General features: G+C 36.7%; 1 protein-coding gene across 1 annotated transcript; it reads left to right on the forward strand.

The window, feature by feature from the left end:
* The first annotated feature begins 32,158 nt into the window (after window positions 1–32,158).
* Window positions 32,159–37,520, forward strand: LOC124172688 (A disintegrin and metalloproteinase with thrombospondin motifs 20-like). Its single transcript, XM_046552147.1, has 2 exons — window positions 32,159–33,170; window positions 36,951–37,520. Exons 1-2 carry the CDS (start codon window positions 33,006–33,008, stop codon window positions 37,191–37,193), a joined length of 408 nt encoding a protein of 135 aa, XP_046408103.1. The 5' UTR covers window positions 32,159–33,005; the 3' UTR covers window positions 37,194–37,520.
* Window positions 37,521–72,089: the final 34,569 nt, after the last annotated feature.

The raw sequence follows: 72,089 nt of genomic DNA on the forward strand, positions 1-72,089 counted from the left end.
AAATTGAAAGAAAGAGATAGAAACATAAATGCAAGACGATGACACACTGTGGCGTGGAGATGGAATGAAGGCCGAAAACACATGGAAAAAAGTTCACCTGAACCGGGAATCGAACCACGGACCTTCTGCTTTCGGACCTATTTCTATTATGTGTTATTATGATTGTATATTCGCCTGTGGCGACCTGTGTGAATGTGAATTTGAAATGTATATGACCTATATGGTTCGTTTCCTCTTCTTGGGATCAGCGTTCCCCGAAACGCATGTTCTATATCCATCCTGCTGTGTGTGTGATTGTGACCATCTTTAATTCCATTTCTTCTTCTGTCCGCGTTGAATTCTTCGTTTTTGGCGGGACCTACGCCCAGAGCCATCTCTTGGCCAAATGAAAGGGCTAGACCTCGGGGGATTTGGTGTATAAACCCCCGCCGAAAACACTGGAGATTAGATTAGCCTGGATAGCTCGGTGGTCTGAGCATCTGCCCGGAAAGCAGAAGGTCCGTGGTTCGATTCCCGGTTCAGGTGAACTTTTTTCCATGTGTTTTCGGCCTTCATTCCATCTCCACGCCACAGTGTGTCATCGTCTTGCATTTATGTTTCTATCTCTTTCTTTCAATTTCTATTATGTGTTATTATGATTGTATATTCGCCTGTGGCGACCTGTGTGAATGTGAATTTGAAATGTATATGACCTATATGGTTCGTTTCCTCTTCTTGGGATCAGCGTTCCCCGAAACGCATGTTCTATATCCATCCTGCTGTGTGTGTGATTGTGACCATCTTTAATTCCATTTCTTCTTCTGTCCGCGTTGAATTCTTCGTTCGTGGCGGGACCTACGCCCAGAGCCATCTCTTGGCCAAATGAAAGGGCTAGACCTCGGGGGATTTGGTGTATAAACCCCCGCCGAAAACACTGGAGATTAGATTAGCCTGGATAGCTCGGTGGTCTGAGCATCTGCCCGGAAAGCAGAAGGTCCGTGGTTCGATTCCCGGTTCAGGTGAACTTTTTTCCATGTGTTTTCGGCCTTCATTCCATCTCCACGCCACAGTGTGTCATCGTCTTGCATTTATGTTTCTATCTCTTTCTTTCAATTTCTATTATGTGTTATTATGATTGTATATATATATATATATATATATATATATATATATATATATATATATATAAATAGTTTAAGTTAATGTCAATACACACAGAGACACAAAAAAGAAACACTCACATTGAATAAATAAACTTGTGAAGCTATCGAAGCACTTCCGGCTTCTTCGTCAGCTGAAGAATGAATGGTGAGGAAAGGAGAGGGTTGGAAAAGGGAAAAGAGGGGAAGGGGAGAGGTGTATGGGGACGGGGAGTTAGGAATAGGGGTTAGGATGCAACGTTGAGACCCGGGAAGCTATTGGCTTGAAAGTGCCAAATGCACGCCAATTCGAGGGTGTGGAGGTTGAGGGCGGAGTCGGTGGGAGGGAGGGAGGCAATAATGGATACTTTGTAGCATTGATTAAAAATGGAATCATGTGAAAGACAATGTGTGGGAACTGGTAGAGAGGAGTGGGGGGAAGATGGACAACAGGAGGCGCGATGATTGTTAATTCTGAGATTGAGAGGGGTAGTGCATAGGCCTATATAAAAAGCGGGGCAGAAGTTGCATTGAAGGAGGTATAATTCCTTCCTTATATAATAGTTATGCCTTCCTCATCAAGCCATCCATTCACCTCGAACGCATTCGGACCAGTCTTGCTTCCGAGAATGGGCCACCGACTTAACGCATCTGAGTACCATCTATTGACATCTATGGCGCTATCTATGTCGAAACGAGCGCGGCCAAATTTAGCTCGGTTTTTTAAGTTATTTCTTTGTATTTTTTAACGATAAACGGAGAAACATTAGGTATTTTTGCGATCTAATATATCCGTTTTACCTGTCCAAAATAGTTTTTATTGCAATTGAAGACCCATGCAAGTTCGTCATTAGTGATCACTCTGACTATGAAATTCTATCATCTGACCTAAATAACATTCATTTGTGGAACCAAGAGTGTGGACACGAACTTAATCTGAAAAAATGCATGGCGGTACATTTCTTGCGGAATTCGTCCAACTCGAACCATGTTTATGCAGTGGTATTAACATAAAGGCAACAGATGAAGTGAAGTACCTGGGAGTTACGTTTACGTATCTCGAACCTCACGTGGGGAACACACGTAAAGAATATTTGCGGCATAGCCCTGAAGAAATTAGGATTCGTCAAGCGTATTGTGGAAGATTTTCGGATGAGAAAGTAAAAGAAAGTTGCTATTTTGCTCTCGTCCGACCGCACCTTGAATATGCAGCGACCGTATGGAATACGGTGCAGATAGACTTAATCCGCGAACTGAATAAAATACAAAGGAAGGCTGCGCGGTTCGTCAAAAACTGCTAAGGGCGTACAGGCAGAGTCACCCAGATGTTAAGCGAATTATGTTGGGAGCCATTGAAGACTCGGAGGCTGCGCGCTAGGCTTAGATTGCTTGAACAATTGAGAATGGATATCTTTAAGAGCGTCACAGAGAACATAATATTCGAGCCACACTATATTTCCAGGTCGGATAGAAGCGATAAATTAAGAGAGATGTTTTGCCGAACGGATAGATATGGGAATTCGTTTCTCCCCCGAACCATAAAGGACTTTAATAAACGCTAGTACCAACCTAGTTAGAGTTCATTTTTTCTACTTCGTTACTTCATTTTTTTCTAGCTGCAAACAGCTGGTGTACTAACACCCCATGCCACACGCCTTTTAGGCGGCTTGTGGGGTAATATGTAGATATAGATGCTTTTATGTTACCCTAGCGACATTTGATTTCTCCGCACTCTGCGGTAAAAAAGAAAACTCTTAAAATCTACAGACTCATTTGCTGTATATGTTATCGCGACCAACGACATTTGTATGGCATCTAACTATCCGAATTTGTAAAATAGTGCATTTGCATGGCAATTTTTATTTGCTTCCTAAATACTTACGTAGTGTGTGAGTTCCTGTTTTAACACTGCAACGTTTGGCGTACTTTTAAAAAAAGCTGGTTGTCATTCAAGTGTTTTGTTTTCCTTGCCGTTTATAATATGAATCGCGTTTTAGTCAGCAGTTATGAAAATGGGGTATGGCCGTTATTCAATGTTTTATTATATTTATAAGACTGGCTCGTTGCCCACTGCTTCTATTTTGATTCAGTTTACATCTTATCGAGAGCATCTTCGAATTATGGGATGAAGTGCAATTGTTGATTTGCCCTGTATCTCTTTTGGAATTTCGGATGAAAATGGTGGCTCACTTCAAAGCAAAATTATTTCACACTGTCTGTCTGTTGAGTGAGTAAGGTTCCCCTTTTTAGTGCTAGGCTATCCCATTATAATTATCAAATCTAACCTGCAGTTGTTGATTTGTATTGAGCATTTTTCGAGCTATCCCGGCATATCTCCTCTCCCAAATTGGAATACTAATGTCATATTAACGCGTCCAATGCTGGTAACTTGAATTCAAGGCTACATTGGAGATAATTTTTGGCCAACCTTCCTCCTTAGTAATCGCTGCAACACCTGCGAATTTTTACAACTTGAATTCAACCAAAAATAACTATGGAAGCAGGTCAAAATTTCCTTTACATTTGGAGTCCTTTTAACCCATATGTGGTACAACAGATGGTTCTCTGCCTTAATTGTCTCATTATGTCTTCAGCAGGATGAGTGGAAAGTTTTAATTTCCGTATGAAATTTTTTTACAGATATCACTACTGTTTTATTCTGCAAACTTTTTCTGATCTTGCTTATTTAGTGCTTGGATTATTAAAAACATTTTGCCTCGTCCAGTTAATTACTTTTATAATTGTTTTTGGCATTGAGTGAGTCAAAAAATAGAATACGTCTCATTATTTCATTTTTAAATGCCATAATCTTACTACCTACACCAAGAGTTTTAAAAACTATTTTCTCTGATATGATTTTTAACTTTTTCAGTATTCATTCCGTCCAATCTTCCAAATTATCCGCTGTATCTTATGTAGGAATTATCAATAGAAATTAATCAATCGTGTAAGTAGTGAGGAAGTGCTTAGAAGAGTGGGAGGAGAGGAGCGTGTTATCTCAAGCAGAAGAATTTACTTGCCCACATCATGAGACATGATGGCCTGATGAAAACAATCGCAGATGGACAGGTGGAAGGGAAGAAGGGTGAGGGACGGCCCGGAATGAGTTACTTAGGACAGGTTGTAGAAGACAAAATGTAGAAGGGAAGAAATACTTCGATATAATAAGGCTAGAGAATAGCAGAGAAGAATGGAGAACTCCGTCAAACCAATCATGAGTCACGCGATCATTTTCTTTCGTTGCGAAAAGTGATCACTAAAGCGATGGCTTTTCGCGACGGGAATTGAAATGATCGCTCTAGTGATCATTTTTCTGAATCACAAGGTCCCTCCCGCCGTCGCCTTTCGCATCATTTCCAATATCACAGCTCGTTGTCATAGGACCCGAATACTAGGACGAAAATATATGGCGTGCTTGTTTATCTATGTCGTTCCCACGATTGTCAAACGTTGCGCTGCAATCGCTACATACGGAGCGATTGCAGCGTTCTGATTGGCTGATATGAGGTTTTAGTGACGGTTTCAGTGACGGAACCAGCGACCAGACAAGTGGTAAAAAGGGAATTGGAATCCTTATCATTAGAGTGGCCGCGAAAAACAATTGCCGGTGAAGATCAATTGAGATTGAACACTCTAATGATCGCGATAGTGAACATTCGGGAATGACGGATAAAATTATCGTGTGATTTAGGCTTTCTCATTGTTGACCAATGGTGATGATGACTTTATGTAGAAAATAATATCGCCAGAACCAGTCACAGTTACCTTTTCGCGTACGGAGACCACCGAAATCAAATCGGGTTTAATGTGAGGTACTTGCCGTAATGCGCTCCTTGCGGGTGTCAATATGTTCTCATCTCGTTTCCTCTTTCAACTGTTCTCTCCTTTCACGAGCGTGCGGACCGAATCCGGCGTAACCAATCGTAACGCTAACCAGTCTCTTTCACACCGCTGCCTTTGGTGAGGCCGACGCGGTCTGCCCCGGAGGTGGCCAACCCTGTATGTTGTAAGCCCTATCTCGCGTTTAAGAAATTCGGGTGTGATAAATAGCCTCACAGCTGTCCCTCACGCCCCTCATTATGACAAATGAACTACTACCGCTCCCAAATTCCCCGTGACCACATGGGAAGGGAGGCCCCCCGCGGCTAAGTTATCTTATTCCGAAAGTACTAGATATGTTTTGTGAATCTTTTATAAATCGAAATTTATGTTATTTTTGGCATTGTTTTACGCCGGATAGCGCACGCCGCACCCACCTTCTCCAGCACATTCCTCGGAACGGTTTGCCGTTCCTCGTAGCTAAGGACATAAAGTTCTAGGTGTCGGCTTCGGCGGCCGTTGGGTAAGGGTAGCAACCGCAACGTCCGTCGTCGCCAGCGAACTCCTCGTAACGGCTTCGCCGTTCTTAGAAGGTCCGCTCCCAAATTCCCCGTGACCAGATGGGAAGGGAGGCCCCCCGCGGCTAAGTTATCTTATTCCGAACTGTAATACATAATTTCATGTAAGTGCAAACTTCATAAGAAAGCGGTCGTAAGATCAGCGTCAATTTTTAACTTAGAATCTCCTGGTTTGGCTTCGCTGTCTTAGTTTGTGGTTGTCCGAAGAATTTCTATTCGAAAATTCTGACCCGAAAGTGATAGGGGCCGGCTTTGCCGACCAGGGGGGAGAGAAGCGGACCCTTGGCTGCTCCACCCCCGGCATCGTCGGCAAAGTCTTCAACACGTCATCGCCCATCTTCCTACCTCTGTCCTCAAAGTCCTCCGGGGCAATAGGGCTCAAACCCCTAGAAGCCGTTTTGCGACCAGCTTGGTCGGCCGCCTCCCTGGACCGCTTCGCCGTTCCCTACAGCGGACGGTCGGAGGGAAGAGTCACTAACCGCGGCTACGCCGATCCTCGATTCAGGGATAGCATCGCCGCCCAGGGGCAAGGGAGTCCCCCGAAGCTGCGCTACTCAGACCTCTGGACTTCTTCGCCATTCCTCGTAGGGGGCACCACGCCGCCCGGAGATAAAGGAGTTTTATCGCGGCTGCCACGCTCATTCCTCGGGACGGTTTCGCAGTTCCTCGTTGAGAGGTGGTTTTGTCGCCCAGGGGCTGAGTGCGCCCCCCCGGGGTTCCCTGCTTAGTCCTCGTAACTGTGTCGCCGTTATTCGTTAAGGAGCGGTTCCGCCGCCCAGGGGAGGTAGAAGCCCCCAGCGGCTGCGCCGCTTATTCTTAGGGACGGCTTCGCAGTTTCTAGTAAAGGGCGGCCCGCCCGAGGGTTACTGACGCCCCCCGCACCTAGGCCAGTTAGTCCTCGATACGGCCGTCGCCGTCTAATCTTGTGGGTGTTTATAGAATTTTTATACGAGTAATCTGACCGCAAAGTGCTAGTACAGAGGGGAGGGAAGCGGACCCTTGAATGCGTCACGAACGCCATTGCCGGTTTACTCCTCGTAACAGCTTTGCTGTTCCTCGAACATCTGTCCACTAAGTCCTCGGGCGCTATAGGGCTCGAACCCACTTCGCGGCCAGCTTGGTCGGCCACCTCCCCGAACCGTTTCGCCGTTCCCTGCCACGGTCGGTCGGAGGGGAGAGTCGCTACCCGCGATGGCGCCGCGGCTTCCCTGCAGATGCCTGCAGACGTATTTGTTTTTGTATATTAAAATTAGTGGAAATGGTTACATTAAGTTAGGACACATATCATTTGAAAGAAAACAAATTGCACTTTCTTATTCCTGCAGTTTCATTTCGTTTTATTTCTGATTTACACTAAATTTAGAAATTATTATTATTATTATTGTAGTATTCTCCCGATTAAGGTAGGTTTCCATGGAGTACGCAAGAAGTGATCTGGGAGCCTCCCTTTCCTTCCAGCACTGCCTTCTTTAACTCACAATAAGGCCTACTCTCTTTCAATCTATCTAAAAATCCTATTCTTCTCCTTCCCCTCCCTCGTTTCCCTAACATTCTACCCTCTAGCACCATTTTCAACATCCCCTCACCACTAAGCACTAACTCCATCCATAACTTCTGTCTCCTCCGTATCTCATCTAAAAGCTGCCTCTCCTCGCCAACCATATCCAGCACTTCGTCGTTCCTTTTCCTCTCCGTCCATTTCACCCTCTCCATTCTTCTCCATACCCACATCTCGAATGCCTCCAATCTTCTCTCGTCTTCTTTCCTCAGTGTCCACATTTCCGCACCGTAGAGAGCTACACTCCAGATCAAACTCTTCACTAACCTTTTCTTTAAACTCTTACATAACGATCCTCTTAGAAGCTCCTTCCTGTTCATGAACGCCTCCTTCGCTAATGCAATTCTCTTCCTGATGTCCTTACTACTGTATCCATTTTCCTCTAACGTACTGCCTAAATAGTTGAATTGCTCAACCTGCTCAAGTTTTTCACCACCCATCTTTATCTTAAGTCTCAAATTCCTCTCTCGTGATGCTTTACAAAACCGCATTACCTTAGTTTTCTTGTGATTAATCCTCATCCCATATTCCTCGCAACGCTCGTATAACGCATCCACTAGAGCCTGAAGCCCCCTAGCTGACTGGCTAATCAGCGCCTGATCATCCGCGAATCTCACTGATTTGAACATCATTCCTCCCACTTTTATTCCAGCTTCTAACTCATCCCATGCTTCCCTTACCATCTCTTCAGCGTACACGTTAAAGAGCAGCGGCGATAGAGGACAGCCTTGCCTCACACCTCGGCCAATGCTTGCCCACCCGGATTCTCCGTCCGCTACCCTCACATGCGCAGTCTGGGCCATATACAGATTACGAATCAGTCGTCTATCCCTCCAATCTACACCTATTCTCTTCAGAATATCCATTAACTTTACCCAGTTCACTCTATCAAACGCTTTTTCAAAATCCACGAAACACGCATATACGTCCTGGTCGTATTCTAGGTTCCTCTCCACTAGGGACCTCAATATTGCTATTGCATCACGAGTTGACTTCCCCTTTCTGAAACCAAATTGATCTTCGCCCAAATACTCGTTTGCCCTCGCCTCCATTCGTCTGTTCAATATCCTCAGCACCACTTTCGCCACATGCGATATTAAGCTGATAGTCCTATAATCTCCGCATTCCACAGATTTCTTCTTTTTCGGAAGCGGAATTAAAACCGTCTTCACGAAATCTTCCGGCCAGCATCCCTCCTCATAGATCCTGCGCACTAGTTCGAAAAACCTATTCTTACCTTCCTTCCCTAGATTCTTCAGAAGCTCACACGGGATATTGTCCACGCCTACTGCTTTCCTAGCCTTCATATCACGAAGTGCTCTCTCTATTTCCGAATCTAATATCCCCGGCCCAAGATTATCCTCCTCCACTGCACTTTCCTCCTCTAGAGTCAATCTCTCTGGTCTGTTCATTCCGTCATACAGGTCCTCCACGTATTCCTTCCATCTACTCTGTACCTCTTCTCGCTCGGTTAGCATCCTCCCATCTTTAGCCTTAATTTTAGACATGGCTTGTCCTCTTTTGCCGCCCGATAGCGACTTAACTTTGGCGTACAACGCGCCTATTTCTCCATCCTTCTGGAACTTTTCCATTTCCTCACACTGTCTTTTCCACCATGCCTCCCTTGCCCTCTTAGTTTCACGTCGTAATCGATTATTCAGTTCCCTATACATTCTTTTTCCCTGTTCCGTGTCCACGTTCTTCCCCTTCCTCCTCTCCTCCATTTCCCTTATGATGTTCTCCGTTACCCACGGCTTCCTTATCCTTCTACTGTCAACGTAACCAATTGACTTCTCCGCCGCTTTGACTATTCCCGTTTTAATATTATCCCATCTTTCCTCAACAGTCTTAGTACTTTCAGTCTCCCGTGTACTAATGTCCACTAGTTCCTGATATTCTCTCCTCATACTCCCCTTCAGGGCTTCTACGTTCCATTTCTTCGCCTTCCTAACTTTCATAAGTCTTTTGAATCTTACATTGCATTTCATGAGCACTAGATTGTGGTCCGAATCCGCATCCGCTGCGGGGAAGCTGCGCGAGTTTTTCACACTATTCCTAAACCTCTGTCTTACCATAATGTAGTCTATTTGATATCTCCCCACATCCCCTGGACTTTTCCACGTGTACCTTTGCCCTTTGTGATGATTGAACCACGTGTTAGTGATGAATAATTTGTTTCTCCTACAAAATTCTGCTGCTTTCTCTCCCCTGTCGTTTCGTATTCCTAGACCAAAATCTCCTATTTCGTGCCCATCCCTCCCTTCCCCCACTGAGGCATTCCAGTCCCCCATCACTACCAGATTTTTCTTACCCGGTGTGTCTCTAATTATTTCCTCGAGCTGTTCATACACCTCATCTACTTCTTCTTCCCTATGATTGCTAGTGGGCATGTAAACTTGGACCACCACCAGGTTGGTGGGCCGCGCCTCAATTTCTACCACCAGAATCCTATCGCTTACCTGGTCTATACCTACCTCACGCTTACCCATCTTCCCGTTTAATACTAAAGCTACCCCTCGCTGGCTCTCTTCCCCTCCACTATATATAACCCTATACCCATCACTCCAATAGTCTCCGCCATCCCTCCACCTCACCTCGCATAATCCTAAGATATCTATCCTCCCTTGATCCATTTCCCTTTTGATATTTTCTAACTTTCCCGCCCTCATCATAGTCCTCACATTCCACGTCCCCACATTTATAGCCGACTTCTTCTTCTCCATCTTCTCGGTCTTCTTTTGTTCCTTCTCCATTGCTGCTGCAGCTGATGATGATGATGATAAGTCTCTGCAAGGATTTCGCATGTTGGTGACCCCGAGGACCTTGCCGACCTCGCTGCCGTGCCCGACACCCGCCCTTTGTGGACGGGTCCCGGGCGATGAGATTCCGAGGCTCATATGGTTGTACTCCATGTGTTCAGGGAAGAGATAGTTGGTAGGGTTTCCCACTTCCATTCCAACAGTGTTTTTTACGTGACACCATCACGTGGACTACCTTTCGTCTGGCTCCTACCCTTCGACCTATCTGTCATGTGTGGCCCTACCGGGAATAATTTAGAATTAATCCCGCCAGTGCAGCTCTAGGGGTCATAGGAACGCGCAAGCCTTTCCACCGCGACAAGGTTGTAGCCCAAGGGAAAGGAAATTTAGAAATAAACATCCAAAAAAGGTTCAAGTGTAGCGTGTTTCGCTTACTGTCCCCTTGACGACCGTCAATATTGTTTCTGACGTTTGAAATATCTTTCCATCACACTAAGTTATAAATGCCATTTTCCAAGGAGATGTATTACTACCACAAATCCCTATTATTCCGACTGATGTGCCAATTGAATACATACGGGTTCAATTTCTAATTAGATTGGCAATTGCAATGACAATGAATAAGACCAAAGTATGTCTGTTTGTGGCTTAGATATTAGAAAACTTTGTTTTTTACACTGACACAATTTTACGTGGCATGTTTTATCGCGTGCGTGTACCATCCAGTTTATTTGTGTTTGCAAGAGATTGAAATTAATGTAAATATCGTACATTTCATTGCACCAATAGACAAAAATTTCGGGCAGGTACGGTTTATAGGGTAGGAGAAAATGACACCTACTGATATAACTTCATATCGATACACCTTGATAAAAGGATTTAGTTCAGCAAAATACTTAATATGTATGAATACTACCTTGCCTTCTATCATACACATGCCACAGTGATTTGGGAGTCCTTTTTGACTCCAAGCTTACCTTCACCCCTCACCTTAAGCACATATCTACCAAAGCGATGGCTCTAGTTGGACTTTTGTACAGATTTACAAAAATACGGAGTCCTTTTGCTCTGAAATCTGTCTTTTCCGGATGTGTTCTTCCACTTATTGATTATTGTTCGCCCATATGGTCTTCAGCCTGTCCCTTAAATGTCAAAATTCTTAATAGACCTGTTAATTTCTTCGTAAATAACGTGAAAAACCGTAACCCTTCCCTCCGTAATCTCACTGCTGATGATCTCCTCTCTCAACTTGACATAGTGCCCTTAGGGCGAAGACGTACTCTTAGCGACCTCAGGTTTTTCCACCGAATCATGAATGGCCACTTCAGGTCTAACGACATTCTTTCAATGTTCTCCCTCCGTGTCCCTTCCCGTAAAACACGGAACTCATCCCTTTTCCATCTACCTCTCCACCGTTTATCAGTGACCCAGAGATCCCTTACCTACCGGCTACCTCTTACCTACAATTTCATCAAAGCTCCTTCTGTTGACATAACATCATTAATTTCATCATTTACGACTGCCATCAGGAAACTTCTTCTTTAAATCCCTCTTTCTTTGTCCACCCTTCCCAAATAGCATATGAGCGGATGAGGCGTTCATAGAAGTGAAGTATTATGTATATCCGAGTGTATTTAATCAGGTTTTATTTTTTTGTCGTTGTTTCTTGTTCCACTTTATTATTTATCCATTTGTTTAAAAATACAATGTAAAAGGTCTCATGTATTGTTTTTGGGTTTATTGCAAATAAATAAATAAATACCGTGAAAAGCCTAATCGCAGCAACTACAGTGACAGGTCTGCAAAAGCGATATATAAGATGCTCAATTTTTTCGATCAAAACTTCAACTGTAACTACAACATTAGTTTTCTTTACCTTTTATCTTATTTTGCACCTTATTTTTATCTACCAATTAGAGTGTAAGTCCCTAACGAAAATAAATAAAATAGATATAAGGGAGAAATACTTGCAGTGCAGATAATAAACCTCTTATTAATCTTTGTATTTTATGTTGTTCATGTTTTTTTCTTTCATAGCACTGATGATGATTTAAAATAATTCGGAACGTTGGCTATAACTTGGTGACATAAATAGGCAGTTATTCTGGTCGGAACGACAATAGAGTGCACATTACATTTAAATCAGTGTGTTATTTAACTACTTTATTTGAATTGAGATAATAAACCTCCCCTCGAAGAGTAATATCGTTGCTTCTAAGTCACTTTCACTTCAACTCCATGGTAAAGATCGAACGCTTGCCTGAGCGTGGAGGTAGCGTCAACGGAGATCTCCACACATTTCGTGTGGTTTCATTGACAATCGGTTCACTCTCCGAGATTCCTGCACCCCAAACACGCTTCCCTAACTGCTACGCGTGAGTGCATGGAGGGTACCTTTCAGTACCGCTAACGTTTTCCAGATTGCTAGTTTTGCATTGTTGCTATGAAGTAATATATATAAACAGCTATTCGGGACGGAACAACAATAGAGTGCACATTGCATTGAATTCAGTGTGTTATTCAACTCTTGTATTTTAATTGAGTGATTAAAACTCCTATAAGAACCATGAAGTATATGTTAGGAGAATGTATTAAAAAACAGTACTTAGTTTCATTCACAGGGGCGGATGCAGGATTTCTTTCTGGGGGGAGGGACAAGCAAGGTCGTATCCAAGATTTTGTTCCGGGGGTCCTGAGGATACCTCGTAAAACAAAACGAATGCAACGATATTCGGACCGTATAAAAAATCTTGCATATTTTTTAAGAGTCTGGGGGGGGACGTGCCCCTATGGCCCCTAGATCCACCTATGTGCATTCATATCTTTCCTTGTACAGTATAGCTTTCGGTCTTGTCTTTCCTTTGCCGAGATTCGCCATATTCATTAACCGCATAATTGTTGGTACTCCTTGGCAGTGGTATAATACACAAAATCTGCGTACATTAGTAAGGAAACTGAAGAGGACAGGGTTATTTCCCTCTCAGTAGGTGTCTTTGGGGAGGAAGACGCAAAAAAGTTGAAGGTGTACCCCAGGAAAGAAAGGAAAGAGGGTTGATTCATGTTACATTGACCTTCCTCACAGTTGCCAAAGGTATTTATCCGTGAAATTAACCTCAACTTCAACACGTGATAATGTATTTACTTAGGTCTCAATATTGGCTATCATATTCAACTGTCAATGGAATGCTTATTATAAAAATTAATAAGAAGCCGAATGGAACAGCGAAGTCGGCTAAGGGTTGGAGGTAAGGAATTTATATTATTCCGACAGATGTGTCAATTGAATACTATCGGGTTGAGTTTTCAATTACATTGGCATTCGCAATGACAATAAATGAGACCAAAGTATCTCTGTTCGTGGCTTAGATATAGGAAAACCATGTTTTTTTTTACAACGAAACAATATTACGTGACATCTTTTATCGCGTGGATAAACCATCCAGTTTGTTTGTGTTGGCTGAAGATGGACTTATTGTAAATACCGTGCACTTCATCGCACTAAAAGACAAACATTTCGGGCAGGTATGGTTAATGTGGTAGGAGAAAATGACACCTATCGATATAATTTCATATCGACATATCTTGATAAGGGGATGTTGTTCTGCAAAATATTTTATATGTATGAATACTAATTTACCTTTTAGCATACCGTTAAAAGTCTTATCCCAGCAACTATTGTAAAAGTTATGCAAAAGGGATCTCTAACGTACACATTTTTATCGATCATAACTTCAACTATAACAACCGAATTAGTTTATTGCAACTTTTAGCTTGTTTGTACATTTCTTTATCTACTGGTAAGAGTTTAAGTCCCTTATCTAATTAAATAAAAAAAGATATAAGGGAAAAATCGAATTCCAACATTTTCGATTTGATTTTTCTTGTTAGAAAATGGGTCAAGGGGGATGTTCATCATTGCTTAATGTGACCTATATGGTAAGTATCATGTCCTAAAGCGATTTTGATATATCCCCATTTACTTTACATTGAAAGCGTATTTCGGCATAAAGTTAAAACTATGCTATGGAAACCAAAAGATAACAGAAATCTTATATCACCAATCACGTACTATCCTAAAAATTTCGGTCAGGTACGATCAATAACAAAGGAGAAAATTAGACCTATCGATATTATTTCATTTCGATATATCTTCATTAGGAATCATTACTCATCAAAATAATTTACATGTGCGTATAGTACGTTGCTGTCTAAGCAAATATTAAAAAATTATATCCCCGTAACTATGTAAATAAGCCTGAAAAAGACATGTATCGAATGCACACTTGGATCGATAATAACTTCGCCTCTAATTATTCGATCCGCTTGATTTTACTTTTGCCTGATTAAACACGTTAGCAGTAGTAAACTTTTTGAATTGCGTATTCATAACTAGAATAACAAAAAAGTTATTAGCGAATAAAGCGTATCCAAGGAGATTGGTATCGATATAACTCTGACATGAATCGATACAGTGGAATGGTTATCATTGCAAAAGTTGTCCTTTTTGATATTAGTATTACCTTGAAAATTTCATTCATATAACTTCAACGGTTGTCAAGTTATTCAAGATCGTGAGCTTCACAAAATAATGGCGACAATAATTTTTCATGTGCAGGATATTTTTCGGAATTTTATTATTCATTAACCAAGAGGGTTACGGGGAACGTAGCCGTAAACGTTGCGAAAAAACGGGTGCGAAGCACCTTCAACGGTTTTTCTCGAAAATTCCGAATTTTCATATGGCATATGTCTCATGTCCGAAATCCGAGTTTGAAAATTCGTCATCTCAACAATGCAAAATCTAAAATCGTTTATTCCTCGGAATTCTTTCACTTTATGAATATTCCAAATAACCAAAAAATCAAGCAAAAAATCTTGTATTTTACGTTTCAAGGAATTTGTCCTACAATTATTGCAAGTTGGTCAAAAAAATTCCAAAGATAGGCCAGCAAGAAAAGCATAGGGAATTTTCAAAAAAATCATAAAAAGTACTACTTATCAATATATCGCAATGACAATCAACTCAAAAAATTGACAAAAAAATCTAGTATTCGTCACAGGAATCTCATCTTCCTAAATTATTAACAAATTCGCTATAATTGGAAAAAGGTTTTAGTCCCATAAGGCTCCCATGTTAATTCAAGTCGATATATCTCGAAAACTAATCAATTTTTTTGAGTTTTCGGAATTTTTCTCCCAATCAATATTTTTTTTCCGCCTGTGCAACAAATTTCAGCTCTCCAGCTTTTCTGAAAGTGGTCGGGAATTAGTATACATGAGGGGTGCCCAGGGTGATTCGGGGGTTTTAATGTGTTACTCGCTTTGCTCGCTGGGGGGCTCTGAAGGCCCCCCGAAAAAGACCGGCGGCCTGTTATGCTCACTGTGGGGGGTCTTACACTTTTTGTTTGCTACTTGTTACTTAAGGATCGTTTACTTTTGAGCAGGCTAGCTTAGGTATAAGCAATATTTCCACTTTCACGTAAAACGAGCGCATGGTACGTAGGCTACAATATGAATGTAAATATTTATAAAGAGAAACTTTTTCTGAGGGGCTTAAAAAGTAAAATAAATTTCTTCGAGTATCTCTAACTTATTCAATTCAAATACAAAAAACGTTGAGACCACGTTCCACTGTAACACCCAATGCATACGTAATATCATAACATAACGACTTTACGAATTACAATTAAAAACACGTTTATTAATTATTTTCCACAAAACTCAACCAAATTCTTGATATACGAATAAGATGTAACAGCTGTTCCCCTTCGTAAGCGAATTACGTTGGGACTGAATATCAATATCTAGAAACAAATGTACCTTAGCATGAATTGGGGCTAGTATAACGAATTTTATCGAAATATTATTTATCGTGATCGCGAATGATTTCACTTCAGAAGTACCTCTATTTAAAGTTTTAATGAATCGGGATACGCAAATATCTCAGCTTTAATATCCAACGCAATGCGCAATAAATCTGGTGAGTAACGGATCACAGCCTTTGGTGTACAAGACATTGTGAATGTCAAGCTTTCGATAATTTACACAGTTGAATAACTTAGTCACTCAAGGAAACGTGATTTTCGCAAGACAAATAATTGAATAAGAAATTCATTTGCACGTATCTTACATATTGTACATTAAAAAGGACATTAACGGAAAAAAGAACGTAAACAAAAATAAAAAGTTATCACCATCACAAAAAATGAAAATAAAATCATTTTTACCTACCTATATTATGTAAGACTTGTTTGAAAGTCTTTCTACTACAATCGTGTATCTCCAACAAGATACGAACTATAGTCAACAGCACGAATCATATTTCTAAAATGGCATTTAGTGCACTTGTTAACTTTGATATTAATAACCACCACACTTTCGATGTAACATACCAAAAACAACAATAATTTCCTACCTTATATTTCTCCGCTTTTCATTTGAATGCGCTTTGATTTAAACAGATGTTGGTTCTTGCGGAAAGAAGACGCAAAGAAATAGACACTTCAAATATTATTTTCCTTATTTCCTTCCATATATTTATCAGTTTTTCGTTTTAATTCCTTTATATTCTTTCCCAATTTAGCTCCTCTTGTTTGCATAAACAAATATGTTGCTATGACTGTTCGTTTGTATGACTGCCGCGCCGCCATTGGAATTTGGTGGCCATTTTTTGAACTAATCCCCATACTCAATTTCAGATGAATAGACAGATAAATAATTGTAAATTTAGTGTTTTCATAATTTTTCCTGGGGTTTCAGACAATTTTAGAGGGGGTCTTCATTAGACTTTTTGCCGTATCTCGTCTCGTTCACTCCAAACATTTGTATAGGTGAGTGAATTAATGAGTGGTCGTAACTGGGCTTCATGTTATATAGATACATGCGGTCACTAATCCTCCACAGTGATCACGTAGCAATGATTGTAAAGAAGAGTGCAATGCGGAGTAATAGTGGCGACAAGTACCCATAAAAGGAGACTAATGGCAAGTTTTCCATTTTTTTGCGGGAGTTTCCAACAGAATACCGGGGGTTTTATACTTGTGTTAAACCAGTGGTCACAAATCGTTCTCATGAATTCCGTGCCGATAAGTCCTAGGGGTCAGGAGCAGTGGTCTGACGACTTCTTTTACCTGGAGAGGCGATTTATTAGAAATTTTTTGGGAGGTTTCACGGGGTTATCGGGAGTTTTAATAAGTGGTAGGGGCACCGGTTAAATTCTGACGAAAACTATTCGGAAAGGCGACTTTAAATTTTTTTTAATTTTTTTTTCGGCGATGTTCCAGGCAGGTGATCGGGGGTTTTCGGGAATTTTTTCCCGTATGGTTTACGGTGGCTCGCCCTCACCAAATATTCCGGATCTAGAGCTCAGAGGGGACGGGTTGTGCGGCGTTATGTTTGCGAGAAGTTCCCGAATAGGGGATTAAATGACACATTTTACATTTGGGGGGATTTCAGGGGGATACCGGGGCTTAAATGTGTGTACTCCTGGTGGTCACCATCCAATCACATAATTTCCGTGGGGATGAGTCGTTGGGGGTGGTGAAATAGTCAAGAATAGTACCCAAAGAGTAGACTTATATGAAAATTTTAATTTTTGGGGTTTTTTTGAGGGTTTACCGGGGGTGGCTGACACAATAATTGCCATTTGATTCTGAGTATTACTGAAAATTTCAGCTCTATTGCTAATCATTAAGTGAAAAACGTTATAATTCAATAGAAAATGAGTTGGCTTTGATTGAAAAACTTCATTTCTGGACTAAGCCCCCTTATATGTACGCCAATTACGACATCCTCTGTCGAGGAGTCCCTGAAGGCCATAGCTTTTTTGATGATATTGCGCTGCATTTTATGAAGAGCAAAAAGGGTCCTTGAATGAGTTATTTCGAGATCAAGAAGGTCACAGCCTCAACCGATTCCTTTTTTTCCGTTCGTTTGTTGAACTGTTTTTAGCGAAGCCGCACTTGAAAAGCTCTCTGACTCGCTCTCTTCCCTTGTGAGTGCGGTAAATGGGAGCAAAAGTGCCTCGGCGATATCAAATGCACACCATATCAAATGGCGAAAATTTTCGAATTAAAACGGAAGAAACCTTTACGGCTCCGATGTTGGGTTCGCCTCGGCAGCGGGACTTAAGTCCAAAGGAAGAAAGGTTCTCTCTCCACGGAGATCTCCAACACACTCTCTCTCACTCTCTCTCTCTCTCTCAGCTAATGAATATGGATACTGCGAAAAACAATGGACTAGGTGAATGAGCTCCTAACTCAATTACAAATACAGCCAAAAGACGACTTTTTGAGGTTTTTGCAGGATTCTTCCACCAAAATGAATGCGCTGAAATGGAATGTTATTCTCTCAACCGATCGAATATAACAAAAATTTAAAATGAAAAATTTAACCCTGTGCACATCAATCGATTCTCATTCCATATGTTAATCAGTCCTTTTGTCTCTTTACCTTAAATTTAATTCAAAACGAAATAGAAACGAAGGAAAAATATTTTAACTAAACATTGAACATGTTCTGATGAAGGCATCTACATCTACGTAATACCCTGCGAGCCACCTCTAGGATGTTTGGCAGGGGATGATCAATCACCAGCATGCAGCATGCATTTGAAGTCCCACATGCACCCCACACCGTCCAAAAACGTCCCGTATACTAACAAATTATACTACTCTATGCTATTAGAAATAATAATTGAATTATGCATTAATTTTTACATAGGCTAGTAGGCTACACTACAAGTCATGCAATCTATTTACGAGTTCTATTGCTGCCGTTATAATCATTTATAGATCGTGGAAAAAATGACATTCGGAATCTGTCTGTTCTGCAGTATATCTCTCTTATTTTATTTATATGATCTGATCTTCCGTAGTACGTTGGCGTCCGCAAGATATGGTTAACTTCGTCATAAAAGACACTGCTCTTGAATTTATCTATAAGGTTTAGTCTATTTTTCAATCTACGGTCCGACACAGATTCCCATCCGAGTTTATCTAAGAGGTCAGTTACACTAACAAGACTATCGTAACGACCTTTCACATACCTGGCAGCTCTTCTTTGCACGCGTTCTAACTCTGTTATTAAGCCTTTTTCATCGGTTATTTCTCGAATATGTTTATTCCACGATAGATCATTATTGAGTCTAACCCCTAGATGTTTCATGGATTCAACTGCCTTTAGTTGGGTGCCCCGAATGATTAAGTTACGCTGTAGGGAGTTATTCTTATTCCAGAAATGCATTACGACGCATTTTCCCAAATTTAATTCTAACTGCCAAGCATCGCACAAAGCTTGGATAGCTGCAAGGTCATTAGTTAGTTCGTCTATATCTTTGCTGGAACGGATTTCTCTGTAAACTACAGCGTCGTCTGCAAATAGTCGTAACTTACTGTGCACTACTTCGCCAATGTCGTTTATATAAAGAAGGAATAGGAGTGGGCCGATGACACTATCCTGAGGAATGTCAGAAGTGACTCCAACCTCATTGGAGACTGCACCGTCTAATACTACTCTTTGGACGCGGTCGCTCAAAAATTCTCTAATCCAAAAAATTACATCTTCGTCTAGACCATACGATTTCAGTTTTATTATTAACTTTCCGTGGGGTACTTTATCAAATGCCTTTTTGAAATCAAGAAAAATCGCGTCTACTGGAATGGTGTCTTCCCCGGAGACCAAAATATCGTGGGCGAAAAGCGCTGAGGTTCGCACGATCTGCTTTTCCTGAATCCATGTTGAGTTCATATGAATAAGTTTTGCGCGTCTAGGTGTTTCATTACCGAACTGACTACGATGTGTTCAAGGACCTTGCATGATATGGACGTTAAAGATATCGGCCTGTAATTTGATGGCTGTTCCTTTTCTCCACTTTTAAATATTGGCGTTACATTAGCGATTTTCCATTCTTTAGGTACTTCTAGTTGCTTGATAGATTTACTGAATATTACCTGCAAGTAGGGGGCAATTTCTGAGGCTTGTTCTTTATATACGCGAGAAGGGATTTCGTCCGGACCAGGTGCATTATTTGGACTAAGCGATTTCAATATATTTTCTATTCCGAGCGTACTAATGTCAATGTATACAGGGATTGTCATCTGTCTCGGGTGAGTTCTCGGAAGGCTCGGTGAACACGCTCTTGAAGTAGGAATTTAATAAATTGGCTTTATCGTAACTGCTTGTCAACTCATCTCCATTGTCGTTTGTTTCTCAGCGAACATACGGTAGATCGTTTACCTTGAACTTCCCTAACATATGGCCAAAATGCTTTTTGGTTATCCCGTAACTGCTTTACTAGTGTTTTTCTTTTAAAATTAGTGAATGCATTCCTGAACGCTTCCTTCGTGGCGGCTTTAGTCATCCTATATTTTTTAATTATTAGCTCGCGTTCAATAGCGGATAAATCCGTGCTGACTTTTTTTCATTTTAGCATGACACGCTCTGTCGCCTGAATGATTTTCTCACTTCCGCGTCGTACCATCTCGGTTCGCTGCCTTCTTTTACTGTTTTACTAGGGATGTAGCTATTTATTCCCGAAGTTACGAGAAAAAGAAAGTCATTCCAAGTAACACTCCAATGGCCGTAACAAGGGACCTCGTCACAGGTATAAACAAAACACTGTGTGGTATGCTGGAACGGGAGGATTCGCAGCAGTGACCAACCCCAGCCTCTCAACCGGAAACCCTTCACTAACACACGATCAACAGTATAGAAACCTTCGCGAGGGGTTTGGGGGGACCTCGCTAAGGCTGCTCACGTTGAAACCAATCACTCGCTTAACTATGAAGGAACCTTCGCGAGAATTTTGGGGGGCCTCGCTAAGGTTACACAAGTTAAGACCCACACACACACACACACTATCACACAAACAACACTTACTCCGTGGGTTATGCTCCGGGAGAATGTGCTCAAAACTGAGCGATGGAACTGCCACCTGGACGGGAAAAGCCTACCGGTTTCGGAATCCAAGATTCCCTTCTCAACGCAACTGAGGTTAAAGCTTCACTTCAACAAGGTTGAGTGATGAAAAAACAATAGACACCGCTGAAATGTATGAAGAAGAGAGTGAGGGGGAGGGGAATAGTTGTGGTGTAGAGGATGGAAGAGGAGAGGGGGAAAATTGTGGTTGGACGTAAGTTGGTATGGGGGGGCGGAATAGGAGGGGAAGAGTTGTTAAGGACGGAGAAGGGGGGGGAAAGGGAAGGTTTAACTTGGAAGGAGGGTGAGGGAACGTGACGTAAGGATGACCGTTATGGAGTGGAAAATAACTGAGGGCGTAACGTTCTTAGTGCAATAGAGAAAATAGAGAAGAATACGGGATGGGACCTTCGTCACTATTAAGGAGTTTCCCTTTGTTTCTATAAATGTAAATGCTCTCGTATGCGTCAAGTAGGTGTTTTGATGTTTGTTTCAATAGAGTAAGGTTGTCTAGGGTAATTTCGTGGTCTGTGTCAGTAAGGTGTTGTGCAATGCTGGATTTCTCCGGTTTGTTGTTTTTGTAATATGAGAGGTGTTCTTTGTATCTGGTAAGAATGTTGCGTCTTGTTTGACCTATGTAGGAAGCTGGGCGTGAATTACAATTAATCTGATATAAGCCGGATTTTTCTTGAAGTGGTATTTTATCTTTACTGGTGCTTAAAAGTTGTCCAAAGTCCACAAGGCCAATTGCCCAATGAGCCCAATTATTTATTAGGTCGTGTAATATTTGTGTCACAATTGAAATAACAGGCGTAGAATCTGAGTTTTTCCCGGCGTATGCTCTGCAGGAATATTTCTCGGGTTTCCCACCGGGTGTCGTATCGGGTTGTAGTTCCCAACGTTTCCCCCCCTTTTCCGTTAATGACCCCTGATGACGATGACGGACTTAGTCATGGAAACGTTGGGAACTACAACCCGATACGACACCCGGTGGGAAACCCGAGAAACATTCCTGCAGAAATAACAGGCGTTAGCACTGTAACTTAAACTTTCAATGTGGTCTCAAAGCGTTAGATATTCGTCTCACGAATACCTGGGCGTTTGCCAGTATTGTGACACTTATGTTATGCAATGTTTTTTAGTAATTCTGGTGACTTCGAAATTGCTTGCAGTAAGATGGAGAGTTGACTGGGTTTTGATTGTTTTTTATTATAAATACACCGTCATTTCAATATTACAGCTGCCGGCCGTTTTCTGTCACTTCTTTCTGACCTCTGCATACAAATGGAATCGTATTAATCCCGAATTCATATTTTGCTTTAATCAATGCCCTTCAATACGCTAAATTTTACCAAGAAACATTATATGAAATTTTATAATTGGTTGAAAAATCAAATTTGCTCAATTTGATATTTTAGTGACTAAAAATTATTTTTTATCAGTTTTTCAATTAATTTATTTCAATCAAGTTTGTTACGAAAAGGATTTTGATGGAATTTTTTAGGTTGCGATGAAATTCTGTTTGATTTTTTTTATGTCAAACTTTTTCTCTATTCTTATCATCCGTATTCACGCGATTGATGTCACGACTCAACACCCATGCACTTACTAATGCTCTTTCGAGTTTTACATCGGAACTGTTGATATAATTCATGTTTTTCACATGTTCCTAGTGACTCAGTCATTGTAACTTTTTTTAGGTCCTTCGGCAGCAATCTACTCGCGCGATAAACGTTGAGTTTTCTTTCGAAGAAGGTGTGAGGATTAAGCCTAGAATTTGATCCTGAAGGCTTCCGGATACATCGGCCACTTTCGAGTTGTGGATCTTTCCCCCCAACCCTCAAAAACTCGGCCTAGTGGCCAGCGAGCCTAGCCGACTAGCAAGTGGCCTTGGACTCGAGGCAGGGAACATAGGGGGGCAGTGTTTAGGGAAGGGAGGGAAGGCGATGTGTAGGGGATGGGGTTTAGATGACTGAAATTTTGGGAACCTTCTCGCTCGGGTTTGCGACTGTTGAACAGCCGAGTGCCACCGTGCTCACCCTCTGCGCCGCATGGAAGTATACGTACCTTAAGGCAACACGGTGGTCTTCAAGATTGGTAAATGGATATTATTTACGGAAGAGTAGAGCACAGAGATTGGTGAGATTTCGTCTCCAAAAAACCGGAAGTATTAAAAAAAATTTAATAATTCATTTCGTTACTAATTAAAGCAATCTCATGTAGTAGCGTGAAAATCCGGTAAGTAAGAATTGAAAGGTACAGTTTTATTATTCCTTGACATTTTTGAGAATATCGTTTGTTCTTCATGGTGTTTCAACCCGTCAAAATGTTTCAGAGATTTCGTTTTCAATGAAAATCGTAACTCCCGATGCATAAAAATATTAATTTCTTTGTTTTCCAATTTAAGTATTTCTGGAAGAAGGTAAAATGTTTTTAACTTCTCGTCCATGAGGTCTTCCCATAAAGCCTTGTCCATCTAATTTTTTCTTAATTCCACGTGGAGTACAAAAGAAAAATATACAATGCGTTTATATATTATTTCGTATATTTCGTGGAGTATTCTGTTTCCCCTGGATTTCAAATAACTTTTGATCTTCGCTTCAGATAAATATTTCCTTATCGCATTTCACAGTAATCATCAATTGGAGAATCTCAGGAGGAAATTTCTTCTTCCTAAAGGCTGCAACTGGACGTTAGGGATGACGAAGACGCATGCTATGGTATTTTAGGCACTTATAAAATTTTCATAAATATAATCCGTACAAAAATATGTGTCAAAATTTACATATAATTACTAAAGTAACCTACCGATTAAGGTAGGTTTGTAATGAGTATTTACTAAACATTCTGGCTGTACTTCCTCCTATCATGGATTTCCTCTTCAATTCACTATGAAATTCCTTTCCATCTAATCTCTTATTTCCTTTCTATCTCTCACTTACCCAACATTCTTTCCTGTAACACAGTTTTCTCTCCTCCCTTGCTATGTCCTACACTTCGTCGTTCTTCTTAGTCTCCGCCCGCTTCACTTTCTCCGTTCTTGTCCATTTACTTTTATCTTGTGTCTCAATCGTAGCTCGTGAATCTTTACGAACCACATAAATAATAAATTGGCCAATTTATTTTTATTTATCCGTGGAATCATCATTAAAAGCACATTTAAAATAAATTAGGATAAAGTAGGAATCCCATTTAGGCCTTGCCTGTAGGATACCTCAAGACAAATGACAATACGTATTGCAAAAATTAGTAAGTTGAGACCAGATACGAAACATAATAAATGCTCGAAAAAATAGCAATTTTTGTTTAATCTCAGCCTGCCGTGCAAAAAAAATATATTGAGCATTAAACGCACTATCAACAAATTAATTTATTTGGATTTTCTACAATAAGTTACCACTTACATAATCTTTAAAAAATATGTTAAACTATTTGATCCTCTTATAATTTCTGACCATCAAGAAAACAATTTCGTCTTACATAGATAAATGAGCGTTTGAACGGAAAAATTACGCGTCGGAAAAATATAAATTTTGGTAGATCTTAAATTGAATGCATTGGTTTCAGCTTCTTCTTTACGTTTATATCCTCTTATGGGGTTGAAAATTTTGAATACTTAGAAAAGGTTATGGTGACGTAAAGGGAGAACTGTAAATCTACAAATATAGGGAAGGACGCACAGTGGGCTGAAATCGAAAAAAGCTGGACAAAACCTCGAAAATGGTTTTTTTGAGTATGGAAGTTGAAACTTTGCACAGTTGTTGCCAACACATTAGTGCATTTTTTGACGCAAAATATTTTTCTTAGGCTAATTTTTTATATAAAATACATAGCCTCAAAGTTGAACAAATTTGGCGGAAATTGCCCGCTTTGAATTTTTTTCGAAATTCAGCATGTTTAACCCATTTACGGCCAACGTTGCGAAAACGCAACATTATTGAGAAATGCAAAAAAAATGTTTCAATTGAATTTTATTAATTTAGAATTCGCTTTTTTCTATAAAAATAAGTTTAAACTGATTTTTAGTGAGATTATAATGACAATTAATAAGTAATTCGATATTTATAAAAATACTCAAAATGTGTCAATTTTCGAGTCTCCTGTTAAGCAAGATAAATAATTTTTCCTAAGAGTAACTATTCCCTTTATTAAGTTTTTTATTCGTCCATGTGGACGTAGAAATTTCAATTAACAGATATTAAAGCTTATATTTCGTCAGAGAGTCAACATTATGCGAAAATCAGATCCGGAAAATAATGTTGCGTTTTCGCAACGTTGGCCTAATCCGATATCTATAGGCAGTTATGCAACCCGCATTACTACATATTTCCGTCTCGTAAGTATATGCCGATTTTACTGTCAGATATAATCCTACGCATTTTTATGCCTCGTATTTGACAGATATCGTCATATTTGATAATTAAAATTCTTAGATATTATATTTCCAATGAGATGCTGCATTATTTTACCTAAATCCAATATAAAATAGAGATGCATTACGGCTTGAAAGAAATGAGTCAAAGCGAATATGTTTACAGAAGATAACGTATTTTCCAGTTTTTAAAAAGACATTTTTATCACAACGGATTGAATTACAACAAATTATTATTATTTATGGATTACATGAAAGCATTTCGGGTGCAATGGAACACACAACTTTGTACTTTCAATCCGAATTAGTCCTTCCTTACTTCACGATTCAGCGATATCACTGACTTCCACAACAGGATATTGGGTGAATTAAGACGATAAGGCGTAGATATGGTTCGGCAATGATTGAACCAAAACATATTCAGATTAATAAAAAATAATCTACACTTATCAGACAATTCCTGTCTGGACAAAAATGACAGATTTGTAAATTATGACCTCAATTTGACGACTTGAAAAATTATTACAATTCGGAATATTTGCGCATAAATTTTGAAAAAATGAGCAAATGGTACCTTACTTTGGTCACTACAGTGCATAAATGTTCTTTTAAAACAAGCCTTTTAGATTTTGCTTTTAACTTTGGTGCTTATGTTATTCAGACGGTTTTAGGGTTCAACCAGGCGATAGAAAATTACTTCTATCGAAATTTAGGCTTGGAAGCAAGTGTTATTCTGGAATTTCTCAAGATTATCCCTGATCCCTCGAACCATCGTATGTTTTTCAATAACTTCTTTTCATCTTGAAGACTATTTATTGTTTTGAAAGAAAAAGGATTATTTGTCAATGGAGCCGTCCGTGAAAATACGATTAAATACGTATAACGGAGGAGTTCCTGATAGAATATAATAAAACCATTGACGTGAAACCGAGAGGAACATGAAAATAAACATTTGATAAAGCCCAAGGTTTTAGTATTGTTCGATGGAATGATAAATAGATTGTCCCTGTAGACAGCAATAAAAGTTTTTCGCTTCCATTTGGCACAGGGAAAAGTTTCAGCAGAAAAAAATAAAATACTATTTCACATAATATTCTATGTTAATAAAAGAAAATACCATTCGTGTTATTGGGGAGTATAGTAAATACATGGGAGGTGTGGACCTACTTGATAATGCAAATGAAAATTACCGCACTAGAATACAGGGGAAAAAGGGTCCTAGCTTATCAACTTACTGGACGGCGTTTGCACTAACGCCAGGAGATTGTACAGGTTATGCAACGGAAGTAAATTTCACTGGTAGACTCCAAATCGTATCTAGCAGGGACGCATCTAAAAAGTGAAATGAATAAGTCAGTAGATGACGTACCCCTATACAATTCGCGTCCATAAACATAGAAAAAGTTAGGCCATATAATTCATCGCGGATTCGTGAAGCATGAAGGGACGAATTTGGCCAGAGAGTTAAAAAAAATTCAGTAGTTGCCGAAACAGTGTAAAAGCCAAACCATGTTTGAATGTACGAAATTTTATGTTCCATTGCACCCAAAATGCTTGAGTATTTCATAATTAGCCATTAATTTTTGTAATTCAATCTGCAATGATAAAATTAAAGTCAATGAAAAAATGTGAAATACATGCTCTTCTGAGAAAATTTTCGCTTTGACTTATTTCTTTCAAACCGTAAAGCATGTCTATTTTATAATGGATTTAGGTCAAATAACAACAACATCTCGTTGGAAACATAATATCTAAGGATTTTATTTATCCAATATGACGATATTTGTAATATACGTGGCATAAAAAGGTATAGGATTATATCCGACAGTAAAAACAGCATATTCCTATGAGGCGGCAATGTATTGTAATGCGGGTTGCATAACTGCATACAGATACCGGATTCGGCCAACGCACAGTGGGCGGAAATCGGAAAAAGCCGGACAAAATTACAAAATGGCTTTTTTTGAGTTATAAACTTGAAACTTCGCAAGTATACTCTAAAATGATTGAAATTTATTGATATGTACTTCATTTGACATAGATCCTACCCATTACTGAGATACAGAGGCTCAAACGTGAGCAAATTTCCATAAAAACGCCCGTCTTCAATTTTCTCTGAAAATCTTCCAAAGTAAGTGAATGGTGAAGTTATGGGTGGATTCTTGCCGAATAAAAAACCACATACTCTGTTAGCATGGTGTTTTTTCTTTAATTTTCCGTAATCTTAAAGAATACATCCCATAAATTCTTACCGTGCAGTAACAAAATGGCGGATACTGTTTTTCGACGAAGTTTTACATTTAGGTAGAGTTTCAAATAGGTTTTCGGCAAGGTCGCGCAGAGTAACTTATATGAGAGCATTGTTTGAAGATTTTTTGAGGTCTTTATGCAGTTTTCTTTGAAATAAGTTTGCGTCGCCGGAAATTACATTGATTTTTCGATCGCGCGGCAGGGTTCTTCTCCGCGCGTCGGGAGTTGGATTAGCCGCGCCGCGGTAAGGTTATTGAAGCTGTATGGGTTTTAACGCTCAACATTCACCGTTTTTATGTTTTACTTCAAGACACCGATTCTCAAATGGTCTATGGTGAAGACAGTGGAGGTTTTTCATGCGATGTACTTGCACGTTTCATCGAAGTTCATTTCGTTATCTTTGGATACGATCGAAGACCATGCTTCTATTAAAAGCGTTCAAACCTCGACAAAGTGAGTTGTTTTCCTGGGACTCATACAAAAAGACCTACCAGAAAGATACCAGCTGAAACCCTTATACCTTATTCAATCACCGATCCCTGACCGTCAGGATTCTAATTTCGAAAACGGTCGTTTTATGACACCCTGGAGCGGAGCCCTTGGCCGTCTTAACGGAGGTATTTCCATGGGAACTTCTAGCTTTTTTAAAATGTGCATCATACCCTCAGTTCTACTTTGACATACAGATCACCATGTCTTTACACGTTTACCATAAGTTCCTCCCCGTGTACGCATTAGGGCATTGGATAACCATAGGTTCGACAAATTTATTATTTCTAAATTTTACATAGGCTCCATCCGCCATTCCATAGAAAATGCCACCTCACATTATTACATGACTTGATACCTACAAAATAATATTGGAATTGGTAAAAAAATCATTCACTCGGTAAAAAATATTTTCTCCATTATTTATCACGGAGGCTGAATTTAAGACAAGGGTTTCAGCTGGTATCTTTCTGGTAGGTCTTTTTGTATGAGTCCCAGGAAAACAACTCACTTTGTCGAGGTTTGAACGCTTTTAATAGAAGCATGGTCTTCGATCGTATCCAAAGATAACGAAATGAACTTCGATGAAACGTGCAAGTACATCGCATGAAAAACCTCCACTGTCTTCACCATAGACCATTTGAGAATCGGTGTCTTGAAGTAAAACATAAAAACGGTGAATGTTGAGCGTTAAAACCCATACAGCTTCAATAACCTTACCGCGGCGCGGCTAATCCAACTCCCGACGCGCGGAGAAGAACCCTGCCGCGCGATCGAAAAATCAATGTAATTTCCGGCGACGCAAACTTATTTCAAAGAAAACTGCATAAAGACCTCAAAAAATCTTCAAACAATGCTCTCATATAAGTTACTCAGCGCGACCTTGCCGAAAACCTATTTGAAACTCTACCTAAATGTAAAACTTCGTCGAAAAACAGTATCCGCCATTTTGTTACTGCACGGTAAGAATTTATGGGATGTATTCTTTAAGATTACGGAAAATTAAAGAAAAAACACCATGCTAACAGAGTATGTGGTTTTTTATTCGGCAAGAATCCACCCATAACTTCACCATTCACTTACTTTGGAAGATTTTCAGAGAAAATTGAAGACGGGCGTTTTTATGGAAATTTGCTCACGTTTGAGCCTCTGTATCTCAGTAATGGGTAGGATCTATGTCAAATGAAGTACATATCAATAAATTTCAATCATTTTAGAGTATACTTGCGAAGTTTCAAGTTTATAACTCAAAAAAAGCCATTTTGTAATTTTGTCCGGCTTTTTCCGATTTCCGCCCACTGTGCAACGTTCCGAAAACGCAACATTTTTTTTTACCATAAGCAAATTTTTTTGAAGGCCCATATTTTCAATTTACCTTATTTAGCATGTTATTAGGTCAATCGAAAAGAAAAAATTATATATTTTCAAGTATTTCTTTACTCGGCCGGTAATGGGTTAAACTAATGTCACACCTTTAGTAGTAATTCAATAGCAACAAAAATTTATAAATTTGTTAAACGGTTTGTTATCATCGATTACCATCAACTTTCACGACTTGGTTGTTTTATTTGTGACCAATACGATACAAAATGGCGGACCCTGTTTTTCGTCGAATTTTTGTGTTTATGTAGGATTTTAAAAAAAGGATCACCGAGTTACCTCGAGATATTTACACCACATGTACAACAAAGTATATAGATTATGATAATCGGAAGTACAGCTGCGACCACCTGCGACGCCGAAATTAAGATCGATTTTTCGAACGTGCGGCACCGCCCGGAGCTGGCTGCTGGCCACGGGAATTGCCGTACTCGACGGATGTTGGATAGTGAATCATTTTAAATAAATTTATTGAATAAAAGCTATGATATATTATTACTGCATTTATTTTCCTTTTGTTGTAACCCGATTTCTTTACTGTCTTGTCATATTTATCACCGATGCAGTACAAAATGGCGGACGCTAATTTCAGTAATATTTTTGTCCGTGTGTGACTGTATAAAAAGGAGGACACCGAGTTGCTCTCAGATATTTACATCGTAATTGCATCAAGCCTTTTAGAGTCGTCATCCACGGAAATAATCTGCGGCCGTTGGCAACAAACTAAATAAAATCGATGTTTTTACCGTGCCGCGCAGTCCGCGGCTGCTCCCTGGGCTCATGGATTGTCGTGACGCAGCGTACATTATAAATCGCTATGAATGCAAAGCCTTTGCTGAGGATGTATTTAATGTTATTATTAACTGTATAGGCTTTTAGGCTTCTTTCTCAGTCCTTCCATTTTTGATAAAAGGTTATCAATGAATATTTAAATGAACCCTATGTACATGTAATAGCATCACTCCGAGTCGGTTGATGAACTGTCGCTTTCACTTTGAGGCTGCAGGATTTCTGGGTCATCGTCATTTAGTAACAGTAAATTCCTCACTTATATCGGCATTCTTCGGGATTTCTTTGTAATTAGGGGTGCGGCGTTGGGTATTACTGAATCTGAGGTCAGGAGGAGGCGACGAAATAAGTCATCGTTGGTAGATATATTCTAGAGTGCTTCCTGCTAAAGCTTTCTCGATATTTTCTGCTATCTTTATTGCGTGCTTCAATTGCTTCTTCACATAATATCCCTAGAGGAAGAATCATCTCTGTAGCTATACCTGCTCCATGTATTAGGACCTTATGAACGGTTTGGGGCACCATAGAACTCCTACCTACAAATATTCCTCCGACCTAGGCTCTTGTTGCCAAACTTGATTATACTGCGAATGCCCATAACTGCCGTCGAAATCATATTTACAAATCAGAGTGCACTTCAATTCACTTCTGGCATCAGGAACAGTTGCCACGCAAGCTAGAATCGGTGAGGCAGTGTGCGACAGGAGAGTTTGTTGATTGACTTCGCACGATATTTCTATAATCTCTATGCCATCCGGGTACGTAGTATTTTTAGCAAACCTCACTCTTTCATAGTTCGGGTATAATTTATGACCATGGCTTTCAGCTATTTTCCGAAGACACTTGTAGTGGCTTTTTGTCAAGTGCATCGATATGATAACAGAAAGAGCCTCGTCTTCTGACATCATGGAGGAACCTGAGATGGGTGTCTTCCATTTAGCTAGGACTCTCCTTGCTCTGCTTGGAATGGTCGTTTTAATGTCCTCCACTAATTTGGAGGCTCTCCTTCCTCTCCAATTGTCATCGATGCTGCGAATGATAAAGTTGCTGCCGAGTGAGAAGATCTAAGACTTTCAGTCTTCCTCCTCTTAGTTCTTTTGCTAACTTTGTCATTTTTTTCCGGGCGTCCACCAGATTATAATGGGATCAAAGTGAGTAAAAAATCGCCCTTAAATCCATTGAGATAATGCAAAAACTCAGGTCACTTATTAATCGCATATACTTATCCAAAGAATTAGAAAACGTTCTAGAATTGACAAGAGCTTCTTATTTTCTTCTTATTCTCGCAGAATTTCGAAAAAAATTCAAAGCGGGCAATTTCCGCCAAATTTGTTCAACTTTGAGGCTATGTATTTTATATAAAAAATTAGCCTAAGAAAAATATTTTGCGTCAAAAAATGCACTAATGTGTTGGCAACAACTGTGCAAAGTTTCAACTTCCATACTCAAAAAAACCATTTTCGAGGTTTTGTCCAGCTTTTTTCGATTTCAGCCCACTGTGGGACGGTTCAAATTATATTTTATAGCAATCAGTCAATTGCTTTTTGGAGAATTAGCAACCAATTGCTCGAACTTTAATACCCCTCCCCAGAATGTTCTCAAGTAGTTAAATTATGATTGTACTGACACTTTATTAATTGTTTTAATAAATTTTGGGTAACATCATAGAGTAAGTTTATATTCTTACTCAATGGTAACATTTACTTCGGAGGGAGTAAAGCGTTGCGTGGATAATTTTATATTTCCTGGAAATTTGGTTAACTTAATTATGACTTTAGTCTTCTTGTGAGTAATCCTCATGCCATATTCATCACATCTCTTGTCTAATGCATCCACTATACTCTTCAGCCCTCTCGCTGACTGGCTAATCAACGCCTGATCGTCCGTGAACCTTACTGATTTTACATCATTCCTCCCACTTTGACTCCAGTTCCCACCTCATCCCACGCTTCTCTTGCCATCACCTCAGCATATACTCCAGAAAACAATGGAGATAGTGAACAGTCTTGCCTTACTTCTCGGGCAAAGCTTGCCCTCCCAGTTTCTCCGTCCGCTACCTTCACTTGCGCAGTATTGACCAAATGAAGATTACAAATGAGTCGCCTATCCCTCCAATTGACGCCTATTTTCTTGAGAATATCCATAATTATGTCCAGTCCACTCTATGAAATACTTTTCCTCAAATACTTACATATACTTCAGCAGAATTCACGGTGAAAGATGGTACATCATCCTTCTCTACTTCACCACCAGCAAGGTTGACATTGACATCCACCTCTTCCAGATCGTTAACATCTTGCCCACAAACCTAAATAAAATTCGATCAAATAATTATTAGAAATATTAACCTCGATTTTTTTATAGATGAAACTTCAAAATCATGCAACCATTTTCCGTTTTCAACAGATAAAAATAGTGAAATCGCCAGAACACATAAAGAGTAGAAAATGGGTATGGATAAAGATCTACCGATGGGGATAGATAAGTAAAAATGTTCTCAGATATTTATGCATTGAAGAAGTTATGTTAAGGTCCGCAGGATTAGCGGGGAAAACTTCTCCGTCTTCAACTGTAGCTTTGAACTGCACATTAGCATGAATGGTATTTGTTTTCCTTCAACGAGTGCATCGAGGAACTGGTGTGCTGTTGGAATCTTGCGAGTCAGGCTCAAGGTAAGCCTTGTAATTTTCTCGCACTCTAACCCTCGGCATGTTGATTGAATTTCGCAAGGCAGTGGGCTATTCATGTAACAGTTGGCTTTTTCATGCATTCACGTTTTGTTTCACGATATCCGAGCGCCAGATCACACAAGAACAAAGTCCGATATTCATATGTTGAACCACTTACGTGGGTAATTTCGCCGCCATTGCTTTTTCTGAGAGACCCATCCCTGAGAGAAAATTTTACAATAAGGCATGTGTGTGTATGTGTGTGTGTGCCTCATGCAATGCTATGTTCTAACTTCCAGCTGAAGATATGACCTTTGCCAGGCAGATACATGGTACAAGAGTAGCTTATTCCTACAGCTCCCTAGACTATCCTCAAGGTCGTTTCAGCATCAACCTCAAAGGTACCGGACTCAGGGTTCATAGCAGTATAGGACGTGGATCAGGAGCAGCTGTTCATGTCAGCAGGAAAGACGTGAGTGCATGGCTCTTAACTTTTCTTCATCCCATATGGTGCCAACCATCAGCCTGGGGGATATGTGCAAAGAGTATATTTGGCTGCAGTGGCACAGTGAGGGGGGGTTTGAGGGATAAAATCCCCCCCCAGGCCTCAGAGAACTTTCAATCCATTATACTTAATTGGATTGATATTACTAATAGAATGGTGAAAGGATTGATAAAATATCCCACAGAAAGCCGTAAAACTCACCATTTTGATCAATTTTTCTTAAAATTTAGCAATTTATTAACCTCTCACCTACCACTTACACTGATGGGTATTCCATACCCCACACACCCTGGTATTAGTGGCATCTAAACCCCTTAATTCCTAGCTGCATCACTGTTGGACTGATCTATGGGCTGGTTTTTTTTTGCACCCAAGCCTCTTATTTTTTGTGCCTTTGTCTCTATTTTGTAGTACTTTGTCATGCTTCAACACGACATGTACCGCAAAAAATGCATTTTAGGCTCTCTATAAATGTTTAAGTTCAAACTAGCAAATTTGCCAAAAAAGACCATGTACTCTTGAGCTTACCAGACAAAATAGGCTGGCACTTAAAGGGATAATATTCTACTATTTAATGGTTTGGTGTCAAAGCATTCCTCCTTGGTGATGAATCAAGAGAGCATCAAGAGAACTTTAAGAGCAAACCTTGGGTCATAGGAAAAGGAGGACCAGGGTGAAATTTGCCATCAAAAACATTTGGATTATCGAATTCAAACCTAGATATCCCAATTGCAGGTGAGATATGATACCAGTTATACCACTAAGCCATATTTCAGACTGTGTTTACTCAACTTGATGTTAGAGTTTCAATTTCACATTGCGGCACAGGAGATGGAGGCAGAAAGTAGAGGAAGGATGGGATTAGAGTTAACCATAAATAATAAAAGCTGCCAAGAAGCCAGTTGGCTAAAATATGGTAGAAGGATAAAAACCTGGATAGCAGAGAAATTATAGAAGGAATGGAGGAGAGAAGGAAGTGGAAAAGTGTGGACATGGAGAAAAGCAAAAGGGAAAGGAGAAAAGCAAAATGGGGAAACAAATAATTGATTACAACGTGAAACTGAGAGTAGTTATGCAGTTGACGGAAAAGGTAGTGTGAGAAATGGAAACATTTTCAGCAGGAAAGAGGCAAAGTTAAAGTCATAAGTCATTATCAGACGGCAAAGAAATGCAAGCCATGTCAAAAGTTAAGGCATAATATATGGAAGGATCTTATCTGAGCATCCCATGGTCAGAGTAAATGGAAGTAGGTAGTATGTGGAGGATATGTAAAATAGCAGGAAAAAGCCAGGAAGATTAAATATAGTGGGCATAATTGCTGTGGAATGTATGGAAATTGTATAAGAAATCCTTATGAAAATATTTAGTGGCAGATTGGAGGGATAGGCAATTCATTCATAGTTTGTACAAGGCCCAGACTATTGAAATGAGGGTAGAGGATGGAGAATCAGGGTGGGCAGAAATTGGCCAAGGGGCGAGGCAAGACTCGTCATTGCTTTTTAATGTGTAGACTCATGAAATGGTAAGAGAGGCCTGGGATGCGATGGAAGCTAGAGTTAATATGATGGTAGATACGCTTAAATCAGTTCATTATCCAGTCAACAAGTGGCTGTAGGCTATGGTGGATGTGTTTGACAAGCATTGTGAGGTATATGGCATGATAATGAATCTCCAGAAAACGGTAGGTAAGAAGAATGTAGTTATGCAGTTTTGAATAGGATCACGAGCTAGGAATGTAAGACTTGGGACAAGGGAGATGAGCAAAAACTTGAGCAGGTAGAGCAATTCAACTATTTGAGCTGCGCATTAGCGGGCAACAGACACTGCATGAGGACACCAGAAAGAGAACTGCATTAGCAAAAGAGACATTCACGAATGGGAAAGTGCTGTTGAGAGGTGATTGAGTTAAAGTTATGGGAAAGGCTAGTAACCATCAATAATAAAAGCTGCCAAGAAGCCAGTTGGCTAAAATATGGTAGAAGGATAAAAACCTGGATAGCAGAGAAATTATGGAAGGAATGGAGGAGAGAAGGAAGTGGAAAAGTGAGACATGGAGACAAGCAAAAGGGAAAGGAGAAAAGCAAAATGGGGAAACAAATAATTGATTACAATGTGAAACTGAGAGTAGTCTTGAGAGAGATTTGGAGTCTAATGCTTTACGAGTTGGAAACATGGACGCTAAAGAAGGAGGACGAGAGAAGGCTGGAGGCTTTTGAGATGTGGGTGTGGAAAAGAATGGAGAAATTGAAGTGGACGGAGAGGAGGAGGAATGACAAAGAGCTGGTCATGGTGGGTGAGGAGAGGCAGCTTCCATAAGAAATATAGAGGGGACAGAAGGTTTGGATGGTGAAAGTTTTGAAGCAGGGAAGGGTTGTTGAAAACAGTTTTAGAGAAGGGGAGAATGCTGTGTAAATGTGGGAGATGGAGGAAGCAAAGAATATGTTTAGGTAAAATGAAAGGGAGTTTGCCTTATTTTGAATTATTATTATTATAGTATTCTACCGATTAAGGTAGGTTTCCATGGAGTACGCAAGAAGTGATCTGGGAGCCTCCCTTTCCTTCCAGCACTGCCTTCTTTAACTCACAGTAAGGCCTACTCTCTTTCAATCTATCTAAAAATCCTATTCTTCTCCTTCCCCTCCCTCGTTTCCCTAACATTCTAGCCTCTAGCACCATTTTCAACATCCCCTCCCCGATAAGCACTAACTCCATCCATACCTTCTGTCTCCTCCGTATCTCATCTAAAAGCTGCCTCTCCTCGCCAACCATATCCAGCACTTGGTCGTTCCTTTTCCTCTCCGTCCATTTCACCCTCTCCCATCTTCTCCATACCCACATCTCGATTGCCTCCAATCTTCTCTCGTCTTCTTTCCTTAGTGTCCACGTTTCCGCCCCGTAGAGAGCTACACTCCAGATCAAACTCTTCACTAACCTTTTCTTTAAACTCTTACATAACGATCCTCTTAGAAGCTGGATAATGAACTGATGTAAACTTAGTCAGTAGATAACTTCAATGATAACCACGAATTGTGGGGTTAGCTCTGAAATGGACTACACCATTGGTGTAGCTTCTTGGAAGTCCACATTCCTTTGAATTTTGGACATCTTGCATTGATCTTTGATGGATCCCAACGGCCCAAATGAAGCAACTAGTACGATGAACCTTGGTAATTTGCTATGGAACCCAATGATCCAGGGTCGCCACTGTGGCCTGAAAAACCAAAGATCTGTGGTTTTATTTGTGGGACCCGGGAATTTTGTGCTTTTGCACTTAATATTAATTTCACCGCTTTTAACTAAGCAAAGATTCAACTACCATGAAAAGTGTTTATGTCATTGATGAACTAAGAAAAAATAGAAGCTCTGGGGGTTAAATAAATATTCTGTAACTTTGTATGTTCCACACAACATTATTACGTAAACCTAACCTTGTTTTAACTGTCGCATGTCATTCTCAAGAGGTTATACACTTTATTACTATGTTGTATTAATCTGTCATTCCATAGTCTTTTATTATATGCCATTATCATGAGGTGTTTCATCTTGAGAATGATATGTGAGGGCTGAAACTGGTTTAGGTTTATCTAGTATGATTATGTGGAATTTACTATGTTCCAAGATATTTGCCAGCAGATGTAAGGTGCCACAAAGTAAACTTATAAACCGTGAAAGATATAAATAGGGGAGGGTTCGCACGCCTACTTGTAAAAAGCACATGGAAATAAGTGTTTGATTCTCCTCACACAGGATGGTCAGTCTGTGGTGGGAAGGTGTCGTGGCAAATGCGGAGCCTGCCACCCAGCAGATGAGGTGGCCTCGATGAGATGGAGGTGGCCTCCGTGGGCAATAAACAATATCCACGCTTGTGTCTTCAGGCAGGGGCAGCAGGAAGATGTTGCTCAGCCACTAAATACATTAAAATCATTGTCGTCATGCATGAATGTGATCGATGAACACACGCCATTGGAACGATGGCATGGTGAAAGATGAAGTTAGGGAGATGAAGTGAAGCCGAGCAGGTCTCGAGCTTTCAAGACCCCCTCGTTGGAATTCTTGGTGTGAAAGGAATGTTTGAAGGAACATTATCATCTGTAAAGAATTCCACCTCCGTAATAACTTATTATAGGGTGCAGTTAGTCATATCAGTTTTATTGGTGGTATCAATTCATGTTTATATATTTCAATTGATTTTGCTGATTTCACTGGAATACTCGATTTGATCAGAAAATAAACACACTGCCACTAAATCAATAGGGTGGCTTCCTATTATTATTTTATTGCCTAAATCGAAAGATTATTACTCCTTGAGTACGTATTTGTCGCTTTTACATTTTTAAATGACGATATCTATTTTTCGCGATTAAATGAAAAGTGAAAAATTTCAAACGCGCGAAAACGCGACGCGTAAGTAGGAATGATGGGAAAAAGGCCGTGCGACGCATTTCTGGTTCCCCCTCCCGCCTTGTGAGGTGATCTTGATCGAGGCTCTGAGCGCTGATAGGACGCAGGATGCTAGCGGATAGCTGAGTACCTTGCTGGCTTGTAGCGCTTGGCTTAAAAAAGGTTTATTAATACCTTATCAAACGAAGAAAACTTTCCGACCTTAGCCAGTTTTAATACGTGATTATTAAGACACGTTTCTCTGAGCTCTGTGCCTCATGCATGCATTGGTAGCCTCAGACGATGTATAACTCCTATCTTCTCCTATAGAAACTAGGTCCCTGTGACGTCACGTGGACTGGAATCGCATGGGCGCCAATCTGGCTTTTATCAAATGAGGTTAAAATTGACCATTAACATTTGTCTAAACTGGGATTTCAAAAACCAAATAATTTGTGTATTATGAATACACTAATGGTGGGTAACGATTTGCAATCAATGCCTTTCGTTTTCTTTGATGAAGGAAACTAGCCTATTGCAGCACAGGAGTAAATTTTGTGAGCATAAATGTAATTTCAAACATAAGTTTTATTTCAAGTATATTCTTAAGCTCATGATGTGATTGTGTTAGTGACTGTTTTGAGCATATGAAGGTTTTTACATATTTATTTTGATTTATGTTGAAAAATATTCCTAATGTTTGGCAGTTATTATTAAAATGTCCACTTGAGTTATGCCTCTATGATCAAACATGTGTAAAAATCCAGTTTAAGATGCAGGGGCATTGATTCCCTAGCGTGCATACGCACAATTTTCATCGGAGTCAGGCAAGTGGTATGAGCATTATCTCAAAACAATGCGTAACCGAACTATTGAATGTAAATATTTGCATATTTGCATTCTTTGTGTGATTCAATTATGATATGAAATTGATCCACGTCTTATTCTGAAATCATCTGTGCTTTTTATCCATTAAAACAGTGCCATCGGGCCAATCTATTAGCTACGTTTTTTTACACTTTTACTTTTTTCTGCTTCATGTAGCTTTTGTAACTATTTTTTTAGTATCTGTCATGGTTTAACATACCTGTTAGTATTGAGGGCACCTGAAAAAAATAATTACCTTCAGAAAATGCATATATTAGGCTTTTGTTTTACTAATTTTTAAGTGCATACCTGCGAATTTGCCAACGAAACCCTGGCATTCATCACTATACGGCAGTCACTTAGAGCGTTGATTTGATTGCCGTTGCTAGCAAAGAAACATGCCTAAAGCTCATGAATGCTTACAGGGAATTAATATTTTTGTATGTTGTGAATATTGATCTAAAAAAATGCTGAGGCCATGTCCTTAATGTAAAAAAATCTGGGATCACAGTATAATTTGTGTGTTTAACATTTTAGAGATATGTATTCCAAAGTCAAATTGCATTGATAAAATTACATATATAAGAGAGGGCCTTATCTGATACTAATTTATTGCTGAGTATCTATTGTGACAGCGGTGCCAAATTGAGATTGATGTGATTTTTAAAATCATAATTTAACTATAAAAGAATCTTTAAATCTTACAAAGAAGTGTTCTTTTCCTTCAAATTAAATTTCCTTTCAAATTAAATTCAATATCCTAAATTGTATTTAACAAAAGAACAAAGGAGGCAGTGCTATAACCCACGTGGTTTATTGCACTGCCTCCTTTGTTCAACAGGTCATTTTCATGTATGCAAAAATTTCATTATCCTTTTCACCTTTTTTATTTTACCTATTTTTCATCTTTCTGGGCAGTAATTATCCTATTCAAATGTAGATGTGTTAGTTACTGCTTATTCATTTTTATAGAACTATAAAAATTTCGAAAATAACTCTTTGCTCATGCATCATTGAACTGTATTATAGGTATGCATTAAAGAAAGTCTTTGTGAAATATGATGTTAAGTAACGTTACTGTTTGTTCCATTGAAATGAATGTATCTGGTGAATTTAAATATTGCCATATTTGTTATTATTGATAAGTATTACGATGTTCATGTAGAGTTTTTGAAATATCTGAGGCATGCACAAAATGTCTGTGCTTCAGCAGAAAATTGATTTTGAAAGATTCTCTTTGTGTAGAAAATTTGTTTTGGACTATATTTATCAATTTTGTCTCCTCCTCTAATATATCTAATTATCTGTTTTCACTGTTGGAAACTGATATTTAAAATGCATCTGCAACTATGAACTTACAATTCAAGTGGTGATTTCCTATTTATGAAAGGAGATTTGGCAAAAAGTCTGTCTTTATCTGTCTATTATCTGTCCCATTGTGAAAGATTAGGTCGAACAGATTATATGTTGATATTTAAATTGTAAATAAATTTGTTTAATTTATATCATTGTCATGTTGTAATCCTGTAAAAAAACTCTTGTTATAAAAGCTTATAAAATAAAAAAATAAAAAAGCTTATAAAAGCTTATAAAATTGTAATTAGAATTTTGCCTATTTACTTTTTCCATGCATATTGTTGGGTAATTTTTTTAGCCAAGAAATTGCAATATATATTTATTCTATGCAATGCTTATTATTCCATCTTACAAAGATAATATCCATTGAAAACCATTGCCCTGGAAATAATAATTTTTGGAGTACCTGTTGGAAGTGGCTAGTTGGTTGTTTTTAAGTGATCTATCTTTTTTGGGAATGTTTAGCTGGGGAATATTAGCTAATAATATTTATTATTTAAAATTTATATGATTCCAGAGTGACTATGAATTGGATTGAAAAACAAGCAAAGAATGATCATTTCAGGTGTATATTTTTTGTAAGATTTTTAAAATTTATGATGGCTGTCGTTCAGATAAGTGTACAGTAAAAACCAGAGGCAAGTTTCCCATTGAGAATTTCATACAATGTTAATTTTCTATGAGTACTTTGGAGTTTTTCTTCATGCATGATAATGTCGAAATTTGATAAGTTGTCTCTTCATATAGGTATGTAACTACCATATTGACATAACTATGTATTTTTATAGTTAATATAATTATTGCAATATGCATGGAGAAAGCTATTCTGTCCCCATTACATTATTAGCTGTCCGGTGAATGTTGTAATAATGAAAAGGTGTGGAGTAACATAACATAACTGTCTTCAATTTGAACTAAAGTGTAGCAATGAAAATCGTAGCACTTCCACTATTAACCCTTTCACTGCTGTGGACGTACCTAGTACGTCCGCACGGCAGACTGCGGTGGACGTACTTTTTCTTCCTCCTCGCCATGCGGTCAGCACTTTCGCCGAAGCACTTCGAAGGGACCCACTAATCAAGGACCCTTTCCTCGACGAACTCACCCACGCAGGACCGTCTCATCGGCCCTACCAGCGGGGGCCCTACCTCCGGAAAAGTGACCGCTCTGACTGCAATTTGAAAATCAATCAATCAATCCGATCATCACAATATGATCGTTTTCATCGCACTCCTGCCAATCAAGCAATCAAGTACGTCTTTGAAACGTGTTTCTGCGATGAAAAATAATGATTTTGTTAACTTTGATATAATGGCCGTTTTCCGGTGGTCCGCAGCCACGTTTTGTTGCAAAGTTAACAAAATCGTTATTTTTTATCGCAGAGACACGGTTCAAAGACGTACTTGATTGCTTGATTGGCAGGAGTGCGATGAAAACAATCATATTGTGATGATCGGATTGATTGATTGATTTTCAAATTGCAGTCAGAGCGGTCACTTTTCCGGAGGTAGGGCCCCCGCTGGTAGGGCCGATGAGACGGTCCTGCGTGGGTGAGTTCGTCGAGGATAGGGTCAGGGATTAGCGACCCTTCGGAGGGTGTACACACCCATCTTGGAAGTACCTGCTCCATGGGCCCAGGAAACGCATTTTAACATTTTCGCCGCATGTGAGGAGAAGGTTTCCGGAGATTGAACAGCAGTGAAAGGGTTAAGTACACCGCTCGAGTCTTATACTTCGGAGTTGATAATATTATTTGTACTGTGTACATATTAATACCAATAAATAATGTTTTTATTATATTTAATTTTCTGTGTCATATTCCACTGTTTTCCATCTAAGGTTTTCCAGAGGGTCCTCTTCTCTCCTGATCTCCATTACGAATTCCTGGTAACACACCGGCATTTTTACTGAGTAAGTGTAAAAAGGTAGTTGATCTAATAACTTGACCCTTGAGACAAAATGACAGCACCAAATATTTTGTCTCAATTGTCATGTTCTTATCCTGTAAAAAACTCTTGTACAAAGCTTATAAAATTGTAATTAATATGTGGATAAACATTACTCACTGGATAAAGATGGGGAAATAAGCCTTACCGTGAAAGATGTAAAAATCAGTCTACATCTGCACAATTACCGCAAGCCGCATTAAGGCCGCCGCCGTATTTCCTAATTTTATATTTGGATTTAAATTTCCAAATAATACATTTAAACTTTTTCGTTCTTTGCAGTGAACTCGCGTTTATAAAAAGGATTTTCATTTCCAAATCACATTTATAATTTTTCCACTCTCCGCAGTGAATTCGCGTTTACATCAAGGATTTTCATTTACAAATCAATTATTAATTTTCTCATCCGTCGCTGTGAATTCGCGTTTACAACAAGGATTTTCATCTACAAATGTCATTTTTAATTTTTTTCGCTTTTCGAAGTGAGATCGCATGTATAACACAGATTTTCCTCAACAAAGCCTTGCTTCTATAGAGAAACATACTCCATATGTAGCATCTGATGAATTGTTTCCTTACATCTATGCGTAACACACCGCCATTGACATAATACTAGTTTAAGTAATGTATTTCTAATAGTTAATATAATTATTGCAATATGCATGGAGAAAGTTATTCTGTCCACATTACATCATTAGCTGTAATTTTCAGCTGTAAAAAGATTCTTCTTTTTGTAGGCCCTCTTCGCCTAGAGTAGCGCCCTCTTCCCAGTAGAGTAGCGCAGGCCCTCTTCGCCTGCGCTACTCTACTGTGTATTTCTTTCTTGCTTCGTCCATCGCTGGTAATTCGGCTTCCCAGGTAAGAGACCTCGTTCACCTCTTCAAGCTTATGCTTTCCTAGGTTGATGTTTGTTTTAGAACATTGAACATTAAAAATTAAGGGGGACCATTAAAAAATTACATTGATTAAAAATAAAAATGTCTGTTTTTATGTGTTGCACCATACTGTGGAATATGATTGAATTGCAATGTAGACTTTGGAAAATATAACGAATCATTTCCAAATAGCATAAATAAAATCAAATTCCAAAGTTTGAGCCACTGACCGTAAAATCCTTATTTAGCATCCGATTTCAATCGAATAACCTTTAAAATGTGTCTTTTATGTGAAGCACCATGCTGTGGAATATGATTAAATTGCAATGGAGACTTTGGATAGTTTAACGAATCATTTCCAAATAGCATAAATATAATTAAATTCTAAATTTTGACCCTCCGACCGTAAAATCCCATATTTATCATCCGATTTCAATCGAATAACTTTTAAAATGTGTTTCTTTTATGTAATGCACCATGCTGTGGAATACGATTGAATTGCGATGTAGACTTTGGAAAATATAACGAATCATTTCCAAATAGCATAAATAAAATCAACTATAAAAGTTTTACCCTCCGACGGTAGAATCCTTATTTATCATCCGATTTCAATCGCATAACTTTTAAATCGTGTGTTATTACCTGTGGAATTTGATTTAATTGTGACGTAGAGTTTGAAAAAAAAAGCGAATCATTTCCAAAGGCATAAATAAAATCAACCTCCAAATTTTGACCCTCTGACCGTTAAATCCATATTTATCATCTGATTTCAATCGAATAACTTTTAAAATGTGTGTTTTTATGTGAAACACCATGCCGTGGATTACAATTGAACTGCGACGTAAACTTTGGAAAAAATATCGAAGCATTTAAAAAGTCAAAATTCCAAATTATGACCCTCCGATCGTAAAATCCTTATTTATCAACCGATTTCAATCAAATAACTTTTAAAATTTGCGGTTTTACGTGAAGCACCATGCTGTTGAATATCATTGAAAATCGACGTAAACTTTGGAAAATATAACGAATGATTCCAAAATAGCTTCAATACAATAAACTTCCAAATTTTGACCCTCCGACGGTAAAATCCTTGTTTACCAACCAATTTTCGTCGAATAACTTAAAAAAAGTATGTTTTTACGTTAAGCACCATGCGGTGGAATATCATTGAATTGCGACATAAACTTTGGAAAATATAACGAATCATTTCAAAGAGGAAAAATTCCAAATTTTGACACTCCGACCGTAAAATCCTTATTTATCAACCGATGCATATCAAATAACATTTAAAATGTGTGTTTGTACGTGAAGCACCATGCTGTGGAATTATGTTCAATTGCAACGCAAACTGTGGAAAAAATAACGAATAACTTCAAAAAGGCAAAATTCCAAATTTTGACACTCCGACCGTAAAATCCATTTTTATCATCCAATTTCTATTGAATAACTTTAAAAATGTGTGTTTTTTTAATATATAAACTCAACCCAACCCAACCCAACCCAAATGGAATGCTTTGATTTTTAATGTGAAACACCATGCTGTGGAATATAATTGAATTGCGATGTAGACTTTGGAAAATATAACGAAACATTTCAAAATAGCATCAATAAAATCAACTACCAAATTTTGACCCCCCGACCGTAAAATCCTTATTTATAAACCGATTTCAATCGAATTACTTTTTAGGTGTGTGTTTATACGTGATGCACCATTCTGTGGAATATCTTTGAATTGCGACGTAGACTTTGGAAAATATACTGAATCATTTCAAAATAGCATCAATAAAATGAACTTCCAAGTTTTGACTCTGCGACCGTAAAATTTCGATCGATATTGATTTCAATCGAATAACTTTTAAATTGTGTGTTTGTACGTTAAGCACCATGCTGTGGAATATTATTGAACTGCAACGCAAACTCTGGAAAATAAAACGAATCATTTCAAAAAGGCAAAATTCCAGATTTTGACCCTCCGACGATAAAATCCTTATTTAATAATCGATATCAATGAAATAACTTTTAAAATGTGTGTTTAACGTCAAGCACCATGCTGTGGAATATCACTGAATTGCTACGTAGATTTTGGAAAATATAACGAACCATTTCAAAATAGCTTCAATACAGTAAACTTCCAAATTTTGAACCTCCGACCGTAAAATCCTTATTTATCAACCGATTTCAATCAAATAACTTTAAATATATGTTTTTTTACGTGATGCACCATGCTGTGGAATATCATTGAATTGCGACGCAAACTTTGGAATATATGTAACGAATCATTTCAAAAGTAAAATTCCAATTCTGACCCTCCGACCGTGAAATCCTTTTTTATCAACCGATTTCAATCGAATAACTTTTAAATTGTGTGTTTGCACGTGAAGCACCAGGCTGTGTATTATCTTTGAAATGCGACTTAAACTTTGGAAAATATAACATATCATTTCAAGAAGGTAAAATTCTCAATTTTGCCCCTCCGACGATAAAATCCTTATTTATCAATCGATATCAATCAAATAACTTTTACAATGATGGTTTTTACGTCAAGCACCATGATGTGGGGTATCACTGAATTGCGACGTAGACTTTGGAAAATATATTGAATCTTTTCAAAGTAGCATCAATAAAATCAACTTCCAAATTTTGACCCCCCGCCCGTAAAATCCTTATTATTCCATTGATTTCAATCGAATAACTTAAAAAATGTATGTTGTAACGTAAAGCACCATGCAGTGGAATATCATTGAATTGCGACGCAAACTTTGGAAAATATAACGAATCATTTCAAAAATGCAAAATTCCAAATTTTGACCCTCCGACCGTAAAATCCTTATTTATCAACCGATTTCAATACAATTACTTTTACATTGTGTGTTTGTACTTGAAGCACCATGCTGTGGAATAATATCAATTGCAACACAGACTGTGGAAAATATAACGAATAATTTCAAAAAGGCAAAATTCCAAATTTTGACCCTACGACCGTAAAATCCATATATATCATCCGATTTCTGTTGAATAACTTTTAAAATGTGTGTATTATTGTGAAACACACAATTTTGACCCTCTGACCAAAAAATCCTTATTTATCGACCGATTTCAATGAAATAATTTTTAAAATGTGTGTGTTTACGCGAAGCATCATGCTGTGGAATATAATTGTATTGCAATGCGTACTTTCATTTCAAAAAAGCATCAATAAAATCAACTTTTAAATTTTGACCCTCCGACCGTAAAATCCTTATTTATTAACCGATTTCAATCGAATAACTTTTAACGTGTGCGTTTATACTTGACGAACCATGCTGTGGAATATCTTTGAATTACGACATAAACTTTGGAAAATATACGGAATCATTTCAAAAAAGCCTCAATAAAATGAACTTCCAAGTTTTGACTCTGCGACCGTAAAATCCTTATTTATCGATTTCGATCGATATTGATTTCAATCGAATAACTTTTTAATTGTGTGTTTGTACGTTAAGCACCATGCTGTGGAATATTATTGAACTGCAACGCAAACTTTGGAAAATAAAACGACTCATTTCAAAAAGGCAAAATTCCAAATTTTGACCCTCCGACGATAAAGTCCTTATTTATCAATCGATATCAATCAAATAACTTTTACAATGTTTGTTTTTACGTCAAGCACCATGATGTGGAATATCACTGAATTGCGACTTAAACTTTGGAAAATATATTGAATCTTTTCAAAATAGCATCAATAAAATCAACTTCCAAATTTTGACCCCCCGCCCGTAAAATCCTTATTATTCCATTGATTTCAATCGAATAACTTAAAAAATGTATGTTGTAACGTAAAGCACCATGCAGTGGAATATCATTGAATTGCGACGCTAACTTTGGAAAATATAACGAATCATTTCAGAAAGGCAATATTATAAAGTTTGTCCCACCGACCATAAAATCCCTATTTATCAACTGATTTCAATCAAATAACTTTTAAAATGTGTGTTTTTACGTGATGCACCTTGGTGTGGAATATCATTGAATTGCGACGCAAACTTTGGAAAATATAACGTATCATTTCAAAAAGGCAAACGTTCTAAATGCTGCCCCTCCGACGATACAATCCTTATTTATCAATCGATATCAATCAAATAACTTTTACAATGTGTGTCCTTACGTTATATGCTGTGGAAAATCGCTGAATTACGACTTACACTTTGGAAAATATGACGAATCTTTTCAAAATAGCATCAACAAAATCAACTTCCACATTTTGACTCCCCGACCGTTAAATCCTTATTTATCCATTGATTTCAATCGAATAACTTAGAAAATGTATGTTTTTACGTAAAGCACCATGCAGTGGAATATCATAGAATTGCGAGGCAAACTTTGGAAAATATAATGAATCATTTCTAAAAGGCAAAATTCCAAATTTTGACACTCCGGCCGTAAAATCCTTATTTATCTCTCGATTGAAATAAAATAACTTTTTAAATGTGTATTTTTGCGTAAATAACCATGATGTAGAATATCAGTGTATTACGACGTAAACTTTGGAAAAAATAACCAATCATTTCAAAAAGGCAAAATTCCAAATTTTGACCCTCCGACCAAAAAATCCTTATTTATCGACCGATTTCAATGAAATAATTTTTAAAATGTGTGTGTTTACGCGAAGCATCATGCTGCGGAATATAATTGAATTGCGTCGTAAACTATGGAAAATATAACGAACCATTTCAAAAAAGTGAAATTGTAAATTTTGACCCTCCGACCGTAAATTCCTTATTTATCAACCGATTTCAGTCGAAAAATTTTAAATGTGTGCGTTTACGCAAATAAATAACTTTTTAAATGTGTATTTTTGCGTAAATAACCATGATGTAGAATATCAGTGAATTACGACGTAAACTTTGGAAAAAATAACCAATCATTTCAAAAAGGCAAAATTCCAAATTTTGACCCTCCGACCAAAAAATCCTTATTTATCGACCGATTTCAATGAAATAATTTTTAAAATGTGTGTGTTTACGCGAAGCATCATGCTGCGGAATATAATTGAATTTCATCGTAAACTATGGAAAATATAACGAACCATTTCAAAAAAGTGAAATTGTAAATTTTGACCCTCCGACCGTAAATTCCTTATTTATCAACCGATTTCAGTCGAAAAACTTTTAAATGTGTGCGTTTACGCAAAGCACTATGCTGCGGAATATAATTGAATTGCAACGTAATCTTTGGAAAATATAACGAATAATTTCAAAAATGTAAAATTCCAAATTTTGACCCTCGGACCGCAAAATCCTTATTTATCTACCGATTTTAATCAAATAACTTTAAGTATGTGTGATTTAATTAAGGCACCATGCTTTAGAAGATCATTGAATTGCGACGTTAAATTTGGATAATATAACGAATCATTTCAAAAAGGCAAATTTCAATATTTTGACCCTGCGACCGTTAAATCACTATTTATCAACTGATAGCAATGCAACTACTTTTAAAATGTGTAGTATTGCGTAAATAACCATGCTTAAAAATATCATTGAATTGCGATGTAAACTTCGGAAATTTAACGAATCATTTCAAAAAGGCAAAATTTAAAATTTTGACCCTACGACCGTAAAAACCTTATTTATCGTCAGATTTCAATGGAATAACTTTTATAATGTGTGTTTTTACGCGAAGCATCATACTGCGGAACATATTTGAATTGCGACGTAAACTATGGAAAATATATCGAACCATTTCAAAAAGGCAAAATTCCAAATTTTACCCTCCGACCGTAAAATCCTTATTTATCAACCAATTTTAATGAAATAACTTTAATAATGTGTATTTTTGCGTAAATAACCATGCTGTAGAATATCAGTGTATTACGACGTAAATTTTGGAAAAAATACCCAATCATTTCAAAAAGGCAAAATTCCAAATCTTGACCCTCCGACCGTAAAATCCGTATTTATCAACCGATTTCAATCAAATAACTTTTTAAATGTGTGCTTTTAATTAAAAAACACCATGCTATACATGATCATTGTATTGCGACGTAAACTTGGCAACGAATATAACGAATCATTTCAAAAAGGCAAAATTCCAAAAAGGAACCTTCCGAATGTAAAATCCTTATTTATCAACTGATTTTATTCTTATATCTTAAAAAATGTGTGGTTTTACGCGAAGCATCATGCTGCCAAATATAATTGAATTGCTACGTAAACTTTGGAGAATATAACGAATCATTTCAATAAGGCAAAATTCCAAATTCTGAACCTCCGACCGTAAAATCCTTATTTATCAACCGATTTCAATCGAAAAACTTTTAAAATGTGTGATTACGCGAAGCATCATCCTGCCAAATATAATTGAATTGCAACGTCATCTTTGGAAAATATAACGAATCATTTCAAAAAGGCAAAATTCCAAATATGAACCCTCCGACCGTTAAATCCTTATTTATCAACTGATTTCAATCGAATTATATTTAGAATGTGTTTTTTTACGCCAAGCATCATGCTGCGGAATATAATTGAATTGCGACGAAAACTTTGGAAAATATAACGAATCATTTCAAAAAGGCAGAATTCCAAATTTTGACCCTCCGACCGTAAATTCCTTATTTATCAACCGAAGTCTATCAAATAACCTTTTATATATGCGTTTTTACGCGAAGCACCTTGCTGCGGAATATAATTGAATTGCGACGTAATCTTTGGAAAATATAACGAACCATTTCTTGAAGGCAAAATTCCAAATTTTGTCCCACCGACCGTAAAATCCTTGCTTATCAACCGATTTCAATCAAATAACTATTAAAATGTGTCATTTTAACTGAAACACCATGTTATAAAAGATCATTGTTTTGCGACGTAAACATTGGAAAATATAAGGAATCATAACCAAAAGGCAAAATTTCAAATCTTGACCCTCCGACCGTTAAATCCGTATTTATCAACAGATTTCAATCAAATAACTTTTTAAATGTGTGCTTTGAACTAAAACACCATCCTATATAAGATTATTGTATTGCGACGTAAACTTTGGAAAATATAACGAAACATTTAAAAAAGGCAAAATTCCAAATTTGTACCTTACGACCGTAAATTCCTTAGTTATCAACTGATTTCAATGTAATAAATTTTATAATGTGTATTTTTGCGTAAATAACAATGCAGTAGAATAATATTGCATTGCGACGTAAACTTTGGAATATCAAACGAGTCATTTCAAAAAGGCAAAATTCCTAATTTTGACCCTCCGACTGTAAAATCCTTATTTATCAACTGATTTCAATGGAATAACTTTTGATAATGGAATGGAATAACTTTTGCGTAAAAAAACATGCTATAGAATATCATTGAATTGCGCCGTAAACTTTGGAAAATAAATCGAATCATTTCAAAAAGGCAAAATTCGAAATTTTGACCCTACAACCGTAAAATCCTTATTTATCGACCGATTTAAATGAAATAACTTGTAAAATGTGTGTTTGTACGCGAGGCATCATGCTGCGGAATATACTTGAATTGCGACGTAAACTATGGCAAATATTACGAACCATTTCAAAAAGGCAAAATTCCATATTTTGACTCTCCGACCGTAAAATCCTTATTTATCAACCGATTTCAGTCGAAAAACTTTTAAAATATGTGTTTTTACGCGAAGCGTCATGGTATGACATATCATTGCATTGCGTCGTTAACTTTGGAAAATATTACGAACAATTTCAAAAAGGCGAAGTTCCAAATTTTGACCCTCCGACCGTAAAATCCGTATTTTTCAACCCATATCAATAAAATAACTTTAATAATGTGGATTTTTGCAAATATAACCATGCTAAAGAATATCGTTGAATTGCGATATAAACTTTGGAAAATATAACGAATCATTTCAAAAAGGCAAAATTTAAAATTTTGACCCTACCAGCGTAAAATCCTTATTTATCAACAAATTTCAATGGAATAACTTTTATCATGTGTGTGTTTACGCGGAGCATCATTCTGCGGAATATTATAGAATAGCGACGTAAACTATTTAAATATAACGAACCATTTCAAAAAGGCAAAATTCCAAATGTTGACCCTACGATCGTAAATTCCTTATTTATCAACTGATTTCATTCGAATAACTTTAAAGTATGCGTTTTTACGCGAAGCATCATGCTGTGATATATCATTGAATTTCGACGTAAAATTTGGAAAATATAATGAACCATTTCAAAAAGGCTAAAATTGGATATTTTGACCCTCCGACCGTTAAATCTTTATTTATCAAATGCTTTCATTCGAATAACTTTTAAAATGTGTGTTTTTACGCGAAGCATCATGCTGCGGAATACAATTGAATTGCGACGTAAACTTTGGAGAATATAACGAATCATTTCAAAAAGGAAAAATTCCTAATTTTCACCCTACGACCGTAAAATCCTTTTTTATCAACCGATTTCAATCGAATAACTTTAGGAATATGTGCTTATAACTGAAGCACCATGCTATAGAAGATCATTGAATTGCAACGTAAACCTCGGAAAATATAACGAATCATTTCAAAAAGGCAAAATTCCAAATTTTGACCCTCCGACCGTAAATTCCTTATTTATCGACAGATTTAAATAAAATAACTTGTAAAATGTGTCTGTTTATGCGACGCATCATGCTGCGCAATATAATAGAATTGCGACGTAAACTATTGGAAATATAACTGACCATTTCATAAGGCAAAATTCCATATTTTGACCCTCCGACCGTAAAATCCGTAAAAATATATTCCGACCGTAAAAATATATTTATCAATTGATTTCATTCAAACAGCTTTCTAAATGTGTAGTTTTACGCGAAGCATCATGCTGCGGAATATAATTGAATTGCGACGTAAACTTTGGAGAATATAACGAATCATTTAAAAAAAGGCAAAATTCTAAATTTTGATCCTCCGACCGTAAAATCTTTCATTATCGACCGATGTCAGTAGACTTGTCATGTCAACTAGACATGTCAACTTTTAGAAATAGTGGTTTTAACTGAAGCACCATGCTTTTGAATAATCATTGAATTGCGACGTAAACTTTGGAAAAATATAACGAATAATTTCAAAAACGCAAAATTCAATATTTTGACCCTCCGACCGTTAAATCCCTATTTGTCAACCGATTTCAATATATTAACTTTTATAATTTGTATGTTTGCGTAAATAACCATGCTGTAGAATATCATTGAATTGCGACGTAAATTTTGGAAAATAAAACGAACCACATCAAAAAGGCAAAACTCCAAATTTTTACCATCCGACCTTTAATTCCTTATTTACGAACCGATTTTAGTACATTAACTTTTAAGATATGTGTTTTTACGTGAAGCAACATGCTGTGTTATATCATTGAATTGCGACGTAATTTTTGGAAAATATTACGAATCATTTTAAAAAGTCTAAATTCCAAATTTTAACCCTCCGACCGTAAAATCGTTATTTATCAATTGATTATAATGGAACAACTTTTATAAAATTTAATTTTGCGTAAATAACCAGTCTTTATAATATCATCATATTGCGACGTAAACTTTGGAAAATATAACGAATCATTTCAAAATGGCAAAATTCCGAATTTTACCTTCCGACCGTAAAATCCTTATTTATCAGCCGATTTCAATCAAATAACTTTTAAAATGTGTGTTCTTACGCGAAGCACTATGTTGCGGATTATATTTGAATTGAAACATAATCTTTGGAAAATATATTGAATCATTTCAAAAAGGCTTAATTCCAAATTTTGACCCTACGACCGTTTAATCCTTATTAATTAACTGATTTCAATCGAATAACTTTGTAACTGTGTGTTTTTACGCTACGCATCATGCTGCGGAATACAATTGACTTGCAACGTTAACTTTGGAAAATATAACGAATCATTTCAATGAGGCAAAATTCCAAATTTTGACCCTCCGACCTCAAAATCTTTATTAATCAACCGATTTCAATCGAATAATTTTTAAAATGTGTGTTTCTACGTGAAACATCATGCTGTATACTATGATTGAATTGCAACGTCAACTTTGGAAAATATATAGGATCATTTTAAAAAGGTAAAATTCCAACTTTGGACCCTCCGACCTCAAAATCCTTGTTTATCATCCGAATTCAATCGAATAACATGAAGAATGTGTTTTTTTACAAGCGGTAAGTCTCCACTTGAAACGAGAAAATTAAAGAAGTTGGTCCGATATTCTTGTTACAAAGGCGAATTCATTTTTAAAAACGAAAGTCTCAAAAAAGTGAGTATTATGTGGTTTAATCTTACTTTCTTATCTTTAATAAGTCACTACTCGAAATGAAAAAATTAAAAAGTAAGTTTGATATTAATATTCTTGTTACACGAAATGAAAACATTAAAATAAGTGAGTTTAATATTTACCCATTAATGCCCAGACGTATCTTTAGATACGTCACAATTTAAAAATTACTAAATACTCTGTGGTTTGTTGTTAATGATATTTCTTTACGTTATATGACAGAATAAAGTCTTCAAATGGTATACAAGTGATATAGATTATTTTAGCCAATATTAGCTATTGTTATGCTTACTTACACATGACTGGTCATGAACTACTCAGAAATTGCTATGCTATGGTTATGTGAAAATTAAATTTTCACATAAACCATTGAGTTATCTGAATCCAGTTTTGACCTGTTTTATTTTAAATGTATAAGGAATATTATCTTTTTAAAGAGATTCATTTTTCTGTCAAGCTCATAACAAAACTAATCAATAAAGTTTTGACGTATCTAAAGATACGTCTGGGCACTTGTGGCACCAAAAAGTCATGTTTTGACTTATAGGTATGTTTCATTCTATTTATTGAATTATGAACAAATAAAAATTTTATAAACCTAAGTAAGTGATAGATCGAAGACAGTTTTATGTTCCTGCCATTTCATGAAGTATAATATTGAATAAAGTTTCTTCTCCTGACCTTCCTTATTATAACAATAATGTAATGTTTATGCTCTTGGAGTATAGGTCATGATAAATTAAACTCACATTTGGCCAACGTTTCGGAGATTTATTCTCCTTCCTCAGGGCTCTTATTTATAATGAATGTTTACAAAGAAAATAAAGAAAATAAATTAATTAAGTGGTTACAAAAATTTGAATACAATTGTGCAGTACAAATTCATTGGTAAATTAAAAATTGTGTACAGAATTAAACAACATACCTGTGACAGAAAAGTTTCGTTACTAGGCTAATCATGGTTACTTATAAATATTGATTCATTTGTTAACAAATGGTATCTAAATTGTACTAAACAATTTTCATTTCGATGAATTAAATAATAATATATTTTGCTTAGGTGTTCGATGTCTGATCTTTTATTGCTATTGTTATTTGATTTTGAACTCGTCTACTTACATAAGTCAAGAAAACAGCATAGTGGCTCCCATTTACCGCTGAGAAGAGAAGACGTACCTTAGTGATGGAGCAGAGGTAAAACAAATCTGAAATAGCTCTAACATAAGCGCTGTCAGCAGAAAAAATTCAAGACAAATATTATGAACAATTGTAAAAAATGTTGGTACATTCTTCGCACGTACAAATCGAAGTGATTTATGAAGTGTTTGGAATATTGCCTCTCTCCGGTCACCGTCTACTTAGTTGATGGCTTTATCGGAGGTCATCTCCAGACTGCACCATCGAAATACTTTCTCAGTCGATGCGAAGGAACAGGTTTGAAGGAATGTTAAGGTTTCTGCATCTGGCAGATAATTATTATAATGGGAAGAATGATGGCAAGGATAGGCTATATAAAGTTCAACCTTAGTTTGAGGTTTTGAACTAGACTTTCAAAATTGTAAGCGCTGGAGAATATTGTTTGGTGGATGAATCAATTAACCTCTACTATGGTAGATATGGCTGCAAGCAATGTATTAGAGGGAAACGAGTGAGATTATGGTTAAAATTATGGTATATTTTCGAATCAAGTCACCCTTTATCATGCTGTAGCCAACCTTCAGAGAACAGATCTTGGTCAAGGACTACTTTTAGGACTAGTGGATGAGTGAAAATACCACCAGGTACAAACATATTTGCTGACAACTTATTCATATCAGAATTGATTACTATTAGCATACATAAAAAAATGAAAACTCCTGTTTGTTATTCTGTTTCCGAAATGCAAGTGCCAATCGCGGACTACAATTCTCACATGGGTGGAGTGGACATGTGTGATCAATTCCTGGCAAATTACCGGACAACAATCAGGAATAAAAATGGTGGTTCAAATATTTTAGATGAGACTTGGATGTATCAGTTGTACAGGGATGGTTACGGTATAAAAAACTCGGATACAGTATCACACTGCTGTAAAATTTCAAAATGCAAATGTAAATTGTTCATGTTATAATACTATAATAATACTCAAAATTATATTATTTGATGCATAATAATACAAATTCAAGTATTAAAAACTACTGATGAAGGCATGGGTAATGAATAATATAGCAAAAACGAGCATTAACACAATTAAATGATAATGTGTATTTTTGACCCCTTAAGTGCCCAGATGTATCTTAAGATACGTGTAGGATTAAGTACTATGCAAATGTTAGAGATTTTTTAAAATATTTTTTCCGGCATCAGGTATAATGTGTTATCATAATTTAAGCAAAAAAAGTAAAATTTTTTAGAAAAAATTCTTCTGGGCATTAATGGGTTAATATTCTTGTTACAAACGCAATTTCACCTCTCGAATTGAAAAAATTAAAAAAAGTGAGTTTGATGAGAATATTCTTGTAACAAACGCGAATTCACTACTCAAAATGAAAAAATTTAAAAAGGAGAGTTTGATAGAGATTTTCTTGTTACAAACACAAATTCACCGCTCGAAATGAAAAAATTAAGAAAGTGAATTTGTTACAAACACGAATTCAACACTCGAAATGAAAAAATTAAAAAAGTGAGATTGATATGAATATTTTTGTTACAAACGCTAATACACCACTCGAATTGAAAGAATTAAAAAAGTGAAATTGAATGAATATTCCTATTACAAACGCAAATTCACTTCTCAAAATAAAAACATTAAAAAAGTGAGTTTGATATGGTTTTTCTTGTTAGAAACACTAATTGACCACTCCAAAAAACAATTAAGGTGAGTTTGGTATTACTATTTTTGTTACAAACGCAAATTCACCACTCGAAACGAAAAAATTAAAGAAGTGATTTCGATATTCTTGTTACAAAGGCGAATTCATTTTTAAAAATGAAAGTAATAAAAAAGTGAGTATATCTTACTAAAACGCGAAGTCATCACTGGAAATGAAAAAAATAAAAAGTAAGTTTGATATTAATATTCTTGTTACAAACGCAATTTCACCTCTCGATTTGAAAAAATTTAAAAAAGTGAGTTTGATGAGAATATTCTTGTAACAAACGCGAATTCACTACTCAAAATGAAAAAATTTAAAAAGGTGAGTTTGATAGAGTTTTTCTTGTTAAAAACACAAATTCACCGCTCGAAATGAAAAAATTAAGAAAGTGAATTTGTTACAAACACGAATTCACCACTCAAAATGAAAAAAATAAAAAGGTGAGTTTGATATGAATATTCTTGTTACAAACGTGAATTCACTAATAGAAATGAAAAAAATTAAAGTGGCTTTCATATGAGTTCAAATGAAAATATTAAAAATTGAGTTTAACATGTTTTTTCTTGCTACAAACGCGAAATCAGCACTCGCAAAGCAAAACATAAAAAGTGAGATTGATCTGAATAATCTTGTTACCAAAACGAACTTTTACTCGAAATGAAAAATTAAATAATTGAGTTCGATAAAGTTTTTATGTTTGAAACACGAGTTCACCTCACGCAATGACAAATAAAAAAATAATTTTATATAAGTATTCTTGCTAAACACTCGAATTTCACACGAAATGAAAAAATTTAAAATGTAAGTTTGATTTTAAGATTCTTGTTATAAACACTAATTCACCACGCGAAATGTAAAAATTAAAAAGTTTGTTTGATATGAAGTCTTGTCACAAACACGAGTTAACAACTCGAATTGAAAAAAATTAAAAAAGTGAGTTTGATATGAATATTCTTATTACAAACGCAAATATTCACTCGAAATGAAAAAATTTAATATATGAGTTTGATATGAATATTCTTGATCCAAACACGATTTCCCAACTCGAAATGAAAAAATTAAAAAAGTGAGTGTGATATGATATAATCCGTTGGGTTGGGTAGGTTGGATATCGGTGATAAGTTTCATTTCTAATGCATTAATAGCTTAAAATATTCTACGACCTGTTGTCCCTTTGCGAGGTCACTGAAGGAAAAAAACAAAAGTCATTGAAGGTCATTGACCATTCAAGGTCATTCAAGGTCATTGACCGTTCAAGGTCATTCAAGGTCTTTGACCGTTCAAGGTCATTCAAGGCTATTGATCGTTCAATGTCATACAAGGTCATTGTCCGTTCAAGGTTTTCAATGCCATTGACTTTTCAAGGTCATTCAAGGTCATTGACGGTTCAAGGTCATTCAAGGTTATTGCCCTTTCAAGGTCATTCAAGTTCATTGACCGTTCAAGGTCATTGACCGTTCAAGGTCATTCAAGGTCATTGACCGTTCAAGGTCACCCAAGGCTATTGATCGTTCAATATCATTCAAGGTCATTGTCCGTTCAAGGTTTTCAAAGTCATTGATCTTTAAAGGCCATTCAAGGTCATTGACCGTTGAAAGTCATTCAAGGTCATTGACCTTTCATGGTCATTCAAGGTCATTGACCGTTCAAGGTCATTCAAGTTATTGACCGTTCAAGGTCATTCAAGGCTATTGATCGTTCAATGTCGCTCAAGGTCATTGACCGTTGACGGTAATTCAATGTCATTGACTCTTCAAGGTCCTTCAAGATCGTTGAACGGGTAAGGTCATTCAAGGTTATTGACCGTTCAAGGTCATTTAAAAAATTTAATTTAAAAATATAAAAAGGTTAGTTTGGTATGAATATTCTCACTAATAAACGCTAGTTGTCTACCGGAAATGATAAAATGAAAAATGTCAGTTTTATATGAATGTTCTTCTTAAAAACACGAATTCAACACTCGAAATGAAAAAAAAAGTCGGATTGATATGAATATTTTTGTTACAAACGCTAATACACCACTCGAATTGAAAGAATTAAAAAAGTGAAATTGAATGAATATTCCTATAACAAACGCAAATTCAATTCTCAAAATAAAAACATTAAAAAAGTGAGTTTGATATGGTTTTTCTTGTTAGAAACACTATTTGACCACTCCAAAAAACAATTAAGGTGAGTTTGGTATTACTATTTTAGTTACAAACGCAAATTCACCACTCGAAACGAAAAAATTAAAGAAGTGATTTCGATATTCTTGTTACAAAGGCGAATTCATTTTTAAAAATTAAAGTATTAAAAAAGTGAGTATATCTTACTATAAACGCGAAGTCATCACTGGAAATGAAAAAAATAAAAAGTAAGTTTGATAATAATATTCTTGTTACAAACGCAATTTCACCTCTCGATTTGAAAAAAATTAAAAAAGTGAGTTTGATGAGAATATTCTTGTAACAAACGCGAATTCACAACTAGAAATGAAAAAAATTAAGGTGGCTTTCATATGAGTTCAAATGAAAATATAAAAAATTGAGTATTACATGTTTTTTCTTACTACAAACGCGAAATCAGCCTTCGCAAAGCAAAACATAAAAAGTGAGATTGATTTGAATAATCTTGTTACCAAAACGAACTTTTACTCGAAATGATAAATTAAATAATTGAGTTCGATAAAGTTTTTATATTTGAAACACGAATTCACCTCACCCAATGACAAATATAAAATTAATTTTATATAGGTATTCTTGCTAAACAATCGAATTTGCACACGAAATGAAAAAATTAAAAATGTGAGTTTGATATTAATATTCTTGTTACATACACGAATTCAACTCGCGAAATGTAAAAATTAAAAAGTGTGTTTGATATGAATAGTCTTGTCACAAACACGAGTTAACAACTCGAATTGAAAAAATTAAAAAAGTGAGTTTGAAATGAATATTCTTGTTACAAACGCAAATATTCACTCGAAATGAAAAAAATTAAGAATATTCTTGATCCAAACACGATTTCCCAACTCGAAATGAAAAAATTAAAAAAGTGAGTGCGATATGAATATAATGGGTTGGGTTGGGTAGGTTGGATATCGGTGATAAGTTTCATTTCTAATGCATTAATAGCTTAAAATATTCTACGATCTGTTGTCCTTTGCGAGGTCAATGAAGGACATGCACAAAAGTCATTCAAGGTCATAAAACTTTCAAGGACATTCAAGGTCATTGACCGTTCAAGGTCATTCAAGGCTATTGATTGTTCAAGGCCATTCAAGGTCATTGACTTTTCAAGGTTATTCGAGGCCATTGACCTTTCAAGGTCATTCAAGGTCATTGACCTTTCAAGGTCATTAACCGTTCAAGGTCACCCAAGGCTATTGATCGTTCACTGACATTCAAGGTCATTGTCCGTTCAAGGTTTTCAAAGTCATTGATCTTTCAAGGTCATTCAAGGTCATAACCGTTCAAGGTCATTCAATGTTATTGACGTTTCAAGGTCATTCAAGGTCATTGACCGTTCAAGGTCATTCAAGGTCATTCAAGGTCATTGACCTTTCAAGGTCATTCAAGGTCATTGACCTTTCAATGTCATTCAAGGTCATTAACCGTTCAAGGTCATTCAAAGTCATTGACCTTTCAAGGTCATTTAACTTCATTGACCGTTCAAGGTCATTCAAGGTCATTGATCTTTCAAGGTCATTTAAGGTCATTGACCGTTCAAGGTCATTCAAGGCTATTGATCGTTAAAGGCCATTCAAGGTCATTGACATTTCAAAGTCATTGACCTTTCAAGGTCATTCTAGGTCATTGGCCCTTCAAGGTCATCTAAAAACATTGACCTTTCAAGGTCATTCAAGGTTATCAACCGTTCAAGGTCAGCCAAGGCTATTGATCGTTCAATGTCATTCAAGGTCATTGTCCATTCAAGGTTTTCAAAGTCATTGACCTTTCAAGGTCATTCAAGGTCATTGACCGTTCAAGGTCATTCAAGGTTATTATTCTTTCAAGGTCATCCAAGGTCATTGCCCTTTCCAGGTCATTGACCTTTCAAGATCATTCAAGGTCATTGACCTTTCAAGGTCATTCAAGGTCATTAACCGTTCAAGGTCAATCAAGGTCATTGACCGTTCAAGGTCATTCAAGGCTATTGATCTTTCAAGGTCATTTATGATCATCGACCGTTCAAGGTCATTCAAGGTCATTGACCGTTCAAGGTCGTTCAAGGGCATTGACCTTTCTAGGTCATTCAAGGTCATTTACCGTTCAAGGTCATTCAAGGTCATTGAACTTTCAAGTTCATTCAAGGTCATTGACATTTCAAGGTCATTCGAGGCCATTGACCTTTCAAGGTCATTCAAGGTCATTGACCTTTCAAGGTCATTCAAGGTCATTAACCGTTCAAGGTCACCGAAGGCTATTGATCGTTCAATGACATTCAATGTTATTGTCCGTTCAAGGTTTTCAAAGTCATTGACCGTTCAAGGTCTTCAAGGTTATTGACCTTTCAAGGACCTTCAAGGTCATTCAAGGTCATTAACCGTTCAAGGTCATTCAAAGTCATTGAGCTTTCAAGGTCATTGGCCGTTCAAGGTCATTCAAGGTCTTTGACCGTTCAAGGACATTCAAGGCTATTGATTGTTCAATGTCATTCAAGGTCATTGACCGTTCAAGGTCATTCAAGGTCATTGACCTTTCAAGGTCATTCAAGGTCATTAACCGTTCAAGGTCACCTAAGGCTATTGATCGTTCAATGACATTCAAGGTCATTGTCCGTTCAAGGTTTTCAAAGTCATTGACCTTTTAAGGTCATTCAAGGTCATTGACCGTTCAAGGTCATTCAATATTATTTACCATTAAAGGTCATTCAAGGTCATTAACTGTTCAAGGTCATTCAAGGCTATTAATCGTCCAATGTCATTCAAGGTCATTCTCCGTTAAAGGTTTTCAAAGTCATTGACCTTTCAAGGTCATTCAAGGTCATTGACCGTTCAAGGTCATTCAAGGTTATTGACCTTTCAAGGTCGTTTAAGGTCATTCGAGGTCATTGACCGTTCAAGGTCATTCAAGGTCATTGACCGTTCAAGGTCACTCATTAAAGGTCATTCAAGGTCATTGACCGTCGAAAGTCATTCAAGGTCATTTACCTTTCATGGTCATTCAAGCTCATTGACCGTTCAAGGACATTCAAGGTCATTGACCGTTCAAGGTCATTCAAGGCTATTGATCGTTCAAAGTCGCTCAAGGTCATTGACCATTGACGGTAAATCAATGTCATTGACTCTTCAAGGTCCTTCAAGATCGTTGAACGGGTAAGGTCATTCAAGGTTATTGACCGTTCAAGGTCATTTAAAAAAAAAATTTTAAAAATATAAAAATGTTAGTTTGGTATGAATATTCTCACTTATAAACGCTAGTTTTCTACCGGAAATGATAAAATGAAAAATGTCAGTTTTATATGAATGTTCTTCTTAGAAACACGAATTCAACAATCGAAATGAAAAAATAAAAAAAGTATTATTGAAATGAAGATTTTTGTTTTAAACGCTAATACACCACTCGAATTGAAAGAATTAAAAAAGTGAAATTGAATGAATATTCCTATTATAAACGAAAATTCACTTCTCAAAAGGAAAACATTAAAAAAGTGAGTTTGATATGGTTTTTCTTGTTAGAAACACTAATTGACCACTCCAAAAAACAATTAAGGTGAGTTTGGTATTAATATTTTTGGTAAAAACGCAAATTCACCACTCGAAACGAAAAAATTAAAGAAGTGATTTCGATATTCTTGTTACAAAGGCGAATTCATGTTTAAAAATGAAAGTTTTAAAAAATTGCGTATATCTTACTACAAACGCGAAGTCATCACTGGAAATGAAAAAAATAAAATGTAAGTTTGATATTAATTATCTTGTTACAAACGCAATTTCACCTCTCGATTTGAAAAAATTAAAAAAAGTGAGTTTGATGAGAATATTCTTGTAACAAACGCTAATTCACAACTAGAAATGAAAAAAATTAAAGTGGCTTTCATATGAGTTCAAATGAAAATATTAAAATTTGAGTTTTACATGTTTTTTCTTGCTATAAACGAACTTTTACTCGAAATGAAAAATTAAATAATTGAGTTCGATAAAGTTTTTATATTTGAAACACGAATTCACCTCACGCAATGACAAATAAAAAATTAATTTTATATAAGAATTCTTGCTAAACACTCGAATTTGCACACGAAATGAAAAAATTAAAAATGTGAGTTTGATATTAATATTCTTGTTACATACACGATTTCAAGTCGCGAAATGTAAAAATTAAAGTTTGTTTGATAAGAATAGTCTTGTCACAAACACGAGTTAACAACTCGAATTGAAAAAATTAAAAAAGTGAGTTTGAAATGAATATTCTTGTTACAAACTCAAATATTTACTCGAAATGAAAAAATTAAGAATATTCTTGATCCAAACACGATTTCCCAACTCGAAATGAAAAAATTAAGAAAGTGAGTGTGATATGAATATAATTGCTTGGGTTGGGTAGGTTGGATATTGGTGATAAGTTTAATTCAAAATCATTAATAGCTTAAAATATTCTACGACCCGTTGTCCCTTTGCGAGGTCACTGAAGGACATGAACAAAAGTCATTAAAGGTCATTTACATTTCAAGGTCATTCAAGGTCATTGACCTTTCAAGGTCATTCAAGGTAATTGACCGTTCAAGGTCATTCAAGGTCATTGACCGTTCAAGGTCATTCAAAAGCATTGACCTTTCAAGGTCATTCAAGGTCATTAACCGTTCAAGGTCACCCAAGGCAATTGATCGTTCACTGACATTCAAGGTCATTGTCCGTTCAAGGTTTTCAAAGTCATTGATCTTTCAAGGTCCTTCAAGGTCATTGACCGTTTAAGGTCATTCAAGGTCATTGACCTTTCAAGGTCATTCAAGTTCATTGCCCATTCAAGGTTTTCAAAGTCATTTACCTTTCAAGGTCATTCAAGGTCATTTACCGTTCAAATTCATTCAAGGTCATTGACCTTCTAAGGTCATTCAAGGTCAATAACCGTTGAAGGTCATTCAAGGCTATTTATCGTTAAAGGACATTCAAGGTCATTGACATTTCAAGGTCATTTGAAATTCAAGGTCATTCAAGGTTATTGACCTTTCTAGGTCATTCAAGGACATTGACCTTTCAAGTTCATTCAAGGTCATTAACCGTTCAAGGTCACCCAAGGCTATTGATCGTTCAATGTCATTCAAGGTCACTGTACATTCAAGGGTTTCAAAGTCATTGACCTTACAAGGTCATTCAAGGTCATTGACCGTTCAAGGTCATTCAAGGTAATTAACTTTTCAAGGTCATTCAAGGTCATTGCCCTTTCAAGGCCATTGACCGTTCAAGGTCATTCAAGGTCATTGACCCTTCAAGGTCATTCAAGGTCATTGACCCTTCAAGGTCATTCAAGGTCATTGACCGTTCAAGGTCATTGACCTTTCATGGTCATTCAAGGTCATTGACCGTTCAAGGTCGTTCAAGGGCATTGACCTTTCAAGGTCATTCAAGGTCATTGACCGTTCAAGGTCATTCAAAGTCATTGACCTTTCAAGGTCATTCAAGGTCATTCAAGATCATTGACTGTTCAAGGTCATTCAAGGTGATTGACATTTCAAGGTCATTCAAGGTCATTGACATTTCAAGGTCATTCAAGGTCATTCAAGGTCATTGACCGTTGAAAGTTATTCAAGGTCATTGACCGTTGAAAGTCATTCAAGGTCATTGACCGTTCAAGGTCATTCAAGGTCATTGATCGTTCAAGGCAATTCAAGGCTATTGATCGTTCAATGTCATTCAAGGTCATTGAACGTTGAAGGTAATTCAAAGTCATTGACTCTTCAAGGTCCTTCAAAGTCATTGACCGGGTAAGGTCATTGAAGGTTATTGATCGTTCAAAGTCATTTAAAAAATTAAATTTAAAAATATTAAAAGGTTAGTTTGGTATGAATATTCTTCCTAATAACTGCTAGTTCTCTACCGGAAATCATAAAATGAAAATTTTCAGTTTTATATGAATGTTCTTCTTAGAAACACGAATTCAACAATCGAACTGAAAAAATTAAAAAAGTGAGATTGATATCAATATTTTTGTTACAAATGCAAAAACACCACTCGAATTGAAAGAATTAAAAAAGTGAAATTAAATGAATATTCCTATTACAAACGCAAATTCACTTCTCAAAACGAAAACACTAAAAAAGTGAGTTTGATATGGTTTTCCTTGTTACAAACACTAATTGACCACTCGAAATGAAAAAAATTAAGGTGAGTTTGGTATAACTATTTTGTTACAAACGCGAATTCACCACCCGAAACGAAAAAATTAATGAAATGAGATCGATATTCTTGTTACAAATGCGAATTCATTTTTAAAAACGAAAGTTATAAAAATGTGAGTATATCTTACTACAAACGCGAAGTTATCACTGGAAATGAAAAAAATAAAAAGTAGGATTGATATTAATATTCTTGTTACAAACGCAATTTCACCTCTCGAATTGAAAAAATTAAAAAAAGTGAGTTTGATGCGAATATTCTTGTAAAAAACGCGAATTCACTACTCAAAATGAAAAAAATTAAAAAAGTGAATTTGATAGAGTTTTTCCGATTACAAACACAAATTCACCGCTCGAAATGAAAAAATTAAGAAAGTGAATTTGTTACAAACACTAATTCAGCCTCAAAATGTAAAAATGAAAAAGTTTGTTTGATATGAATAGCCTTGTCACAAACACGAGTTAACAAGTCGAATTGAAAAAATTAAAAAAGTGAGTTTGATATTAATATTCTTGTTACAAACGCAAATATTCACTCGAAATGAAAAAATTTAATATATGAGTTTGATATGAATATTCTTGATCCAAACACGATTTCCCAACTCGAAATGAATAAAATAAAAAAGTGAGTGTGATATGAATATAATTGGTTGGGTTGGGTAGGTTCGATATCGGTGATTAGTTTCATTTCTTATGCTTAAATAGCTTGAAATATTCTACGACCTGATGTCCCTTTGCGAGGTCACTGAAGGATATGAACAAAAGTCATTAAAGGTCATTGACATTTCAAGGTCATTCAAGGTCATTGACCTTTCAAGGTCATTCAAGGTCATTGACCGTTCAAGGTCATTCAAGGTCATTGACCGTTCAAAGTCATTCAAGGCTATTGATCGTTCAAGGTCATCCAAGGAAGTTACCTTTCAAGGTCATTCAAGGCTATTGATCGTTCAATGTCATTCAAGGTCATTTCCCGTTCAAGGTTTTCAAAGTCATTGACCTTTCAAGGTCATTCAAGGTCGTTGACCTTTCAAGGTCATTCAATATCATTGACCTTTCAAGGTCATTCATGGTCATTGACCAATCAACGTCATTGACCATTCAAGGTCATTCAAGGTCATTGATCTTTCAAGGTCACTCAAGGTCATTGACCGTTAAAGGTCATTGAAAGCTATTGATCGTTTAAGGTCATTCAAGGTCATTGACATTTCAAGGTCATTCATGGTCATTTACCGTTCAAGGTCACCTAAGGATATTGATCGTTCAATGTCATTCAAGGTCATTAACCGTTCAAGGTCACCCAAGGCTATTGATCGTTCAATGTCATTCATGGTCATTGTCCGTTGAAGATAATTCAAAGTCATTGACCCTACAAGGTCATTCAAGGTCATTAACCGTTCAAGGTCATTCAAGGTTATTGACCTTTCAAGGTCATTCAAGGTCATTGACCGTTCAAGGTCATTCAAGGTCATTGACCTTTCAAGGTCATTCAAGGTCATTGGCCGTTCAAGGTCATTCAAGGTCATTGGCCGTTCAAGGTCATTCAAGGCCATTGACCGTTCAAGGTCATTCAAGGCTATTGATCGTACAATGTCATTCAAGGTCATTGACCGTTGAAGGTAATTCAAAGTCATTGACTCTTCAAGGTCCTTCAAGATCATTGACCGGGTAAGGTCATTGAATGTAATTGACCGTTCAAGGTCATTTAAAAAATTTAATTAAAAAAATAATAAAAGGTTAGTTTGGTATAAATATTCTTACTAATAAACGCTAGTTCTCTACCGGAAATGATAGAATGAAAAATGTCAGTTTTATATGAATGTTCTTCTTAGAAACACGAATTCAACACTCGAAATGAAAAAATTAAAAAAGTGAGATTGATATGAATATTTTTGTTACAAACGCAAATACACCACTCGAATTGAAAGAATTTAAAAAGTGAAATTAAATTAATATTCCTATTACAAACGCAAATTCATTTCTCAAAATGAAAACATTAAAAAAGTGAGTATGATATGGTTTTTCTTGTTACAAACACTAATTGACCACTCCAAATAAAAATATTAAGGTAAGTTTGGTATTACTATTTTCGTTACAAACGCGAATTCACCACTCGAAACGGAAAAATTAAAGAAGTTATATCGATATTTTGTTACAAAGGCGAATTCATTTTTAAAAACGAAAGTAATAAATAAGTGAGTATATCTTACTACAAACGCGAAGTCATCAATGGTAATGAAAAAAATAAAAAGTAACTTTGATATTAATTTTCTTGTTACAAACGCAATTTCAACTCTCGAAATGAAAATATTAAAATAAAGTGAGTTTGATGAGAATATTTTTGTAACAAACGCGTATTCACTACTCAAAATTCAAGGTCATTCAAGGTCATTGACCGTAGAAGGTCATTCAATATCATTGAATTTCAAGGTCATTCAAAGACATTGACCGTTCAAGGTCATTCAAGGTCATTGACCCTTCATGGTCATTCAATGTCATTAACCGTTCAAGGTCATTCAAGGCTATTTATCGTTAAAGGCCATTCAAGGTCATTGACATTTCAAAGTTACTGACATTTCAAGGTCATTCAAGGTTATTGACCTTTCAAGGTCATTCAAGGACATTGACATTTCAAGGTCATTCAAGGTCATTAACCGTTCAAGGTCACCCAAGGCTATTGATCTTTCAATGTCATTCAAGGTCACTGTCCATTCAAGGTTTTCAAAGTCATTGACCGTTCAAGGTCATTCAAGGTGATTAACTTTTCAAGGTCATTCAAGGTCATTGCCCTTTCAAGGTCATTGACCTTTCAAGGTCATTCAAGGTCATAGACCTTTCAAGGTCATTCAAGGTCATTAACCGTTCAAAGTCATTCAAGGTCATTGACCGTTCAAGGTCATTCAAGGTCATTGATCTTTCAAGGTCATTCAAGGTCATTGACCGGTCAAGGTCATTCAAGGTCATTGACCTTTAAAGGTCATTCAAGGTCATTCAAGGTCATTAACCGTTCAAGGTCAGCCAAGGCTATTGATCGTTCATTTTCATTCAAGGTCATTGTCCTTTCAAGGTTTGCAAAGTCATTGACCTTTCAAGGTCATTCAAGGTCATTGACCGTTCAAGGTCATTCAAGGTCATTGACCTTTCAAGGTCATTCTAAGGTTATTGACCTTTCAAGGTCATTCAAGGTCATTGACCGTTCAAGGTCATTCAAGGTCATTGACCGTTCAAGGTCATTCAAGGCTATTGATCGTTCAATGTCATTCAAAGTCATTGACCGTTGAAGTTAATTCAAAGTCATTGCCTCTTGAAGGTTTTTCAAGGTCATTGACCGGGTAAGGTCATTCAAGGTTATTGACCGTTCAAGGTCATTTGAAAAATTAAATTTAAAAATAATAAAAGGTTAGTTTGGTATGAATGTTCTTACTAATAAACGCTAGTTCTCTACCGGAAATGATAAAATGAAAAATGTCAGTTTAATATGAATGTTCTTCTTCGAAACACGAATTCAACACTTGAAATGAAAAAAATAAAAAAGTGAGATTGAATGAATATTCCTATTACAAACGCAAATTCACTTCTCAAAATGAAAACATTAAAAAAGTGAGTTTGATATGGTTTTTCTTGTTATAAACACTAATTGACCACTACAAATAAAAAAATTAAGGTGAGTTTGGTATAACTATTTTGTTACAAACGCGAATTCACCACCCGAAACGAAAAAATTAATGAAATGAGATCGATATTCTTGTTACAAATGCGAATTCATTTTTAAAAACGAAAGTTATAAAAATGTGAGTATATCTTACTACAAACGCGAAGTTATCACTGGAAATGAAAAAAATAAAAAGTAGGATTGATATTAATATTCTTGTTACAAACGCAATTTCACCTCTCGAATTGAAAAAAATTAAAAAAAGTGAGTTTGATGCGAATATTCTTGTAAAAAACGCGAATTCACTACTCAAAATGAAAAAAATTAAAAAAATGAATTTGGTAGAGTTTTTCCGATTACAAACACAAATTCACCGCTCGAAATGAAAAAATTAAGAAAGTGAATTTGTTACAAACACTAATTCAGCACTCAAAATGTAAAAATGAAAAAGTTTGTTTGATATGAATAGCCTTGTCACAAACACGAGTTAACAAGTCGAATTGAAAAAATTAAAAAAGTGAGTTTGATTCTAATATTCTTGTTACAAACGCAAATATTCACTCGAAATGAAAAAATTAAAAATATGAGTTTGATATGAATATTCTTGATCCAAACACGACTTCCCAACTCGAAATGAATAAAATAAAAAAGTGAGTGTGATATGAATATAATTGGTTGGGTTGGGTAGGTTCGATATCGGTGATTAGTTTCATTTCTTATGCTTTAATAGCTTGAAATATTCTACGACCTGATGTCCCTTTGCGAGGTCACTGAAGGACATGAACAAAAGTCATTAAAGGTCATTGACATTTCAAGGTCATTCAAGGTCATTGACCTTTCAAGGTCATTCAAGGTCATTGACCGTTCAAGGTCATTCAAGGTCATTGACCGTTCAAAGTCATTCAAGGCTATTGATCGTTCAAGGTCATCCAAGGAAGTTACCTTTCAAGGTCATTCAAGGCTATTGATCGTTCAATGTCATTCATGGTCATTTCCCGTTCAAGGTTTTCAAAGTCATTGACCTTTCAAGGTCATTCAAGGTCGTTGACCTTTCAAGGTCATTCAATATCATTGACCTTTCAAGGTCATTCATGGTCATTGACCAATCAACGTCATTGACCGTTCAAGGTCATTCAAGGTCATTGATCTTTCAAGGTCATTCAAGGTCATTGACCGTACAAGGTCATTCAAGGCTATTGATCGTTCAATGTCATTCAAGGTCTTTAACCATTCAAGGTCACCCAAGGCTATTGATCGTTCAATGTCATTCAAGGTCATTGTCCGTTGAAGGTAATTCAAAGTCATTGACCGTTCAAGGTCATTCAAGGTCATTGACCGTTCAAGGTCATTCAAGGTTATTGACCGTTCAAGGTCATTCAAGGTTATTGACCTTTCAAGGTCATTTAAAGAAATTGACCTTTCACGGTCATTCAAAATCATTGGCCGTTCAAGGTCATACAAGGTCATTGGCCGTTCAAGGTCATTCAAAGTCATTGACTCTTCAAGGTCCTTCAAGATCATTGACCGGGTAAAGTCATTGAATGTTATTGACCGTTCAAGGTCATTTAAAAAATTAAATTAAAAAATAAAAGATAAGTTTGGTATAAATATTCTTACTAATAAACGCTAGTTCTCTACCGGAAAGGATAGAATGAAAAATGTCAGTTTTATATGAATGTTCTTCTTAGAAACACGAATTCAACACTCGAAATGAAAAAAATTAAAAAAGTGAGATTGATATGAATATTTTTGTTACAAACGCAAATACACCACTCGAATTGAAAGAATTTAAAAAGTGAAATTGAATTAATATTCCTAATCCAAACGCGAATTCATTTCTCAAAATGAAAACATTAAAAAAGTGAGTATGATATGGTTTTTCTTGTTACAGACACTAATTGACCACTCCAAATAAAAATATTAAGGTAAGTTTGGTATAACTATTTTTGTTACAAACGCGAATTCACCACTCGAAACGAAAAAATTAAAAAAGTTATATCGATATTTTGTTACTAAGGCGAATTCATTTTTAAAAACGAAAGTAATAAATAAGTGAGTATATCTTACTATAAACGCGAAGTCATCACTGGAAATGAAAAAAATAAAAAGTAACTTTGATATTAATTTCATTGTTACAAACGCAATTTCAACTCTCGAAATGAAAATATAAAAATAAAGTGAGTTTGATGAGAATATTTTTGTAACAAACGCGTATTCACTACTCAAAATTAATAAATTTCCAAATGTGAATTTGATAGAGTTTTTTTATTTACAAACACAAATTCACCGCTCGAAATGAAAAAATTAAGAAAGTTAATTTGTTACAAACAAGAATTCACCACTCAAAATAAAATGATTAAAAAGGTGAGTTTGATATGAATATTCTTGTTACAAACGTGAATTCACTACTAAAAATGAAAAAAAATAAAGTCTTTCATATGAGTTCATATGAAAATATTAAAAAAGTGAGTATTACATGTTTTTTTCTTGCTACAAACAAGAAATCAACACTCGCAAAGCAAAACTTAAAAAGTGAAATTGATCCGAATATTCTTGTTACCAAAACGAACTTTTACTCGAAATGGAAAATTAAATAATAGAGTTTGATATAGTTTTTATGTTTGAAACACGAATTCAGCTCACGAAATGACAAATTAAAAAGTGAGTTTTACATAAGAATTCTTGCAAAACAGTCGAATTTACACACGAAATGAAAAAATTTAAAATGTGAGTTTGATATTAAGATTCTTGTTACAAACACGAATTGACCACGCGAAATGTAAAAATTAAGAAGTTTGTTTGATATGAATATTCTTGTCACAAACTTGAGTGAACAACTCGAAATGAAAAAATTAAAAAAGTGAGTGTGATATGAAAAAAGTGGGTTGGGTGGGGTAGGTTGGATATCGGTGATACGTTTCATTTCTAATGCATTAATAGCTTAAAATATTCTACGACCTGTTGTCCCTTTGCGAGGTCACTGATGGACATGAACAAAAGTTATTGAAGGTCATTGACATCTCAAGGTCATTCAAAATCATTGACCTTTCAAGGTAATTCAAGGTCATTGACCGTTCAAGGTCATTCAAGGCTATTGATCGTTCAAGGTCATTCAATGTCATTGACCTTTCAAGGTCATTCAAGGTCATTGACCTCTCAAGGTCATTCAAGGTCATTGACCTTTCAAGGTCATTCAAGGTCATTGACCGTTCAAGGTTATTCAAGGTCATTGACCGTTCAAGGTCATTCAAGGTCATTGACCGTTCAAGGTCATTCAAGGTCATTGACCGTTCAAGGTCATTCAAGGCTAATGAACATTCGAGGTCATTGACCTTTCAAGGTCATTCTAGGTCATTGACCTTTCAAGGTAATTCAAGGTCATTGACCTTTCAAGGTCATGCGAGGTCATTGACCTTTCAAGGTCATTCAAGGTCATTGACCTTTCAAGGTCATTCAAGGTAATTGACCGTTCAAGGTCATTCAAGGTCGTTGATCGTTCTAGGTCATACAAAGCTATTTACCTCTCAGATCATTCAAGGTCATTGAACTTTCAAGGTCACCCAAAGCTATTGATCATTCAATGTCATTAAAGTTCATTGTCCGTTCAAGGTTTTCAAAGTCATTGATATTTTAAAGTCATTCAAGGTCATTCACATATGAAGGTCATTCAAGGTCATTGACCTTTCAAGGTCATTCAAGGTCATTGACCTTTCAAGGTCATTCAAGGTCATTGACCTTTCAAGGTCATTCGAGGTCATTGACCTTTCAAGGTCATTCAAGGTCATTGACCTTTCAAGGTCATTCAAGGTCATTGACCGTTCAAGGTCATTCAAGGTCGTTGATCGTTCTAGGTCATACAAAGCTATTTACCTCTCAGATCATTTAAGGTCATTGAACTTTCAAGGTCATCCAAGGCTATTGATCATTCAATGTCATTAAAGTTCATTGTCCGTTCAAGGTTTTCAAAGTCATTGACCTTTCAAGGTCATTCAAGGTCATTGACCGTTCAAGGTCATTCAAGGCTAATGAACATTCGAGGTCATTGACCTTTCAAGGTCATTCTAGGTCATTGACCTTTCAAGGTCATTCAAGGTCATTGACCTTTCAAGGTCATGCGAGGTCATTGACCTTTCAAGGTCATTCAAGGTCATTGACCTTTCAAGGTCATTCAAGGTAATTGACCGTTCAAGGTCATTCAAGGTCGTTGATCGTTCTAGGTCATACAAAGCTATTTACCTCTCAGATCATTCAAGGTCATTGAACTTTCAAGGTCACCCAAAGCTATTGATCATTCAATGTCATTAAAGTTCATTGTCCGTTCAAGGTTTTCAAAGTCATTGATATTTTAAAGTCATTCAAGGTCATTCACATATGAAGGTCATT

Source organism: Ischnura elegans (genome assembly GCF_921293095.1).
Source record: "Ischnura elegans chromosome 13 unlocalized genomic scaffold, ioIscEleg1.1 SUPER_13_unloc_2, whole genome shotgun sequence".
In the NCBI taxonomy this organism is placed as follows: domain Eukaryota; kingdom Metazoa; phylum Arthropoda; class Insecta; order Odonata; family Coenagrionidae; genus Ischnura; species Ischnura elegans.

Coding starts and splice junctions, on each gene's coding strand:
- LOC124172688 (XM_046552147.1), top strand. CDS start 33,006: ATGACCTTTGCCAGGCAGATACATGGTACAAGAGTAGCTTATTCCTAC. Junction 33,171..36,950: donor TTCATGTCAGCAGGAAAGAC/GTGAGTGCATGG, acceptor CTCCTCACACAG/GATGGTCAGTCTGTGGTGGG.